Source organism: Cinclus cinclus, chromosome 10 (genome assembly GCF_963662255.1).
Source record: "Cinclus cinclus chromosome 10, bCinCin1.1, whole genome shotgun sequence".
Classification (NCBI taxonomy): Eukaryota; Metazoa; Chordata; class Aves; order Passeriformes; family Cinclidae; genus Cinclus; species Cinclus cinclus.
Genome location: NC_085055.1, coordinates 11,939,212 through 12,009,159, shown reverse-complemented (window position 1 = coordinate 12,009,159; position 69,948 = coordinate 11,939,212). Strand labels below are relative to the sequence as shown.

Below are 69,948 nucleotides of genomic sequence, written 5' to 3'. Positions count from 1 at the left end.
TGTGAAGAGATGGGGCTTTTGCCAGGACAGGTGTGTTGGCTGCATATCACATTTTTGTATCTCCAATATCTGTAGGATGAGTAGCACTCCCACACTGAACAAGTGCTCAGAGATGCCAGTGTACTTTTGTGCTTAAAAGTACTGGTGTCCATAATTTTGCAATAGTAACTTTTAAATCAAGATAAGGCATTCTCTCTAATGGCCTTGCAATGACAATTAACTTCATCATTATCTCAGGAGATACAGTTGTATGAATTAGATTGCAACACCTGGCAAAGCTCAGACACCCAACTAAATCAGAATTTCTGTATTCCTTCTTGCAACGGCAGTTTGTAATGATAGTCTTTGCAACTTGGTGGTTCTGTTGATATCCTACAACTGTTGAGCACAAATAAACCTTCTACTAAGGGACTGCAGATAGCAATGCTACAGTTAAAGGGGGCTGACTCTGGCATGAGCAGGAATTGCTCCTTGAAGGCCAAGGGAGCTATAGGGACATGAATTGGAATAAAACGGAAAATTGAATCCATGCTCCAACCACAGCTTGTTCTATGTTAACAAACTCATATCCTGACTTTTAATGAATGATATGAAACCTCCCTGAATAACTCTGAGTTCAGTTTCTGTGCTGTTAGCATGGCCACCGAATTGTAACCTGTTTCATGTTGACTACTGGTATCTCAATGCTTCAGTCACTTTCCCATCCACAGCAGCCTCCCAAGCTGCATCACCTTGCTGAGGAGCATAACAAAGTTCAGGTTATCATCTGTACCAAGAGAGAAGTGAGTCACCTGCAAGTCATTTTCCTCACCAGTCTGTATAATGAACTAACATGTTGACATGTATCTGGACTTGCACAGAAAAGGAGGAATGGGGCAGAGGGAGGTGAGGTGGGCAGGGCAGCAAGAAGTGTGGACACAGCCTGTATGATGCAGTAATGATGCATTTGTATCTGCAGCATCTGTCATTATACAGGTGAACCCAGTAATTTGTGTTAAGAGTAAAGAACAGCTTGGAAATTTAATTTCACAAACACACAATGAGATAACAATTCCGGCCTTCCAAGACCTGCTTCCTAGCCCTGCTATAGGCTGATTACACAATCTTGTCAAGCAGCTTGTGAGTGGTTTTAAGGAGTCTAGACATATGCCTCCCATTCAAGTATGTGGTTTCTTTCCCAGCCTAGTACCTCACCCATAAAATAGGGATTACAGCTATTTTGGCCTCCCAAAGGCATTAAGAAGAGCAGTAGGTTAGGGTGGTGGGAGAAGTAAAGACCTTGGGTAGGTTTTCCTGGTCAGGGTGCTTTATGGGCATTAGGCAAATTAAGCTGAAGATGCTCACTAGGAGAGAGGTTTAAAGGGCTGAGCTGTTGTTTTTCAGACAGTCTTATTTCTAAGAAGCAGTGGTTTAAAATAATATAGTGGAGAAGATTAATGATAATGTGTGTGTCTTGAGACTTAATTTAACCACCCAAAACTTGTGCACAAGTAAAGTTTGTTTTTGTATTGTTCTACAAGAATCTTGTTACTTAGTCCCTGGAGACACATTTCTTTTAGGTGGAAGAAGGTTCTGCCTCCCTTGTGATGCTGTCCTGATTGATGGAAACTGCATTGTGAATGAAGGAATGCAGCACTGGAGATAGAAATGCTAAGGTTCTCTGAAAGGGATGTGTCTCTGTCTGTTCTGACAGCAAATTATTTACAATTTAGTGAGGTTTGCAGCAGGAGGGAGAAAAACTGTGGCTTGAGTAATTCACAGTTGTCTTAAGGCTTTTGGACAGTGCCATTGTGTAACATGCATTTCTTATCCACATTAAAAACAAGTAGCATTAATGTTAGGACTAGAAAGTGAAAACACCCAAATACACTGAATATGTTTTTTTTTTTTATTTTTTGAATTCTGATGTTGCAGCAGTTCAGCTCAAGCACACAGAGCAGAGAGGCCAGTGTTAGTCCTAAACATCAAGACACTGCAAGTCATGAACTTGTTTTGGGGACAAAATGTGACGCAACCTCCTAATAAATAATGTTCAGAAAAACCTATCATACAATGGGTAGGAGGAGGCAAGAGAAGGAAAGGAGCTGCTCTTCTCTCTGCCATGTCCTGGCCTGGAGTGGTTCTGGATCTCTAGTTAACTACCTTGTCATTTTTCCTCCTTCCCTGTCAAACTTTTTCTTGAGAGAGATACCCAGGTGTGTTTGGGGAGGCAGACTGCAGTCCCTGTCTCCTGCTCAGCTCCATCCCTCTGAGAAAGACACCTGGGCATTGCTGTGGCAGCTGTAGCCACAAAGGAGGCTGCTAATTCAAGACAAACAGAACTCAGCAGCAGCCTGAGTGCTTTTAATTGCCCTGAGGGTGTTAGGAGAATATGCACAAGGCTGTTCAATTATGTCCTTCTCAGCACAGTTAATAAATATTCTTAATCTAGTCAATAAACCTTTCGTCTTGTAAATGTTAGGATAATGCTCCTTCTGTTGAAATTAAGCCTCGCTGAGTTTGGTGCTCTTCAAATATCACCTGCCTTCTGCAAAATCCATGAGACCACAGATCAGAGCTGCAAAGGTCACGTGCCTTTAGGGACTGCCCTAAATCCTGGCAGGCTACATCTCAATTCCAAGCCTAAAGACCATTGAAATCCTAAAGGAATAACCATATAAACGTGAAAATTTATTATATTCAAAATTGTACTAATTCATATTGCCAAATACAATAACAGACTTCAGCACTTCAGTGCATGTGATGCCGAACTCAAAATGCTAATCTTTTTCCAGTGGCCAGGACAAATCATACACCCCATATCAACTTCCAGATCATTAGTAGTTATTAGTACACCAGATACTTCAACACCACAGAGATAATTATGCCATAATGAATGAAAGAAAAAATTCATTGCAAGAGGAGAATAATCACATTCCAAATACTTCTTAAGAAAGGAGAGAGGAAATTACTATCTGATGCAAATTAATGAGATGAAATTAATAAGTGTCAACCAATAAAATACTTCCCCAGTGGGACCAGACTGCAGGCACATAGTATAATCTCTTCTTGGCTCTCCTCCAGTGCTCCAGGGAGGCCCCACTGAGGAGGTGCCTGTTGAACAGGCTCACAGCCCACCAAAAGGCAGGCAGCTCAAGCAGTGCCAGAGGGATTTTCACCAAGGCACGCTTGCAGGCAGTGTCTCACATAAGCAGCAGAGCAAAACGGGATCCATGCATCAGAATAAATTCATGTAATTAAAACCATCCTCTGTAGGGTATCACACTGTAAAGCTCTTTTTGCAGACTGATAGAGTGTGCATCTGGCTCAGAACCTGCTGGTGACCTCATGCCAAGAACATGAGGAGGAACTACTGCTGTGTGCATGGATCTCATTAGTGTATTTGCATAATTACTCTTTCCCAAATGTTCACCTTTTTAAATGTATTGTAAGACTAGCTGTCAGCTAAGCTCAAAACTGTGAGGCAATAAAGGAATTTAATTCTACTTACAAAATATCCTCTTTTATGTTTAATACGATATAAATGTTAGTTGGTATTACGTGATGTTTAGCAGCTTCATGGTGTCTCTGAAGTATTAATTAATTAATAAGCCAATTATGATCAGGCTGAGAACAAGGTATAATGTGCTGGAAACAGAAGAGGCTTTGATGGCGCAGAGGCACAACAGGTCCTGGATTCATTGTGCTTTTTAATAGAGCAGCTTGCTTCCACATTCATTTCACTGTGCCTGTGCTAGTAACAGGGGATGCCAGTGGTGATCAATGATACATATATCTATTTAAAGATCTCCTCAACAGGCCAGACTAAATGGTGATGGGCTGTGTTTTGGTCTGGCAGACACACCTTGTCAGCCATTAGCTTCTTTGGTGGGAATTAACTTGATGAAATTACATTTTCTTCACTCAGCCCAGCCTTGCATGTTTTCAGTCTGAACTGCTTGCCTAGGAGGGAATAAACCTCAAAGCTGGGCTGAACGAGAAAAGAAAGAAACAAAGAAGTTTCTTTCACAGAAAGAAACTAGGGCATGAATCTTTGAGTTATGGTGTCAAAAGGGTCTAACCAACTTACCCATTTTTAACACGGAGGTGGGAGGGAAAAAGTGCCTGTGGCTATGCAGATGTAAAATCTACAACTGGAAGTGAAGTTGGGGCTCCTTATGGCTTTCAAATTGCTCCCAGCATCACTGGAAGCAGGCTAACAGTGCTTATCCAACCCTGTGAATTCATAAGAATTAATCACTGAGTACTATTTGGCCCTCTTAAAAGCAGTTTCAAGAATATTGTTTCAATATTCAAGTTTCAGGAAATCCCCATGTTTCCATCCTCTGCCTGGGAAACTGTATGTGAAAGGCATGGAGACCTGCTATCCACTGGTTGTTTTGGATAAGGAGATTCAGGGAAATCCCCTGGATCTGAAATGGTTTTGAGTGACTCAGGGCCGCCTGCATTTGCTCTCTTAATTTTACTTGGAAACACTGGAGTCTAAGGAGGGGGAGGGAGAGCCGGGTTGCTGCTTGCTGAAAGTAAATGATCAGACCACACTATGAACTTTATCCTCGAAGGCCCCTGGAGAGCTCTGTGTTCTGACATTTGAAAATGTAGACCCAACCAGCCTCTTCCAGCAGAAAGGAGCGGGATTTCTTGTAACAATACCAGGAAGACAGTGCTATGGCAACAAGGAAATCAGTCTTGTTTCAAAGGTTGCGCAATTCCCAAGACAATGTCACTGCAACTCATCAAATTTCAGTTTCCGGTTTTCCAGGACTGTAGATTCAGGAATATTACATTAATATATGTTTATTAAGAGAAAGGCTGGGACAAGGACCGGAAAACATGTGAAATATAAAGAAAAACACCAAGATTCCTGGGAAGTATGCTGAGATGACAGTTGTTGAGACAATGGTTCATAAACATGAAATCAGTGGTCTGATTACACAGCCAGAAGACAGAGAAAGTGAAATTGTCAAAAGCAAAACAGTCACCTGCTATTAATAAACCACTTTATCAAGAAAGATGAAAGTTCAGGATGTAATTGATTTGGGTAATCAATGACACAGATAATATCTCACTTTCCCTGACCTCTTCTGGGCTCCTGTGGAAGGAATAGCAATCCTACCTCAATTCCCATCTTCTTCTGGGCTATGGAGAACAGTCATGGTTTCACAGATGATCAGGGGAGGAACAGTACAACATGTACATGAAAGTACCACCAGAAATATTGTCCAGCTTTAGCAGACAAGACACTCATGTGGAGTATCTATACTCATACAAAGAGAACAACTTTAGTTTCCTTTTTTTAGTACTTTTGATCTTAACCAAAACTTTAATCAGAGCTTACACTGGGGCTGAAATCCTAAGAGGATTTCCACTGGCTCCACTGAAAACTGGATGTAATGACTCCTCCCGCAAACAGGCCTTGGGCTCATTAAGTGTCATTAGTTAATGCTACAAACAAATTTTAATTGCTTTTTAGTTAAAGAGGGACAGAGCCCAACAACTAGAGAGATGCACAGCCTGAAGTTCAGCTGCTGTATCTCTCTTAGCTGACTTGCATCTCCTGAAGATTTAGTGCATAAGTAATGCTGATATGTCAAAATATCCAGAGCAGATGTAGGATCACAGTAATCGCATGTGTCACATCAAGTGTGTTGTGCTGGTCTTAAATTTCCTCCTGATTTATTGCCATGTAAATTCAGCATTGAGTTACTGACCCAGCTTGTAAAGGCTTTCAATCTTAGCAGTGCAAAGCTGACTGTGGACATGCAAATTACTGTTATTAAGGATATTAATTGATATTAATACTCATGCCAAGGCTTCTGTCCTTTTGCTGCAAATAAGCACAGGCTTTTCTTTTTTGGCTATCGAGAGTATTATAGGCTTGTACTCAAATTGGCCTGCAAATCTGAAACTCAGGTCACTCCTGTGATTCACTGAATACCTCAAAACAATCCCAAGCAAACAAGAACCAATGATCTATGGCTCTGTGGTTTGTTATTTTAAGTGTCACTGACCTGCAAAGATGTGAAGGGCTCCTCAGTGCAAGAAAGACAAGGAGCTACCTGAGAGGTCCAGCAAAGGCCACAAAGATGATTTGGGGTCTGGAACATCTCTCCTGCAAGGAGAAACTGGGAACAGGAACTGTAGTATGGGGAAAAGTGAGAGGAAATCTCATTATTTAGTATTAGAAATATCGCAAAGGTGGGTGTCAAGACAAAGGTACCACACTCTTTTCACTAGTGCCCAGTGACAGGAGGAGCAGTGGCCATAAACTAAAACACAGATAGCTCCACCTCAATATGAGGGAGAACTTCTTTCTAATGTGGGCAGCAGAGCACTGGAAGAGCTGCCCAGGGAGGTCATGGAGTTCTCCCACTCTGAAGATGTTCACAACCCACATGGATGGTTCTTGTGTCACCTGTACCAGGTAACCCTGCCTGGCAGTGGGGTTGGACTGGATGATCTCTAGAGTCCCTTCCAACTCTTACAGTTCTGTGATTCTGTGAGAACAGTTTTAACAGAAAATAGAAAGATTTAATTTAGAATCACATAAGATCCAATGACACAAGCCTCCAAACAAGCCAACAGCAACAAGAAATATGTCTTCAAAATAGTATTCTAACTTCCTGGGTTTCTCAATAGCTCTTCTTATCCTATCTAGATTGTTTCTCTATTGATTGCAGCTTCTTGAATCATTAAGTACTGCACTGTAAAGCTATGATTGCAGTGTATAGTAGAAAGTATATCCAGAAAAGGGCTGCAGAGTTAAACAGAACTCTTTGCTTTTAGAACCACAGGAATGATCAGAAAATTGAAAATTTAGTATTTAGAAGAATTCTTACATTAACACATAAGCATAAAAGCAACCTCTCCAGTCATGTGATTTACTACTAACAGGCAGCAAAGTCAGGCTCATTGAAGCAGACAAACTGGAGGGTACCAGTTCCAGCTTCCATTGCCTGGAAATTGGCAGAAAACTGCAAGGCAAACATAACTGCTCCCTACATAAGCACAGCCACGTATGGCTGCTTTTGAGTGCCAGGAAGAATTTAATGCTTTTAATGCCTAATAACTGTCTCTTTGCTGGGGATTCAGAGGTAGCTCTGAGGAAAAGAGGAAAATGGAGGCTAGTTCATATCTACCCCAGGGTGTATGGAAGTGTGATAAGGACTATGCATCCATTGGGGAGAAATCATTAATAGAGTGATTCTTTCCTCAGGACTGGTGACATTACTACACAAATAACTGGCAAGGCTTCGCAGACACAGTGACCATCTCAGTCATGCTTGAAGTGTGCAGAATTAATGCAGTTATGCATACTTGTCTGCGTGACAATTTGCTAGGCCAAATTTCAGTGTCTGAACTAGCAGCCTGTGGCTAACAGCAGGCTGGTATGTGTGAAAATCTGTAAAGAATCAAGTATTGCCAGGTGAAAGTTTTATATAATTTTAAATTAAGACACCTGCTGCCTCCCAGGGAAGAGAAGAAGAAAGACATCTGTTTTCAAAGATTAAGAGAGCTTTTTTCTAATTTGTTACAATCCTTAAAGTGTGCCACATAAGTTGATATGGTCCTCAATAATGCCTGTGGGAAGACTGTAGTGAAGGAAGGGATTTTTACACAGTAATTTTCATCCTCCTGGGTGGCTGATGCACTGTGATATCAAGGCCATAAGAAAACTGTTTTCTTATGGAGAAAAGGTCTCCATAGACTGAAGAGAAGTCTGCTCTCCCAAGTAAATTGGTGAAAGATTACTTTTAGAGATGGCAAACTGACTGATTTGTTTCTGTGTGTTGTCAGTGGGAAAGAGAAGTTGTGGAGAAGAAGTGTTTTAAAAGTTTTAATAAGAGTTTTGGGTTTTTTCATATGGTTTCTACTAATAAAGTTTTTCTTTGTACCCTTCTAAGTCTGAGCCTGTCCTTTATGAATTGGTCAAAAATCAGTCTATCATAAAAACACCTTGAATGGATAGCAGAAAGAAAGGTAATACCATGAGCAGCCAAAACACAGGTTAGAGATATGATAAACACTTATATTTACCCCCAGAAATGATAACTGAAAACAGGAAAAGATAAATCAACATAATTAAATCTACAAGAGGCATGTGCCCAATCAGCAGAAGGGGTAACACCCAGGTTTGTAGCCCTAGGAGGTGGCACTCAGTGAGAGGGCACACAGAGCAGAGGGACCCTCCAGGTCCAGGGGCTCTGGGGAGGTCAGAGGCAGTTCTGGGACTCAGCTGTCCCCATGCAGGCTGTGTCCCAGTCCCAGGGCTCACAGAGAGCAGCCAGGAGCTGCTCTGGGAGGCACCCAGGGGCTCCCCCTGTGTCACTCACCTGCTCAGAGACTGCCTCTCCATAGCGGAGTTTTTTCACAAAGTGCTCACATATGAATAATATTGCATCTCTTTGCCCATATAAGCTACAGCACGTGTGATGATCTCCTTCACTGGGAGTGGAGTTTGGTGGTGATCCGACTTGTTGACATGCCATTTGTTTTTTTGCAGCATCTACTTCAGGTGCTGCTTATTCAAAAGTCTGGTGAATACTGGCAGCTTATGGGCTCCCACCTATACATTCTGTTTAGCTGTATATGGAAGGGAGGAGATAAGGCAGGAAGGTGGGTGCTCCCTCGCCCCTCCAAGACCCCTGAGGTTTATCCTCTGCTCCTGGAAAGAGCTTTTACGAACAAAGGGGCCACCAGCAGCCCATGGAGAGAGACAGGGCTCCCGAAGCATCCCGAGAATTCCCCTGCACCCGGCCAGTGTGCAATACCCTGCTCACCTAGAGGCGTCAAGTTGATGACATATCCATCCCCCAGGTAGAGGGCCCAGTGCTGATGAAAAGGCCGGTCGATCTCGATCAAATCCCCAGGCTCGGGTTTGCAGTTGGCCTGTCCCATCTCCGGAGCTGCAGTCAGGACGTGCAGCGGTAGCTGGGCCGGCTCAGCGCAGGGCAGGGCGAGGGCTGTGCAGGGCCAGCTGCCGGGAGCGCTGGCACGGAGGCGTCAGGGCGAGGCAGAGAACGGCCCCGCTCCCACCCAGCGCATCCGGCCGAGGCCGAGGCCGGCCCGGGTGTGTGTCCAGCTGCTGCCGCCGCCCGCGCTCCGAGTTCAGAAAGTTTAAAGATCGTAAGATGTCGCATAACAAACTTAAGAGTTTACCCATGAATGAAGTTTTGATTCCATTTCCAGGAATCCAAAACCGAATTTTTGATTAACCTACTAAGGCAACTCTATGTCAAGGCACAAGCATTTCCACTCCAACTCCTCTGATTCCCTGCCTGATGAGGCTGGCAGGGGAGGGAGTGCCTGAGTGGCTGCCTGGTGCTTTGTTGCTGGCTGGGATTTAACCTGTTGAGAGCAGACAAAACCAGGCAGCCTCTCACAGACACCTGTTCTGCTCTCACCTCTCCCTGCAGGGCAGCAGTTGCATGTAAGAAAAGCAACATAGGACTGTGTGTCTCACTAGTGGGATGCAGGTTACCAGGTTCCAAACACTTAAGGCAGGTACTCCAGGTATCTCCAGGACAATAAAGCACACTCTCCCTGAACAGTTTTCTTCCAAGACAATCCACACATCAACTTTGTGACAAGGAAATGCTGTGGCTCAGTACATTGGGAAATGTTTTGTAGGAAGGGAAAAGTCAAGCAAAAGACCATCATGCCAAAATCAGATCACTCCTGTAAAACTCTGTAGGATACAGCTTATAAGACCAACCATTCCCACTGACCTCCCAACCTCCCAGGTGTTTCTCAGTTTAGGCAGGACAAGTACAGGCTCCAAGATACTGTATGTGCCCTGCCTGCTCCTTTGCAGACATTGCAGCCAAGGCTTTCCCATCTTCATAGAGCTTCAGCTTGAAAACCCTCAGCAGCATATTTTTTTTTTTACTTTTTCAGAAAGTTGAGGTTAAAATCATGGATATACAGAAAAAGTCTACAGGAACCATTTGATTAATTGAATGAAAAGCCTGTGCCAGTGCAAATGCATCCAGACTACCACAAAAATCATCAGAGGCAATGAAATAAGAGCAGATATAGCAACCAGGCTAGTGCTGCTGGAGGTCACCTTAAATGTGCCAACCCTGACTTCTTATTTCTCAATGAGATAGCAGGGAAAAGCAAGCCCAAACACTTGAACTTAGACGCAAAGTTATACTTACATAAAAGAGGATCTGGGAGCAAATAAAGTTTGGGTTTCTTAAATTTTATTAAGGCTTGTTTACTGTTTCCAGAAAGGCACAGTTGATGGGAAGCCTTGATGGCAGGTGTAGCAAAAGCTGACCAGTGACCGCTGTGGCCAGGGGTTCCCCCTGCATTGTTCTGAGCTCCTCCTGACTGCCCATCACTAGCAGAGCTTCTTTTTACTGAAGAAAAGCTTGCCACCAAGAACTGAAAATATAGCTGCCAGGGCTCCAACAGCACCAATAACTGCTTTTCGGACCTATAAAGTAAAAGTAAAACACAGGCTGGAAACATGATAACGACTTAGGTTTACTACCCTCCCCCTGCCCCTAGCGTGATAACATATAAAAGGCAGGGATAATCAGAGTAAATAAATGAGGGAGAGGCATGTGCCCCATCAGCAGAAAGGGTAACACCCTCCTGGGGTTTTGTAGCCCTAGGAGGTGGCACTCAGTGAGAGGGCACTGTCAGGGTGCACACAGAGCAGAGGGACCCTCCAGGTCCAGGGGCTCTGGGGAGGTCAGAGGCAGTTCTGGGACTCAGCTGTCCCCGTGCAGGCTGTGTCCCAGTCCCAGGGCTCACAGAGAGCAGCCAGGAGCTGCTCTGGGAGGCACCCAGGGGCTCCCCCTCTGTCACTCACCTGGCCAGAGATTGCCTCTCCATAGCGGAGCATTGTCACAAAGTGCTCACAATTCCTATAAATCACATCATATGGCACCTCCATGTCAACCCACTGCTCAGCCGACAGAATGATCTTCTCCACTGGGCGCGGAGTGTGGGAGCGGTCAAACTTATTGTTGACACGCCATGAATGATTTTCCACCGCATCCTTCAGGAGCTCTCTCACCACCTTGGCCTTTGTGGAGAATACTGTTGTGCCTTCCGCCCCAAAGGATTGGGGTCCTATATCGGGGGAAGGCAGGGAGGAGTTAAGGCAGGCAGGCGGAGCCTCTCTGGCCCCTCCAGGAACTCTGATGAGTTTCTGATTGTTCCTGGAAAGGTCATCTGCATACGCAGGGTCCACCAGCATCAGCCAATGCGAGGAGACAGGGCATCGGGAGCATCCCACTCGGGACACTGCCAGGTAGCATAAGCCTTACCTAGAGGCATCAGGTGGATGACATATCCATCCCCCAGGTAGAGAGCCCAGTGCTGGCAAAACGGCAGGTCGATCTCGATCAAATCCCCAGGCTCGGGTTTGCAGTTGGCCTGTCCCATCTCCGGAGCTGCAGTCAGGACGTGCAGCGGTAGCTGGGCCGGCTCAGCGCAGGGCAGGGCGAGGGCTGTGCAGGGCCAGCTGCCGGGAGCGCTGGCACGGAGGCGTCAGGGCGAGGCAGAGAACGGCCCCGCTCCCACCCAGCGCATCCGGCCGAGGCCGAGGCCGGCCCGGGTGTGTGTCCAGCTGCTGCCGCCGCCCGCGCTGCCCCCGCTCCCCTCCCGCCGCGCTCCCTTCGGGGCTCCGCCGGCGCCGGGGCCGGGCCCGCTCCGCATCCCAAACGCGGCTGCCCGGGGATGCCTCTGGGGCACCTCCGGCCGCCCGGCAGAGCCGCCCCCACCACCGGCAGCCTGCAGGGGCTACATCCTGCTGGAAAACGCCCGCTCCAGTCCCCCGAGATCCACTCACCCCCGCGCCCGTCCCGCTGCTCACCTATGTAGCGTCCCGGGCCGCCTCCGCTCGCCCTAAGTAGTTTGGCTAGCGGTGTTTGCGCAGTCGTTCTGTGGCCACCTCCAGTCCTGCCCCCGAGCCGGCCGTCTCGCAACGCCCATTTCCTGCAGAGGGCAGGCCCGGCTCCTAGGGTAATGCAAAATCCCCCGTCGAGTGAAAAACGCCGTGATCTTGTTGCCGGGGAAGTGGGGTCACCACGTTATTATGGGGAGACTATCCCCTTGTCATCCTCCCGTCCACTGATGGGAAACAGCCCTGACCCTGCACCTGTCACTGCGCTGGAGGTTTTCTTGTAGAGCAGGAGCAACTGGATCGTGCTTAAAAACCTGGATTGGCTACCAGTCAAACTGTTGGCACCAAAATTGGCAGAGAATGCTGCAGCGGGATCCCAAGTGGCCTCGAGTAAACGCAAAAGGCTTTGCTGGAAAAAGATGATGGATTAGATTTATGTTAACCCCACCCACAAACACAGTGAGGGGGCCACCAGATTGCACAATGCTGGGGCTTCCTTGGCTTGCACTGAATCAGCCCAGGTTTTCTTCTACTCATGTGCACCTCATTCAGATAGATGAAATGTCTGCAGAAGCCCTGCCATTTAGGAACAGGCTGTACCCATGCTCCTGACCATAATCAAGGATATTTGTCTTGTGTCTTGGATAAAGAGCAGCCTTGACTCTATTCCATGGCAACTGCAGGTCTTGGGCCTTGATGATATCCCCCACAAAGGCTCCAAATGCACCAAGTGATGGATTCTGCTGCTCTTCCTCACACTGTCACCACATGGTTTGGGCAGTGTTTCACCAAATCCTGTCAATGCACCCACCAGACACCATGGAAAGGCAGCCTCATATTGAACAACATCACCCTGACTGCAAAGAGAGAAGCACAGTACAGTTGGTACAGTTGCAAACTTCTGCATTCTGTGAAATGCTACAGCTTTCAAGAGCAACAAGACAATTCCCCAGGTAAAATAATGCCAGTTCTCTTGTATTCCAGGATGAAGCAGAGAAGTGAGAGGTGCATACTCTGCCCTCACGCAGTGCTCCCTTGTCAGCATGTGCAATCAGAACGCTCTGAGTACAGAAAGGTAAGTCTTCATGGGTTGCTGTATAACCACCAAAACAGTTTACCCATTAAATAAATTTGATTCCATTTCCAGGAATCCAAAACCGAATTTTTGATTAACCTACTAAGGCAACTCTATGTCAAGGCACAAGCATTTCCACTCCAACTCCTCTGATTCCCTGCCTGATGGGGCTGGCAGGGGAGGGAGTGCCTGAGTGGCTGCCTGGTGCTTCGTTGCTGGCTGGGATTTAACCTGTTGAGAGCAGACAAAACCAGGCAGCCTCTCACAGACACCTGTTCTGCTCTCACCTCTCCCTGCAGGGCAGCAGTTGCATGTAAGAAAAGCAACATAGGACTGTGTGTCTCACTAGTGGGATGCAGGTTACCTGGTTCCAAACACTTAAGGCAGGTACTCCAGGTATCTCCAGGACAATAAAGCACACTCTCCCTGAACAGTTTTCTTCCAAGACAATCCACACATCAACTTTGTGACAAGGAAATGCTGTGGCTCAGTACATTGGCAGATGAAGCATGGGTGCCTCACAGCTCATTGTTCACATCCCTCACCCCCAGCACTGCAGGGACCCCAGCTTTGCCCTCCTGCTGCCTGGGAGAAGATTGAGCTGGTGCTGGCACTATGAATGCTTTAGAATCAACATTTGGTCATTGAAGTGAGAATGGCCACAGCTCTGTGAGTCCAAGTCTCCTGGCTTCCTAAGTAATTTTTGAAGCCCCTCAGTGTTTTGGCAGCCTTAAGAGTAGAATTCTGGAATGGGTTGAGAATTTGAAGTCTTGATAAAAATCATCTAGCAGGCTTGTTCATGTTCAAGGCAAACAATAACTTCAAGTGTGAACTGCGAAATGTTGGTGGTGTCATAAATGATAAGCTAAATCTCAATATTCAGCAAAATTTAGATTGCTTTATTTGATATAGATGGAGCAAGCAGCACTGGGGAATGTGTGGGGTCACCGCCCACCCCATGCTCCATTAAACCTTGGTTTGCAGCCTCTTCTTGTAGTATGGGCTCTCGTAATTTTTAACTCTGCCGGGTAAGCAGTGGTGGTTGAATAACTCTTAGCAATAGTGAGTCTCATAGAAAATCATCTGGTTTTGGTAGATGAAAACAGGTAAAAGTCCAGAAGTCTGGTCTGTGTAGACAGGCAGCAATGATCAAACAAAGGCAGGAAGTATGATTTCGCAAACTGGTAGTAGATACAACTTATTTAGCATAATAGGGGGATTTAAACCAGAATGATTTAATCATATATTTTTCTCTATCTAATGTCCATGCTTCACTTCAGACCTTAGTATTCTGGTTTATACAAACCCCAATTCTTTTATGATTAACACAAATCTTTTATCAATTATCACAGTGGCACAGTGGAACAGAGAGCTGACAGAGAAAAAGGGCAGCTGGGGTTTTTCTGTCACTGACACTGGGGGTCTGCTGCTGCCAAAGAGTGAGCAGAGCCAGGGAAAGCAACACTGTCTTGGTTTGAAAGACGGGTGTCTGCTAGGCAAGGCAGGGCCCTCTTTTGAAATGGAGGATATAAACCCTGTCTCTCTGAATTAATCTAATTTTGAAATTTAGGGGATTTCAGGTAAAAATACGAAGAGAGGAATAACAGGTTTTTTACTAGTACGTAGAACAAGGCAAACGAAACAAAAATAGCGATGGCATCGATAACAAGGAGAGCTAAGGACTTAGCAACATTCTTCTCGGCCGCGGGCACTTTCCCTCGGGTGTGGTTAACGTTACAGCCGGCAGAAATGAGCAGAAATGCGACAGCCTGGACGTCTTTTTCTGATGTCAGAGAGCGAGAGCTAAAAACAGATCTGCTGCTGCTTTAGTGTCTGTTCGGTGTGACTGTCCCTCGAGAGAAACTCTTAAAAAGCCGAGAGAGTTTCCCCTCCCGGATGCCTCAAGCATTTAGCCATCGGTGCCCTTTTGCAATTCAGTGGGAAAAATTCCACGAGTAACAAGGAAAGAAAGAGAAAGGAAAAAAAATCTCAACCCCAACATTATCCACCTCCAATTATTTCTCATACCAATATGTTTTATCAAATTTAATCTCTTAAATTATATGCATACATGTACTACATTAATTATATTCTTATATACATGTAGATATGGATACAGGCATAGTGTCATGGATAGTACACCTTAAAATAAGTTTTTTTTGAGGTATGCATCGGGTCTCCCTATTTGCTGCATTACCCACCATTTTTGGATCACTCTATGGCACATGGTAAGGTTGTGTTTGTATTCTTGGGGCAGTCGGTTTTAGGACAGCTGCAGGCACCATGTGAAAGCAAACTGAGGCTTGCATTCTGCTGCCAGGGGAATGGAGAAAAACGTGTTAGCAATGTCAGGGGTGGCGTACCACTTTGCTGCCTTGGACTCCAGCTCGTACTGGAGTTCCAGCATGTCCGGCACGGCAGCGCTCAGTGCTGGAGTCACTTTATTTAGTCGATGATAGTCCACAGTCAATTTTTATTTTCTGTTCTTGCACACAGGCTAAATGGGGCTGTTGAAGGGTGAGTGGGTTTTGCCGACCACCCCTCAGCTCTCCAGCTCACGGATCATCGTGTGGATGGGGATCACGGCATCTCGATTTGTCCTGTACTGCCGGTGGTGCACTGTCGAGGTGGCAATTGGCACTTGTTGATCTTCCACTTTCAGGAGTCTTATTGTAGATGGGTTTTCTGATAGTCCAGGCAAGGTGTTCAATTTCTTAATGCCCTCTGCCTCTACAGCAGCTATTCCAAAAGCCCACCTGAGTCCCTTTGGGTCTTTGTAATAGCCATTCCTGAGGAAGTCTATGCCTAGAATACACGGTGCCTCTGGGCCAGTCACAATTGGATGTTTCTGCCACTCCTCCCCAGTCAGGCTCACCTCAGCCTCCAGCAAAGTCAATTCCTGTGATCCCCCTGTCACCCCAGCAATAGAAACAGGTTCTTCCCCCACATGTTCTGATGGTATTAGGGTGCACTGTGAACCAGTATCAACTAACTCTCTGTGTTTCTGTGGCTCTGGTGTGCCAGGCCATGGGATCCACACTGTCCAAAAGACCTCTCCCTGGCTGGAGGCAGTGCCCCTCTAGTCCTGGTTATTATTTTTTTTTTCTTAGGCATACATACTAGATTTTTTTTTAAGGGGGTCTGACAGATCATCTTCCCGTCTGTAATACCCAGTGCCTTGGTCATAGGAGGTTGAAACTACCTTCACTTTAGTGGAGTTCCCTCACTTAGTGTTTCCCTCCTTGAGTTGATGCACCTGTGCTGCCAGGACAGAAGTAGGTTTCCCATCCCACCTTCCATGAGAGGCCATGAGAACACTGTTTTCTTATGGAGAAAAAAAAATCTCCATAGACTGAAGAGAAGTCTGCTCTCCCAAGTAAATTGGTGAAAGACTATTTTAGAGATGGTAAACTGACTGTTTCTGTATGTTGTCAATATGAAATAGAAGAAGTTGTGGCAGAAGAAGTGTTTGGAAAGTTTTACTCTTGAGTTTTTTTCTTATAGTTTCTGAAAATAAAGTTTTTCTTTGTACACCCTTCTAAGTTTGAGCCTGTTTGCCTTCCTCCTAATCCTATCTCACAGCAGGAAATGAATAAATAATTCTAGTGGGTCCACTGGCAATTTGGTCAATGCTAAATCCACAACAACATATCAGAAAGAATTCCTCTGAGTCTCCCAGTCTTATCTTGCCAGACTTCCATTCTTAGAGAAGGGAGAGAAAAGTCTGTGATAATAATATCACTTTTAAAAACCTCTCTCTCCTTTTCCGTGTTTGAGTCCTACAGAGATGATTTAGCCTGCCTAGCCCTCAGTTGACTGAGAGCTCTCTAGAAATTGCAGTTTTTTGCTCATGGATGAGAAGGCAGGACTTTGCTTAATCTTGTCAGACTTGACCTTTTTAGGAGTTTTGTTAAAAGGGAAGTGCCAAGCCCACTGCAGAGCACTGATTCCCTACAGAAGACAGGTAAGATCAGAAAGGAGCTGCAAGCAGCCAGGCTGAGATATGACAGAGGATTTATCAGCTGTGAAATCTGCACGTGCTTCTGTGTGTTTTATCCCTGTTCGGCAACCACCCCTAGAAGAAAGCAAAGGGCAATTCCTTTGGTTTTACCACCCATTTAGCTCTGCCACCTCCCCTCCCTGGAAGTCAGGAAGTTGCCAGCATGCCCCTGTCAGCAAGGTTTAAGGATGCTCAGGTCCCTTCTTTCCACCTCATACCCTCACGACAGCTGCCCAATTTAAGCACCACAGGCAGGGACTCCAAGACACTGCACAGGCCTTGCCTGCCCTTCTGCACACCTGGCAACTTATCCACCTACCCAGGCCCTCAACAGTACTTTCATTCTACCTTTTCTTAAAGGTAAAGTTAAAATCAGTGGTTCACGGAAAGGGCCCATAGGATAGGATGTAGTTGATAAAACCAAGATGTGGGTAGGAAGCCTGCACCAAGTCTTCAGAAAAGCACTGAAGGGGAAGGGGAGGGCGGGTGGAGGAGTGGAGTATTTTATTGCAATTGCTTGTGGACTACCACAAAAATCATCACAGACAATAAAAGAACAGCTGACGTGGAAACCAGGCTAGTGCTGCTGAGGGTCACCTAGAATGGTGACATTCTTATCACTTCTAATGGGATAGCAGAGGGAAGCAAGGATGAACTGTTGAACCGGCACACAAAGCTATGCTCAAACAGATAAAAGATGATTTTAGGCAAGAGATAAGTTTGGATTTGTACATTTTAATAAGCCTTTAAATTATCAATTAATTATCACAGCAGTTGCTAGTAAGTCTTCATTATACTTGTGGCAAAAGCTAGACAGTGACCAAGGACTCCGTGCCTTCCTTGAGCTCTTCCTAACAGCACCTCTGTTCTAGTATATATGTCTTTGCCTTTAGGAATTTTTCAAAAATGAATGTATCAGATAAACTCCTTGAAAGCACAGTGGAAAAAAGGGTAAGACCATTAGCAGCCACAACAGGAAGAGCAGCTGGAAAAGTAAGACCGGCCAGAACAGAAAGACCTGCAGTTCCTACCCCAGCCATCACAGGAGCAACAATGGAACGGATCTTTACAAGTGCTGTCCTAGCCTGTAAGGGGAAAGTAAAACACAGGTTAGAGATATGATAAACACTTACATTTACCCCCAGAAATGATAACTGAAAAAAGGCAAAAAAATCAACATAATTAAATCTACAAGAGGCATGTGCCCCATCAGCAGAAGGGGTAACACCCAGGTTTGTAGCCCTAGGAGGTGGCACTCAGTGAGAGGGCACACAGAGCAGAGGGACCCTCCAGGTCCAGGGGCTCTGGGGAGGTCAGAGGCAGTTCTGGTTTGGAGCCACGCCAAGGACTCAGCTGTCCCCATGCAGGCTGCAGGCTGTGTCCCAGTCCCAGGGCTCACAGAGAGCAGCCAGGAGCTGCTCTGGGAGGCACCCAGGGGCTCCCCCTGTGTCACTCACCTGCTCAGAGACTGCCTCTCCATAGCGGAGCTCTGTCACAAAGTGCTCACAGTTCTTGTAGAACAAACGATACAGCACCACCCTGCCAATCTGGCACTCAGCACGCTGGATCATCTCCTCCACTGGGAAGGGCTTGCGGTAGCAGTCATACTTGTTGTTGACACGCCATTTATCACTTCCAACAGCATCCTTCAGGAGCTCTTTCTTCACCTTCGCCCTTTTCATAAGTAATGTCACACTGCCAGCTGTCATGGGAGGAGAATTTTCACCTGGGAAAGGCAGGGATGATGTAAGGCAGGCAGGCAGACACTCTTTGGCCCCTCCAAAACCTCACATGCTTTTGGACTGCTCCTAGAAACCTTACCCACACACCCAGGGCCCACATGGAGCAGCACCTGGAGGGACATAGGGCTACTGGAGCACCCCAACACCCCTTCTGCATCCTCCCAGTCAGCACCAGCCTTACCTATAGGTGTCACATGGATGACATATCCACCCCCCACGTAGAGGGCCCAGTGCTGGTAAAGTGGCCGGTCAATCTCGATCAGGTCTCCAGGGATGGGGTCGTTCTTGTCATCTCTCATATTCAGAATGTGCAATTCGCCACCTACAAAAACCTTCAGCTGGAAAGTACACAGTAAACACTCAACAGTAAATTTAGTTTACTTTTTGAGGTAGTTAAGGTTAAAATCATTTCTTCCATAGAAGTAGCCAATATGATGTAGCTGATAAAACCAGGATGAGGTAGAAAGCTTGCACCAGTCCTCAACAAAGCATTGGAGTGGAGGTGGCAGCGATAGGAAAGGAAAATTTGCTTTCAAGTGCTTGAAGACCACCACAAAAATCACCACATGCAAAAAGTAAAAGCAGGTATAACAAAGAGCTCGGTGATGCTGGGGATCACCTTGAATTGATGATATGCTTGACTCGATATTTCTTAATGGAATGGCAGGGAGAAGAAAGGTCAGAATGCAAAAATTGCACGCAAACCTATATTCATATACAAGAAAATTCTGGGCATGATGAGTTTGGGGTTTTCTCTTTTATTAAGGCTTCCATTTAATTCCTTCTGTAAGGGTGGCAAAAGCAGGCCAGAGACCTCGTGCAGCCAGGGCATCCCTGCCTTTCTCTGAGCTTTTCCTGATGGCAAATCAGTGCTCTCTTTCCTTCTGAATTTCATGCCCAGAAAGCCCACTCACACAGTGAAGGCAACAGCACACATCCTACTGCCAACATGCAAACAATTGTCATTTTAGCAGATAATGGGAAAGCAAAACTCACACTGGAAACACAAGGAGCACTTTCATTTAGCCCCAGGCATGGAAATGGAGAATAAGCAGTGGTAATCAGGAGAATTAAAACAAGAAGAGTCATGTACCCCATCAGCAGAAGGGGTAACACCCTCCTAGGGTTTTGTAGCCCTAGGAGGTGGCACTCAGTGAGAGGGCACTGTCAGGATGCACACAGAGCAGAGGGACCCTCCAGGTCACTCACCCGGCCACCATAGCGGAGTTTACTCACGAACTCGTCAGATTTGAAGTCAAACACATCATATGCCATCTCCTCACCAACGCAACCCTCAGCACGCCAGATGATCTCCCCCACTGGCAGAGGAGTGCAGTGACAGTCATATTTGTTGTTGACAGTCCAGGCATCATTTCCAACCACCTGGTTCAGGAGCTCCTTTGTAACCTTTATGATGAGGATTGTCTCACTGCCGGCCGACAGGGATGGGACTCCTTCATCTGGGAAAGGCAGAGAGATCGTAAGACAGGCAGGAAAACCTTCTCTGCTCCTGGAAACCTCATCTAAACACAGGGCTCACATGGAGCAGCATATGAGGGGACACAGGGCTCCTGGAACATCCCAACTCCCCCTCTGCATTCTGCCAGTCTGAACAAGCCTTACCTACAGGTGTCACATGGATGACATATCCATCCCCCACGTAGAGGGCCCAGTGATCATAATGTCCCCGTTTGATCTCAATCAGGTCCCCAGGCTTTGGGTATTCATCATCATCATCTCTCATATCAAGAATGTGTAATTCACCATCTACAAAATTCTTCAGCTGGAAAACACACCGTAAACCTTTAATAATAAAATTATTTTATGTTCTGAGAAAGTTAAAATAATTTCTCCCATAGACGTAGCCAATAGGATGTAGCTGATAAAACCAGGATGAGGTAGAAAGCTTGCACCAGTCCTCAACAAAGCATTGGAGTGGAGGTGGCAGTGATAGGAAAGGAAAATTTGCTTTCAAGTGCTTGAAGACCACCACAAAAATCATCACATGCAAAAAGTAAAAGCAGGTATAACAAAGAGCTCAGTGATGCTGGGAATCACCTTGAACTGATGATATGCTTGACTTGGTATTTCTTAATGAGATCGCAGGGACAACAACAAAGGTCAGAATGCTGAACTGGCTCAGAAATCTATATTCATATAAAAGAAGATTCTGGGCATGATGAGTTTGGGTTTTTATGCTTTATAAAAGCTATAATTTAATTCTTATAGGAATAAGGGTGGCAAAAGTGGGGCAGACACCCTGCACAGCCAGGGCATCCCTGCCTTTCTCTGAGCTTTTCCTGATGGCAAATCAGTGCTCTCTTTCTTTCTGAATTTTACCCCCAGAAAGCCCACTCACACAGTGAAGGCAACAGCACACATCCTACTGCCAACATGCAAACAATTGTCATTTTAGCAGATAATGGGAAAGCAAAACTCACACTGGAAACACAAGGAGCACTTTCATTTAGCCCCAGGCATGGAAATGGAGAATAAGCAGTGGTAATCAGGAGAATTAAAACAAGAGTCATGTACCCCATCAGCAGAAGGGGTAACACCCTCCTGGGGTTTTGTAGCCCTAGGAGGTGGCACTCAGTGAGAGGGCACTGTCAGGGTGCACACAGAGCAGAGGGACCCTCCAGGTCCAGGGGCTCTGGGGAGGTCAGAGGCAGTTCTGGTTTGGAGCCACGCCAAGGACTCAGCTGTCCCCATGCAGGCTGCAGGCTGTGTCCCAGTCCCAGGGCTCACAGAGAGCAGCCAGGAGCTGCTCTGGGAGGCACCCAGGGGCTCACCCTGTGTTACTCACCTGGCCACCATAGCGGAGCTTGGTCACAAAATCATCAGATTTAAAGTCAAACACATCATATACCAACTCCTTGTCAATGCAACCCTCAGCATGCTGGAGGATCACTTCCACGGACAGAGGACTGCGGTACTGGTCATATTTGTTGTTGACAGCCCAGGAATCATTTCCGGACACCTCCTTCAAGAGCTCCTTTGTAACCTTTACGATAAGGATCGTCTCACTTATGGCTGACTGGGATGGGACTCCTTCATCTGGGGAAGGCGGAGAGGAGATAAGGCAGGCAGGCAAACCTTCTCTGGACCCTCCAAAACCTCACATGGCCTTTTGACTGCTCCTGAAAACCTCATCTACATACACAGGATGCACACAAAGGGGCACAGGGCTTCTGGAACATCCCAACTGCATTCTGCCAGTCTGAACCAGCCTTACCTACAGGTGTCACATGGATGACATATCCATCCCCCACGTAGAGGGCCCAGTGATCATAATGTCCCCGTTTGATCTCAATCAGGTCCCCAGGCTTTGGGTATTCATCATCATCATCTCTCATATCAAGAATGCGTAATTCACCACCTACAAAATTCTTCAGCTGGAAAACACACCGTAAACCTTTAATAATAAATTTATTTTATGTTCTGAGAAAGTTAAGGTTAAAATAATTTCTCCCATAGAAGTAGCCAATATGATGTAGCTGATAAAACCAGGATGAGGTAGAAAGCTTGCACCAGTCCTCAACAAAGCATTGGAGTGGAGGTGGCAGCGATAGGAAAGGAAAATTTGCTTTCAAGTGCTTGAAGACCACCACAAAAATCACCACATGCAAAAAGTAAAAGCAGATATGACAAAGAGCTCAGTGTTGCTGGAGATCACCCTGAACTGACGATATGCTTGACTCGATATTTCTTAATGGAATGGCAGGGAGAAGCAAGGCCAGAGTGCAAAAATTGCATGCAAAGCAATATTCATATACAAGAAAGTTCAAGGCGTGATGAATTTGGGGTTTTCTCTTTTATTAAGACTTTAATTTAATTCTTTCTATGAGGGTGGCAAAAGTGACGCAGACACCCTGTGCAGCCAGGGCATCCCTGCCTTTCTCTGAGCTTTCCCGGATGGCCCATCAGTGCTCTCTTTCCTTCTGAATTTCATGCCCAGAAAGCCCACTCACACAGTGAAGGCAACAGCACACATCCTACTGCCAGCATCCAAACAGTTCCTATCATAGCAGATAAAGAGAAGGCAAAATCTACACTGGAAACATGAGGAGCACTTTCATTTAGCCCCAGGCATGGAAATGGAGAATAAGCAGTGGTAATCAGGAGAATTAAAACAAGAAGAGTCATGTATCCCATCAACAGAGGGAGTAACACCCAGGTTTGTAGCCCTAGGAGGTGGCACTCAGTGAGAGGGCACACAGAGCAGAGGGACCCTCCAGGTCCAGGGGCTCTGGGGAGGTCAGAGGCAGTTCTGGGACTCAGCTGTCCCCATGCAGGCTGTGTCCCAGTCCCAGGGCTCACAGAGAGCAGCCAGGAGCTGCTCTGGGAGGCACCCAGGGGCTCCCCCTGTGTCACTCACCTGCTCAGAGACTGCCTCTCCATAGCGGAGTTTTTTCACAAAGTGCTCACAGTTCCGACCATATGAATAATATGTCATTTCTTTGCCCATAAAAGTTACAGCACGCGTGATGATCTCCTTCACTGGGAGTGGAGTTTGGTGGTGATCTGACTCGTTATTGACACGCCATTTATTCGTTCGTACCACCTTCTTCAGGCGCTGCTTCTTCACCATTCTGGTGAATACTGGCACCTTTTGGGGTCCCCGTTTTACCTTCTGTTTACCTGTATATGGAAGTGAGGAGATAAGGCAGGAAGGCAGACCCTCTCTGACCCCTCCAAGACCTCTGAGGTTTATCCTCTGCTCCTGGAAAGAGCTTTTACAAACAAAGGGGCCACCAGCAGCCCATGGAGAGAGACAGGGCTCCCGAAGCATCCCGAGAATTCCCCTGCACCCGGCCAGTGTGCAATACCCTGCTCACCTAGAGGCGTCAAGTTGATGACATATCCATCCCCCAGGTAGAGGGCCCAGTGCTGATGAAAAGGCCGGTCGATCTCGATCAAATCCCCAGGCTCGGGTTTGCAGTTGGCCTGTCCCATCTCCGGAGCTGCAGTCAGGACGTGCAGCGGTAGCTGGGCCGGCTCAGCGCAGGGCAGGGCGAGGGCTGTGCAGGGCCAGCTGCCGGGAGCGCTGGCACGGAGGCGTCAGGGCGAGGCAGAGAACGGCCCCGCTCCCACCCAGCGCATCCGGCCGAGGCCGAGGCCGGCCCGGGTGTGTGTCCAGCTGCTCCCGCCGCCCGCGCTGCCCCCGCTCCCCTCCCGCCGCGCTCCCTTCGGGGCTCCGCCGGCGCCGGGGCCGGGCCCGCTCCGCATCCCAAACGCGGCTGCCCGGGGATGCCTCTGGGGCACCTCCGGCCGCCCGGCAGAGCCGCCCCCACCACCGGCAGCCTGCAGGGGCTACATCCTGCTGGAAAACGCCCGCTCCAGTCCCCCGAGATCCACTCACCCCCGCGCCCGTCCCGCTGCTGCCCGTTGCAAGTGGCGGAGCTATGTTGCCGCTATAAATAGTTTTAGAAAGTCTTTTGCGCAGTCGTTCTGTGGCCACCTCCAGTCCTGCCCCCGAGCCGGCCGTCTCGCAACGCCCATTTCCTGCAGAGGGCAGGCCCGGCTCCTAGGGTAATGCAAAATCCCCCGTCGAGTGAAAAACGCCGTGATCTTGTTGCCGGGGAAGTGGGGTCACCACGTTATTATGGGGAGACTATCCCCTTGTCATCCTCCCGTCCACTGATGGGAAACAGCCCTGACCCTGCACCTGTCACTGCGCTGGAGGTTTTCTTGTAGAGCAGGAGCAACTGGATCGTGCTTAAAAACCTGGATTGGCTACCAGTCAAACTGTTGGCACCAAAATTGGCAGAGAATGCTGCAGCGGGATCCCAAGTGGCCTCGAGTAAACGCAAAAGGCTTTGCTGGAAAAAGATGATGGATTAGATTTATGTTAACCCCACCCACAAACACAGTGAGGGGGCCACCAGATTGCACAATGCTGGGGCTTCCTTGGCTTGCACTGAATCAGCCCAGGTTTTCTTCTACTCATGTGCACCTCATTCAGATAGATGAAATGTCTGCAGAAGCCCTGCCATTTAGGAACAGGCTGTACCCATGCTCCTGACCATAATCAAGGATATTTGTCTTGTGTCTTGGATAAAGAGCAGCCTTGACTCTATTCCATGGCAACTGCAGGTCTTGGGCCTTGATGATATCCCCCACAAAGGCTCCAAATGCACCAAGTGATGGATTCTGCTGCTCTTCCTCACACTGTCACCACATGGTTTGGGCAGTGTTTCACCAAATCCTGTCAATGCACCCACCAGACACCATGGAAAGGCAGCCTCATATTGAACAACATCACCCTGACTGCAAAGAGAGAAGCACAGTACAGTTGGTACAGTTGCAAACTTCTGCATTCTGTGAAATGCTACAGCTTTCAAGAGCAACAAGACAATTCCCCAGGTAAAATAATGCCAGTTCTCTTGTATTCCAGGATGAAGCAGAGAAGTGAGAGGTGCATACTCTGCCCTCACGCAGTGCTCCCTTGTCAGCATGTGCAATCAGAACGCTCTGAGTACAGAAAGGTAAGTCTTCATGGGTTGCTGTATAACCACCAAAACAGTTTACCCATTAAATAAATTTGATTCCATTTCCAGGAATCCAAAACCGAATTTTTGATTAACCTACTAAGGCAACTCTATGTCAAGGCACAAGCATTTCCACTCCAACTCCTCTGATTCCCTGCCTGATGGGGCTGGCAGGGGAGGGAGTGCCTGAGTGGCTGCCTGGTGCTTCGTTGCTGGCTGGGATTTAACCTGTTGAGAGCAGACAAAACCAGGCAGCCTCTCACAGACACCTGTTCTGCTCTCACCTCTCCCTGCAGGGCAGCAGTTGCATGTAAGAAAAGCAACATAGGACTGTGTGTCTCACTAGTGGGATGCAGGTTACCTGGTTCCAAACACTTAAGGCAGGTACTCCAGGTATCTCCAGGACAATAAAGCACACTCTCCCTGAACAGTTTTCTTCCAAGACAATCCACACATCAACTTTGTGACAAGGAAATGCTGTGGCTCAGTACATTGGCAGATGAAGCATGGGTGCCTCACAGCTCATTGTTCACATCCCTCACCCCCAGCACTGCAGGGACCCCAGCTTTGCCCTCCTGCTGCCTGGGAGAAGATTGAGCTGGTGCTGGCACTATGAATGCTTTAGAATCAACATTTGGTCATTGAAGTGAGAATGGCCACAGCTCTGTGAGTCCAAGTCTCCTGGCTTCCTAAGTAATTTTTGAAGCCCCTCAGTGTTTTGGCAGCCTTAAGAGTAGAATTCTGGAATGGGTTGAGAATTTGAAGTCTTGATAAAAATCATCTAGCAGGCTTGTTCATGTTCAAGGCAAACAATAACTTCAAGTGTGAACTGCGAAATGTTGGTGGTGTCATAAATGATAAGCTAAATCTCAATATTCAGCAAAATTTAGATTGCTTTATTTGATATAGATGGAGCAAGCAGCACTGGGGAATGTGTGGGGTCACCGCCCACCCCATGCTCCATTAAACCTTGGTTTGCAGCCTCTTCTTGTAGTATGGGCTCTCGTAATTTTTAACTCTGCCGGGTAAGCAGTGGTGGTTGAATAACTCTTAGCAATAGTGAGTCTCATAGAAAATCATCTGGTTTTGGTAGATGAAAACAGGTAAAAGTCCAGAAGTCTGGTCTGTGTAGACAGGCAGCAATGATCAAACAAAGGCAGGAAGTATGATTTCGCAAACTGGTAGTAGATACAACTTATTTAGCATAATAGGGGGATTTAAACCAGAATGATTTAATCATATATTTTTCTCTATCTAATGTCCATGCTTCACTTCAGACCTTAGTATTCTGGTTTATACAAACCCCAATTCTTTTATGATTAACACAAATCTTTTATCAATTATCACAGTGGCACAGTGGAACAGAGAGCTGACAGAGAAAAAGGGCAGCTGGGGTTTTTCTGTCACTGACACTGGGGGTCTGCTGCTGCCAAAGAGTGAGCAGAGCCAGGGAAAGCAACACTGTCTTGGTTTGAAAGACGGGTGTCTGCTAGGCAAGGCAGGGCCCTCTTTTGAAATGGAGGATATAAACCCTGTCTCTCTGAATTAATCTAATTTTGAAATTTAGGGGATTTCAGGTAAAAATACGAAGAGAGGAATAACAGGTTTTTTACTAGTACGTAGAACAAGGCAAACGAAACAAAAATAGCGATGGCATCGATAACAAGGAGAGCTAAGGACTTAGCAACATTCTTCTCGGCCGCGGGCACTTTCCCTCGGGTGTGGTTAACGTTACAGCCGGCAGAAATGAGCAGAAATGCGACAGCCTGGACGTCTTTTTCTGATGTCAGAGAGCGAGAGCTAAAAACAGATCTGCTGCTGCTTTAGTGTCTGTTCGGTGTGACTGTCCCTCGAGAGAAACTCTTAAAAAGCCGAGAGAGTTTCCCCTCCCGGATGCCTCAAGCATTTAGCCATCGGTGCCCTTTTGCAATTCAGTGGGAAAAATTCCACGAGTAACAAGGAAAGAAAGAGAAAGGAAAAAAAATCTCAACCCCAACATTATCCACCTCCAATTATTTCTCATACCAATATGTTTTATCAAATTTAATCTCTTAAATTATATGCATACATGTACTACATTAATTATATTCTTATATACATGTAGATATGGATACAGGCATAGTGTCATGGATAGTACACCTTAAAATAAGTTTTTTTTGAGGTATGCATCGGGTCTCCCTATTTGCTGCATTACCCACCATTTTTGGATCACTCTATGGCACATGGTAAGGTTGTGTTTGTATTCTTGGGGCAGTCGGTTTTAGGACAGCTGCAGGCACCATGTGAAAGCAAACTGAGGCTTGCATTCTGCTGCCAGGGGAATGGAGAAAAACGTGTTAGCAATGTCAGGGGTGGCGTACCACTTTGCTGCCTTGGACTCCAGCTCGTACTGGAGTTCCAGCATGTCCGGCACGGCAGCGCTCAGTGCTGGAGTCACTTTATTTAGTCGATGATAGTCCACAGTCAATTTTTATTTTCTGTTCTTGCACACAGGCTAAATGGGGCTGTTGAAGGGTGAGTGGGTTTTGCCGACCACCCCTCAGCTCTCCAGCTCACGGATCATCGTGTGGATGGGGATCACGGCATCTCGATTTGTCCTGTACTGCCGGTGGTGCACTGTCGAGGTGGCAATTGGCACTTGTTGATCTTCCACTTTCAGGAGTCTTATTGTAGATGGGTTTTCTGATAGTCCAGGCAAGGTGTTCAATTTCTTAATGCCCTCTGCCTCTACAGCAGCTATTCCAAAAGCCCACCTGAGTCCCTTTGGGTCTTTGTAATAGCCATTCCTGAGGAAGTCTATGCCTAGAATACACGGTGCCTCTGGGCCAGTCACAATTGGATGTTTCTGCCACTCCTCCCCAGTCAGGCTCACCTCAGCCTCCAGCAAAGTCAATTCCTGTGATCCCCCTGTCACCCCAGCAATAGAAACAGGTTCTTCCCCCACATGTTCTGATGGTATTAGGGTGCACTGTGAACCAGTATCAACTAACTCTCTGTGTTTCTGTGGCTCTGGTGTGCCAGGCCATGGGATCCACACTGTCCAAAAGACCTCTCCCTGGCTGGAGGCAGTGCCCCTCTAGTCCTGGTTATTATTTTTTTTTTCTTAGGCATACATACTAGATTTTTTTTTAAGGGGGTCTGACAGATCATCTTCCCGTCTGTAATACCCAGTGCCTTGGTCATAGGAGGTTGAAACTACCTTCACTTTAGTGGAGTTCCCTCACTTAGTGTTTCCCTCCTTGAGTTGATGCACCTGTGCTGCCAGGACAGAAGTAGGTTTCCCATCCCACCTTCCATGAGAGGCCATGAGAACACTGTTTTCTTATGGAGAAAAAAAAATCTCCATAGACTGAAGAGAAGTCTGCTCTCCCAAGTAAATTGGTGAAAGACTATTTTAGAGATGGTAAACTGACTGTTTCTGTATGTTGTCAATATGAAATAGAAGAAGTTGTGGCAGAAGAAGTGTTTGGAAAGTTTTACTCTTGAGTTTTTTTCTTATAGTTTCTGAAAATAAAGTTTTTCTTTGTACACCCTTCTAAGTTTGAGCCTGTTTGCCTTCCTCCTAATCCTATCTCACAGCAGGAAATGAATAAATAATTCTAGTGGGTCCACTGGCAATTTGGTCAATGCTAAATCCACAACAACATATCAGAAAGAATTCCTCTGAGTCTCCCAGTCTTATCTTGCCAGACTTCCATTCTTAGAGAAGGGAGAGAAAAGTCTGTGATAATAATATCACTTTTAAAAACCTCTCTCTCCTTTTCCGTGTTTGAGTCCTACAGAGATGATTTAGCCTGCCTAGCCCTCAGTTGACTGAGAGCTCTCTAGAAATTGCAGTTTTTTGCTCATGGATGAGAAGGCAGGACTTTGCTTAATCTTGTCAGACTTGACCTTTTTAGGAGTTTTGTTAAAAGGGAAGTGCCAAGCCCACTGCAGAGCACTGATTCCCTACAGAAGACAGGTAAGATCAGAAAGGAGCTGCAAGCAGCCAGGCTGAGATATGACAGAGGATTTATCAGCTGTGAAATCTGCACGTGCTTCTGTGTGTTTTATCCCTGTTCGGCAACCACCCCTAGAAGAAAGCAAAGGGCAATTCCTTTGGTTTTACCACCCATTTAGCTCTGCCACCTCCCCTCCCTGGAAGTCAGGAAGTTGCCAGCATGCCCCTGTCAGCAAGGTTTAAGGATGCTCAGGTCCCTTCTTTCCACCTCATACCCTCACGACAGCTGCCCAATTTAAGCACCACAGGCAGGGACTCCAAGACACTGCACAGGCCTTGCCTGCCCTTCTGCACACCTGGCAACTTATCCACCTACCCAGGCCCTCAACAGTACTTTCATTCTACCTTTTCTTAAAGGTAAAGTTAAAATCAGTGGTTCACGGAAAGGGCCCATAGGATAGGATGTAGTTGATAAAACCAAGATGTGGGTAGGAAGCCTGCACCAAGTCTTCAGAAAAGCACTGAAGGGGAAGGGGAGGGCGGGTGGAGGAGTGGAGTATTTTATTGCAATTGCTTGTGGACTACCACAAAAATCATCACAGACAATAAAAGAACAGCTGACGTGGAAACCAGGCTAGTGCTGCTGAGGGTCACCTAGAATGGTGACATTCTTATCACTTCTAATGGGATAGCAGAGGGAAGCAAGGATGAACTGTTGAACCGGCACACAAAGCTATGCTCAAACAGATAAAAGATGATTTTAGGCAAGAGATAAGTTTGGATTTGTACATTTTAATAAGCCTTTAAATTATCAATTAATTATCACAGCAGTTGCTAGTAAGTCTTCATTATACTTGTGGCAAAAGCTAGACAGTGACCAAGGACTCCGTGCCTTCCTTGAGCTCTTCCTAACAGCACCTCTGTTCTAGTATATATGTCTTTGCCTTTAGGAATTTTTCAAAAATGAATGTATCAGATAAACTCCTTGAAAGCACAGTGGAAAAAAGGGTAAGACCATTAGCAGCCACAACAGGAAGAGCAGCTGGAAAAGTAAGACCGGCCAGAACAGAAAGACCTGCAGTTCCTACCCCAGCCATCACAGGAGCAACAATGGAACGGATCTTTACAAGTGCTGTCCTAGCCTGTAAGGGGAAAGTAAAACACAGGTTAGAGATATGATAAACACTTACATTTACCCCCAGAAATGATAACTGAAAAAAGGCAAAAAAATCAACATAATTAAATCTACAAGAGGCATGTGCCCCATCAGCAGAAGGGGTAACACCCAGGTTTGTAGCCCTAGGAGGTGGCACTCAGTGAGAGGGCACACAGAGCAGAGGGACCCTCCAGGTCCAGGGGCTCTGGGGAGGTCAGAGGCAGTTCTGGTTTGGAGCCACGCCAAGGACTCAGCTGTCCCCATGCAGGCTGCAGGCTGTGTCCCAGTCCCAGGGCTCACAGAGAGCAGCCAGGAGCTGCTCTGGGAGGCACCCAGGGGCTCCCCCTGTGTCACTCACCTGCTCAGAGACTGCCTCTCCATAGCGGAGCTCTGTCACAAAGTGCTCACAGTTCTTGTAGAACAAACGATACAGCACCACCCTGCCAATCTGGCACTCAGCACGCTGGATCATCTCCTCCACTGGGAAGGGCTTGCGGTAGCAGTCATACTTGTTGTTGACACGCCATTTATCACTTCCAACAGCATCCTTCAGGAGCTCTTTCTTCACCTTCGCCCTTTTCATAAGTAATGTCACACTGCCAGCTGTCATGGGAGGAGAATTTTCACCTGGGAAAGGCAGGGATGATGTAAGGCAGGCAGGCAGACACTCTTTGGCCCCTCCAAAACCTCACATGCTTTTGGACTGCTCCTAGAAACCTTACCCACACACCCAGGGCCCACATGGAGCAGCACCTGGAGGGACATAGGGCTACTGGAGCACCCCAACACCCCTTCTGCATCCTCCCAGTCAGCACCAGCCTTACCTATAGGTGTCACATGGATGACATATCCACCCCCCACGTAGAGGGCCCAGTGCTGGTAAAGTGGCCGGTCAATCTCGATCAGGTCTCCAGGGATGGGGTCGTTCTTGTCATCTCTCATATTCAGAATGTGCAATTCGCCACCTACAAAAACCTTCAGCTGGAAAGTACACAGTAAACACTCAACAGTAAATTTAGTTTACTTTTTGAGGTAGTTAAGGTTAAAATCATTTCTTCCATAGAAGTAGCCAATATGATGTAGCTGATAAAACCAGGATGAGGTAGAAAGCTTGCACCAGTCCTCAACAAAGCATTGGAGTGGAGGTGGCAGCGATAGGAAAGGAAAATTTGCTTTCAAGTGCTTGAAGACCACCACAAAAATCACCACATGCAAAAAGTAAAAGCAGGTATAACAAAGAGCTCGGTGATGCTGGGGATCACCTTGAATTGATGATATGCTTGACTCGATATTTCTTAATGGAATGGCAGGGAGAAGAAAGGTCAGAATGCAAAAATTGCACGCAAACCTATATTCATATACAAGAAAATTCTGGGCATGATGAGTTTGGGGTTTTCTCTTTTATTAAGGCTTCCATTTAATTCCTTCTGTAAGGGTGGCAAAAGCAGGCCAGAGACCTCGTGCAGCCAGGGCATCCCTGCCTTTCTCTGAGCTTTTCCTGATGGCAAATCAGTGCTCTCTTTCCTTCTGAATTTCATGCCCAGAAAGCCCACTCACACAGTGAAGGCAACAGCACACATCCTACTGCCAACATGCAAACAATTGTCATTTTAGCAGATAATGGGAAAGCAAAACTCACACTGGAAACACAAGGAGCACTTTCATTTAGCCCCAGGCATGGAAATGGAGAATAAGCAGTGGTAATCAGGAGAATTAAAACAAGAAGAGTCATGTACCCCATCAGCAGAAGGGGTAACACCCTCCTAGGGTTTTGTAGCCCTAGGAGGTGGCACTCAGTGAGAGGGCACTGTCAGGATGCACACAGAGCAGAGGGACCCTCCAGGTCACTCACCCGGCCACCATAGCGGAGTTTACTCACGAACTCGTCAGATTTGAAGTCAAACACATCATATGCCATCTCCTCACCAACGCAACCCTCAGCACGCCAGATGATCTCCCCCACTGGCAGAGGAGTGCAGTGACAGTCATATTTGTTGTTGACAGTCCAGGCATCATTTCCAACCACCTGGTTCAGGAGCTCCTTTGTAACCTTTATGATGAGGATTGTCTCACTGCCGGCCGACAGGGATGGGACTCCTTCATCTGGGAAAGGCAGAGAGATCGTAAGACAGGCAGGAAAACCTTCTCTGCTCCTGGAAACCTCATCTAAACACAGGGCTCACATGGAGCAGCATATGAGGGGACACAGGGCTCCTGGAACATCCCAACTCCCCCTCTGCATTCTGCCAGTCTGAACAAGCCTTACCTACAGGTGTCACATGGATGACATATCCATCCCCCACGTAGAGGGCCCAGTGATCATAATGTCCCCGTTTGATCTCAATCAGGTCCCCAGGCTTTGGGTATTCATCATCATCATCTCTCATATCAAGAATGTGTAATTCACCATCTACAAAATTCTTCAGCTGGAAAACACACCGTAAACCTTTAATAATAAAATTATTTTATGTTCTGAGAAAGTTAAAATAATTTCTCCCATAGACGTAGCCAATAGGATGTAGCTGATAAAACCAGGATGAGGTAGAAAGCTTGCACCAGTCCTCAACAAAGCATTGGAGTGGAGGTGGCAGTGATAGGAAAGGAAAATTTGCTTTCAAGTGCTTGAAGACCACCACAAAAATCATCACATGCAAAAAGTAAAAGCAGGTATAACAAAGAGCTCAGTGATGCTGGGAATCACCTTGAACTGATGATATGCTTGACTTGGTATTTCTTAATGAGATCGCAGGGACAACAACAAAGGTCAGAATGCTGAACTGGCTCAGAAATCTATATTCATATAAAAGAAGATTCTGGGCATGATGAGTTTGGGTTTTTATGCTTTATAAAAGCTATAATTTAATTCTTATAGGAATAAGGGTGGCAAAAGTGGGGCAGACACCCTGCACAGCCAGGGCATCCCTGCCTTTCTCTGAGCTTTTCCTGATGGCAAATCAGTGCTCTCTTTCTTTCTGAATTTTACCCCCAGAAAGCCCACTCACACAGTGAAGGCAACAGCACACATCCTACTGCCAACATGCAAACAATTGTCATTTTAGCAGATAATGGGAAAGCAAAACTCACACTGGAAACACAAGGAGCACTTTCATTTAGCCCCAGGCATGGAAATGGAGAATAAGCAGTGGTAATCAGGAGAATTAAAACAAGAGTCATGTACCCCATCAGCAGAAGGGGTAACACCCTCCTGGGGTTTTGTAGCCCTAGGAGGTGGCACTCAGTGAGAGGGCACTGTCAGGGTGCACACAGAGCAGAGGGACCCTCCAGGTCCAGGGGCTCTGGGGAGGTCAGAGGCAGTTCTGGTTTGGAGCCACGCCAAGGACTCAGCTGTCCCCATGCAGGCTGCAGGCTGTGTCCCAGTCCCAGGGCTCACAGAGAGCAGCCAGGAGCTGCTCTGGGAGGCACCCAGGGGCTCACCCTGTGTTACTCACCTGGCCACCATAGCGGAGCTTGGTCACAAAATCATCAGATTTAAAGTCAAACACATCATATACCAACTCCTTGTCAATGCAACCCTCAGCATGCTGGAGGATCACTTCCACGGACAGAGGACTGCGGTACTGGTCATATTTGTTGTTGACAGCCCAGGAATCATTTCCGGACACCTCCTTCAAGAGCTCCTTTGTAACCTTTACGATAAGGATCGTCTCACTTATGGCTGACTGGGATGGGACTCCTTCATCTGGGGAAGGCGGAGAGGAGATAAGGCAGGCAGGCAAACCTTCTCTGGACCCTCCAAAACCTCACATGGCCTTTTGACTGCTCCTGAAAACCTCATCTACATACACAGGATGCACACAAAGGGGCACAGGGCTTCTGGAACATCCCAACTGCATTCTGCCAGTCTGAACCAGCCTTACCTACAGGTGTCACATGGATGACATATCCATCCCCCACGTAGAGGGCCCAGTGATCATAATGTCCCCGTTTGATCTCAATCAGGTCCCCAGGCTTTGGGTATTCATCATCATCATCTCTCATATCAAGAATGCGTAATTCACCACCTACAAAATTCTTCAGCTGGAAAACACACCGTAAACCTTTAATAATAAATTTATTTTATGTTCTGAGAAAGTTAAGGTTAAAATAATTTCTCCCATAGAAGTAGCCAATATGATGTAGCTGATAAAACCAGGATGAGGTAGAAAGCTTGCACCAGTCCTCAACAAAGCATTGGAGTGGAGGTGGCAGCGATAGGAAAGGAAAATTTGCTTTCAAGTGCTTGAAGACCACCACAAAAATCACCACATGCAAAAAGTAAAAGCAGATATGACAAAGAGCTCAGTGTTGCTGGAGATCACCCTGAACTGACGATATGCTTGACTCGATATTTCTTAATGGAATGGCAGGGAGAAGCAAGGCCAGAGTGCAAAAATTGCATGCAAAGCAATATTCATATACAAGAAAGTTCAAGGCGTGATGAATTTGGGGTTTTCTCTTTTATTAAGACTTTAATTTAATTCTTTCTATGAGGGTGGCAAAAGTGACGCAGACACCCTGTGCAGCCAGGGCATCCCTGCCTTTCTCTGAGCTTTCCCGGATGGCCCATCAGTGCTCTCTTTCCTTCTGAATTTCATGCCCAGAAAGCCCACTCACACAGTGAAGGCAACAGCACACATCCTACTGCCAGCATCCAAACAGTTCCTATCATAGCAGATAAAGAGAAGGCAAAATCTACACTGGAAACATGAGGAGCACTTTCATTTAGCCCCAGGCATGGAAATGGAGAATAAGCAGTGGTAATCAGGAGAATTAAAACAAGAAGAGTCATGTATCCCATCAACAGAGGGAGTAACACCCAGGTTTGTAGCCCTAGGAGGTGGCACTCAGTGAGAGGGCACACAGAGCAGAGGGACCCTCCAGGTCCAGGGGCTCTGGGGAGGTCAGAGGCAGTTCTGGGACTCAGCTGTCCCCATGCAGGCTGTGTCCCAGTCCCAGGGCTCACAGAGAGCAGCCAGGAGCTGCTCTGGGAGGCACCCAGGGGCTCCCCCTGTGTCACTCACCTGCTCAGAGACTGCCTCTCCATAGCGGAGTTTTTTCACAAAGTGCTCACAGTTCCGACCATATGAATAATATGTCATTTCTTTGCCCATAAAAGTTACAGCACGCGTGATGATCTCCTTCACTGGGAGTGGAGTTTGGTGGTGATCTGACTCGTTATTGACACGCCATTTATTCGTTCGTACCACCTTCTTCAGGCGCTGCTTCTTCACCATTCTGGTGAATACTGGCACCTTTTGGGGTCCCCGTTTTACCTTCTGTTTACCTGTATATGGAAGTGAGGAGATAAGGCAGGAAGGCAGACCCTCTCTGACCCCTCCAAGACCTCTGAGGTTTATCCTCTGCTCCTGGAAAGAGCTTTTACAAACAAAGGGGCCACCAGCAGCCCATGGAGAGAGACAGGGCTCCCGAAGCATCCCGAGAATTCCCCTGCACCCGGCCAGTGTGCAATACCCTGCTCACCTAGAGGCGTCAAGTTGATGACATATCCATCCCCCAGGTAGAGGGCCCAGTGCTGATGAAAAGGCCGGTCGATCTCGATCAAATCCCCAGGCTCGGGTTTGCAGTTGGCCTGTCCCATCTCCGGAGCTGCAGTCAGGACGTGCAGCGGTAGCTGGGCCGGCTCAGCGCAGGGCAGGGCGAGGGCTGTGCAGGGCCAGCTGCCGGGAGCGCTGGCACGGAGGCGTCAGGGCGAGGCAGAGAACGGCCCCGCTCCCACCCAGCGCATCCGGCCGAGGCCGAGGCCGGCCCGGGTGTGTGTCCAGCTGCTCCCGCCGCCCGCGCTGCCCCCGCTCCCCTCCCGCCGCGCTCCCTTCGGGGCTCCGCCGGCGCCGGGGCCGGGCCCGCTCCGCATCCCAAACGCGGCTGCCCGGGGATGCCTCTGGGGCACCTCCGGCCGCCCGGCAGAGCCGCCCCCACCACCGGCAGCCTGCAGGGGCTACATCCTGCTGGAAAACGCCCGCTCCAGTCCCCCGAGATCCACTCACCCCCGCGCCCGTCCCGCTGCTGCCCGTTGCAAGTGGCGGAGCTATGTTGCCGCTATAAATAGTTTTAGAAAGTCTTTTGCGCAGTCGTTCTGTGGCCACCTCCAGTCCTGCCCCCGAGCCGGCCGTCTCGCAACGCCCATTTCCTGCAGAGGGCAGGCCCGGCTCCTAGGGTAATGCAAAATCCCCCGTCGAGTGAAAAACGCCGTGATCTTGTTGCCGGGGAAGTGGGGTCACCACGTTATTATGGGGAGACTATCCCCTTGTCATCCTCCCGTCCACTGATGGGAAACAGCCATGACCCTGCACCTGTCACTGCGCTGGAGGTTTTCTTGTAGAGCAGGAGCAACTGGATCGTGCTTAAAAACCTGGATTGGCTACCAGTCAAACTGTTGGCACCAAAATTGGCAGAGAATGCTGCAGCGGGATCCCAAGTGGCCTCGAGTAAACGCAAAAGGCTTTGCTGGAAAAAGATGATGGATTAGATTTATGTTAACCCCACCCACAAACACAGTGAGGGGGCCACCAGATTGCACAATGCTGGGGCTTCCCTGGCTTGCACTGAATCAGCCCAGGTTTTCTTCTACTCATGTGCACCTCATTCAGATGGTTGAAATGTCTGCAGAAGCCCTGCCATTTAGGAACAGGCTGTACCCATGCTCCTGACCATAATCAAGGATATTTGTCTTGTGTCTTGGGAAAAGAGCAGCCTTGACTCTATTCCATGGCAACTGCAGGTCTTGGGCCTTGATGATATCCCCCACAAAGGCTCCAAATGCACCAAGTGATGGATTCTGCTGCTCTTCCTCACACTGTCACCACATGGTTTGGGCAGTGTTTCACCAAATCCTGTCAATGCACCCACCAGACACCATGGAAAGGCAGCCTCATATTGAACAACATCACCCTGACTGCAAAGAGAGAAGCACAGTACAGTTGGTACAGTTGCAAACTTCTGCATTCTGTGAAATGCTACAGCTTTCAAGAGCAACAAGACAATTCCCCAGGTAAAATAATGCCAGTTCTCTTGTATTCCAGGATGAAGCAGAGAAGTGAGAGGTGCATACTCTGCCCTCACGCAGTGCTCCCTTGTCAGCATGTGCAATCAGAACGCTCTGAGTACAGAAAGGTAAGTCTTCATGGGTTGCTGTATAACCACCAAAACAGTTTACCCATTAAATAAATTTGATTCCATTTCCAGGAATCCAAAACCGAATTTTTGATTAACCTACTAAGGCAACTCTATGTCAAGGCACAAGCATTTCCACTCCAACTCCTCTGATTCCCTGCCTGATGGGGCTGGCAGGGGAGGGAGTGCCTGAGTGGCTGCCTGGTGCTTCGTTGCTGGCTGGGATTTAACCTGTTGAGAGCAGACAAAACCAGGCAGCCTCTCACAGACACCTGTTCTGCTCTCACCTCTCCCTGCAGGGCAGCAGTTGCATGTAAGAAAAGCAACATAGGACTGTGTGTCTCACTAGTGGGATGCAGGTTACCTGGTTCCAAACACTTAAGGCAGGTACTCCAGGTATCTCCAGGACAATAAAGCACACTCTCCCTGAACAGTTTTCTTCCAAGACAATCCACACATCAACTTTGTGACAAGGAAATGCTGTGGCTCAGTACATTGGCAGATGAAGCATGGGTGCCTCACAGCTCATTGTTCACATCCCTCACCCCCAGCACTGCAGGGACCCCAGCTTTGCCCTCCTGCTGCCTGGGAGAAGATTGAGCTGGTGCTGGCACTATGAATGCTTTAGAATCAACATTTGGTCATTGAAGTGAGAATGGCCACAGCTCTGTGAGTCCAAGTCTCCTGGCTTCCTAAGTAATTTTTGAATCTCCTCAGTGTTTTGGCAGCCTTAAGAGTAGAATTCTGGAATGGGTTGAGAATTTGAAGTCTTGATAAAAATCATCTAGCAGGCTTGTTCATGTTCAGGGCAAACAATCACTTTGAGGGGTGAAATAGGAAATTTTGGTGGCAGAGTAGAACAAAGAGCTGACAGAGGGAAAGGCAGCTCGGATTTTTCTGTCAGACCTCCCCACACGGGGGGTCTGCTGCTGCCAAAGAGTGAGCAGAGCCAGGGAAAGCAACACTGTCTTGGTTTGAAAGACGGGTGTCTGCTAGGCAAGGCAGGGCCCTCTCTTGAAATGGAGAATATAAACCCTGTCTCTCTGAATTAATCTAATTTTGAAATTTAGGGGATTTCAGGTAAAAATACGAAGAGAGGAATAACAGGTTTTTTACTAGTACGTAGAACAAGGCAAACGAAACAAAAATAACGATGGCATCGATAACAAGGAGAGCTAAGGACTTAGCAACATTCTTCTCGGCCGCGGGCACTTTCCCTCGGGTGTGGTTAACGTTACAGCCGGCAGAAATGAGCAGAAATGCCGGGCTGCTGGACGGCCGCAGCTGTAGAGCGTCCCGGGAAGGCAGGAGGGCGCTGGCTGTTGTGTGGAGAAGCCCGGAGCAATCCCGAAGAAACAGCGGTGGCGGGGCAGCCGCGGCCCGGCTCTGAGCAGGGCGGGGAGAGGTGAAGGTCGGGATTTACGGACACACGAGCAGAGGGTGATAGGTCCCTCAGGCGCCGGTGAATTCTCCCCGCAGTAAAGCGACAGCCTGGACGTCTTTTTCTGATGTCAGAGAGCGAGAGCTAAAAACAGATCTGCTGCTGCTTTAGTGTCTGTTCGGTGTGACTGTCCCTCGAGAGAAACTCTTAAAAAGCCGAGAGAGTTTCCCCTCCCGGATGCCTCAAGCATTTAGCCATCGGTGCCCTTTTGCAATTCAGTGGGAAAAATTCCACGAGTAACAAGGAAAGAAAAAAACAAACAAAAAAAAAACCAAACTAACCCCCCAACAAACACACAACAGGCCCTTAAAAAGAGAGTAAAACAGCCACACCAAAATGAGAATGTCCCTCTAAAACACTGAAGGATACACCCTGTAAGTTCTGCCCTTGCTTCCTATAACCCCTCCTCCCAGGAGGTGTTCACTTTAGGCAGCACAAGCACAGGTTTCAAGACATGGCACATGCCCTGCCTGTCTTTTTGCAGACCTGTCAGCCAGAGCTTTCCCACTCTTATGTGTTCAAGCGTCTTAGTGAATTTTTCTTATTGTCATCGTGAATACGCTGGGAGCAGGAGAGGTTGACTGCGCGGAGGTTGAATGCGGGTGAATGAGCCATACGAAGGAATTCTCTGATAGCCCTGGCACACAACAGCTCAATTTGGGGAGGAGAATGGGGTTTGGTCGTTTTGTAGATGGTTTGGAGCCCTCTTGCGTTCGGGGGATGCGGCGCCGTGGAGCGGTGCTGCGGTCAGCGCTTCGCTCTGTGCCAGGACTCGGCTGCGCTGAGGGCCGGCACCGCCGTGTGTTTGTGGCTGCTCTAGGGGCCGGCACCGCCGTGTGTTTGTGGCTGCTCTAGGGGCCGGCACCGCCGTGTGTTTGTGGCTGCTCTAGGGGCCGGCACCGCCGTGTGTTTGTGGCTGCTCTAGGGGCCGGCACCGCCGTGTGTTTGTGGCTGCTCTAGGGGCCGGCACCGCCGTGTGTTTGTGGCTGCTCTAGGGGCCGGCACCGCCGTGTGTTTGTGGCTGCGCTGCCCGCCCGTGCCCCCTGCTGCTAAGCGGGTTCGCCGCGGCTCCCCCCGCCTTCTCCGCCCGGGCGGGGCCGTGCCGTGCCGTGCCGTGCCGTGCCGAACCCGCCCGCGCCTCGCCCCTGCCCGTGTCGGCCGCGGGCAGAGCGGCACCGAGAGGGACGGCGCTGCTCCGCGGCTTGGCAGCTCCGCCTATTGATCTCTTGGCTGCGCTGTTCTGTACATTTTCTAGTAAAGAGCTCTTGTTCCTCTTTCCTCCTTTCTGCCTGAAAGCCCCGTAATTTCGAAGTCATAATCATTTGGACGGAGGGGTCTTCTTTCTCATCCAGGAAAGTTCCCGCTTTCCTTAGCAGAATTATGTCTTTTCAACCAGAACACCCGCAAACACCCATCCCCAGCTGGAAAACACAGGAAACCCCCAGCAGAACTTTTATTTCAGCGATACAAAGAAAGAGCCGCCAGGGATTAGCTGTTCAAAACACGAGGAAAAGCCTGCAGCAGTCCTCAGCAAAGCACTGGAGGGCAGGTGTTGGCAAAGGGAAGGGAATGCATCAATTGCTTGCAAGTGCTCCCAGACTACCACCAAAATCACCGTGGTCAATGAAATAAAACCAGATGTGGCAACCCAGCTAGAAGTACCAGAGATCATCTTGAACAATGAGGCTCTTGATTTATCATTTCTTACTGGGATGGCAAGGAGAAGCAAAGCTGAATTGTTAAACCTGCACATAAAGCTATATTGAGATAAAAGGATTTTAGGGCAATATGAATTTGGATTTCAGACATTTTATTAAGGCTTGTATAATGTTTACAGAAAGGGTGGCACGATGCATTGATGGAAGCTTTGATGGCAGGTGTAGCAAAAGCTGACCAGTGACTGCTGTGGTCAGGGGGCCCCCCCTGCATTGTTCTGAGCTCTACCTGGGAGCCAATCAGCAATATTACATCTTGGACAATACCATCGCAGCAACAGCGACCGCACCAGCAAAAACAGCTCCTATTACAGCTGCAGCAGTGTCACCATCTGCATCTTTGTCCTATAAAGCGAAAGTAAAACACAGGTTGGAAACATGAGGAGCACTTATGATTACCCCTTCCTGCATGATAATGTAGAAGAGGCAGGGATAATCAGAGTAAATAAATATGTGAGAGGCATGTGCCCCATCAGCAGAAGGGGTAACACCCTCCTGGGGTTTTGTAGCCCTAGGAGGTGGCACTCAGTGAGAGGGCACTGTCAGGGTGCACACAGAGCAGAGGGACCCTCCAGGTCCAGGGGCTCTGGGGAGGTCAGAGGCAGTTCTGGGACTCAGCTGTCCCCGTGCAGGCTGTGTCCCAGTCCCAGGGCTCACAGAGAGCAGCCAGGAGCTGCTCTGGGAGGCACCCAGGGGCTCCCCCTGTGTCACTCACCAGCACATAGACTGCCAGTCCATAGCGAAGCCTTATGAAAAAGTGCTCACAGTTGATGCTATTGACAGCATAGTGCACTTCCATGTCAATGCATTTCTCAGCCACCTGGATGATCTCCTTCACAGGGCGAGGAGACCAGTTGCGGTCATACTTGTTGTTGACACGCCATTTATCACATCCTGCCACCTTCATCAGGAGCTCCTTCTTCACTTTGGGCCATGGGGTCTGTACTGATGCCATGCTACCCAAAATGGATGCATCTCCTTTATCTGGGGAAGGCAGGGAGGAGTTAAGGCAGGCAGGCAGACCCTCTCTGGCCCCTCCAGGACCTCAGATGGGTTTCTGATTGCTCCTGGAAAAGTGAGCTACACACAGGGTCCACCACCAGGCCATGAAGGGAGACAGGGTTCCTGGGCCATCCCAACACCCACTCGGCACCCTGCCAGGTAGCACAAGCCTTACCAGTCACATGGATGACATATCCATTCCCCATGTAGAGAGCCCAGTGCTGGTAATATGGCCGGTCGATCTCGATTATGTCCCCAGGCTGGGGTTTGCAATTGTCCTGTCCCATCTCAGGAGCATGCAGTCAACACCGCACTCACTATGAATACTGTATCAGAGGAAATTGCTTAGTTCCTGCTGGGCTAACTGCAAGAACTGCCCCAGAGCCCTCCCATCTGTCCCCTGATGACCCCCTGCTCCTGGGAAGGTTGTACTTCCAAGGGTGGTGCCAAAACCACCCTTTGATTGGAAAATCTCATCTTGTACTGGACAAAGTCTGGCCTCTGCCCCATTGCATGGAGACTCTGTTCCAGAGAGGCTCTCCTGTCCAGTCATGGGCAACTGACCCTGTGCCTTTTCAATCCACAGAACATTATGAGAACAACCACTTCTGCGTGCTGATTAAATCCTGCCTTGAGGACCAGTCAGTCAGGACCACAAATGGCAGAAGATACTTATAAGGGACTTGAAATGGCCGTGTGTAAATGCAAAAGACTTTGCAGCAAAAAAGTGGATTAATGTTAAGACTAACTACAAATGCAGTGAAGAGGACCAGGTGAGATCCTGAAGCTGGGCTCCAGGCTTTACAGTGCTGGGGCTTCACTGGCTTGCACTGAATTAGCCCAGATTTTCATCCTCTGATGTGCTCCAAATTCAGATGATTGAAATCCCTAAAAAGCCCTTCCATGTAGGGACACACTGTGCCTATGCTGGTTTTACCCCACAGCACAGGCAAAGATTGTTCTCTTAGCTGTTGGGATAAAAAACAACCTTGACCATACTCCGTGGCCACTCGAGCGGGTCTCAGGCCATGCCAATATTTCCTAGGAAGGCTCAGGAGTGTTGAATACAGCAGGGGATGGATTCTGCTGCTCATCCTCACACTCTCAGTTTGTGCTTCAGGCAGTGTTCCACCAAATCCTTTCAATGCCCCCACCAGGCTCCATGGAAAGGCAGCCCCATAAGGAGCACTATCACCATGACTGCAAAGACAAGCACGGTACAAATGCAGACTGACACGTACCTTGAAATGTTACAGCTTAGATGAACAGCAAGATGTTCCACAGAGGAAGTAATTCCAGTCTTCACTTAGGGGATGAAGTAGAGATGTGGGAGGTCTGTATGCTGCTTTCACACAGTGCTCCTTTAGCAGTGGGTGGGGACAGAATGCTCTGAGTACAGAGAGGTAAAAGCTCAAGGGTTGCTCTTTAACTACTTAATAAGGCATGAAATAAGCTGTGATTCAATTTCCAGGTATCCAGAAAGTGGTTTCAGTTTCATTTTGATTATAACATGCTTTCCTGTATTGAAACTAAGAGTTTTATTCAGATGTAATAACAGTGGGCAGTACAAAATAACAGGAAGTCTTGGCTTGGTTATTTCAAGCACTGTAAAACTGCCATTAAAAAAAACAGTGAATTAATTTTCTGTTTTGCTTTGCTTGCTTGCACAGCTTTTGATACATCTACTAAACCACCAATTTCTCAAGACACAAGTTTTTCATGTAAATTCTTCTGATTACTTTCTGGATGGGGCTGACCAGGGAGTGAGTGAGAGACTGCCTGATTCTTTGTTGCTGGCGAGTGTTAAACCGGGATTTAACCTGTTGAGAGCAGACAAAACCAGGCAGCCTCTCACAGACACCTGTTCTGCTCTCACCTCTCCCTGCAGGGCAGCAGTTGCATGTAAGAAAAGCAACACAGGATTGTGTATCTCACAAGTGGGATGCAGGTTACCAGGTTCCAAACACTTAAGGCAGGTACTCCAGGTATCTCCAGGACAATAAAGCACACTCTCCCTGAACAGTTTTCTTCCAAGACAATCCACACATCAACTTTGTGACAAGGAAATGCTGTGGCTCAGTACATTGGGAAATGTTTTGTAGGAAGGGAAAAGTCAAGCAAAAGACCATCATGCCAAAATCAGATCACTCCTGTAAAACTCTGTAGGATACAGCTTATAAGACCAACCATTCCCACTGACCTCCCAACCTCCCAGGTGTTTCTCAGTTTAGGCAGGACAAGTACAGGCTCCAAGATACTGTATGTGCCCTGCCTGCTCCTTTGCAGACATTGCAGCCAAGGCTTTCCCATCTTCATAGAGCTTCAGCTTGAAAACCCTCAGCAGCATATTTTTTTTTTTACTTTTTCAGAAAGTTGAGGTTAAAATCATGGATATACAGAAAAAGTCTACAGGAACCATTTGATTAATTGAATGAAAAGCCTGTGCCAGTGCAAATGCATCCAGACTACCACAAAAATCATCAGAGGCAATGAAATAAGAGCAGATATAACAACCAGGCTAGTGCTGCTGGAGGTCACCTTAAATGTGCCAACCCTGACTTCTTATTTCTCAATGAGATAGCAGGGAAAAGCAAGGCCAAACACTTGAACTTAGACGCAAAGTTATACTTACATAAAAGAGGATCTGGGAGCAAATAAAGTTTGGGTTTCTTAAATTTTATTAAGGCTTGTTTATTGTTTCCAGAAAGGCACAGTTGATGGGAAGCCTTGATGGCAGGTGTAGCAAAAGCTGACCAGTGACCGCTGTGGCCAGGGGTTCCCCTTGCATTGTTCTGAGCTCCTCCTGACTGCCCATCACTAGCAGTTTCTCTCCTTACTGGATTTACCCGAGAAGCCCTTCAGAACAGCGGCAGCAAGACCAGCAAGAACGATCCCTGCTACAGTTGCCGCAGCACCGATAACAACTCTTGTGACCTATAAAGTAAAAGTAAAACACAGGTTGGAAACATGAGGAGCTCTTATATTTCCACCATCCCATTTCCCCTCCTCCGCCCCTGCATGATAATACAGAAACAGCAGGGATAATCAGGGTAAATAAATGAGGGAGAGGCATGTGCCACATAAGCAGAACGGGTAACACCCTCCTGGGGTTTTGTAGCCCTAGGAGGTGGCACTCAGTGAGAGGGCACTGTCAGGGTGCACACAGAGCAGAGGGACCCTCCAGGTCCAGGGGCTCTGGGGAGGTCAGAGGCAGTTCTGGTTTGGAGCCACGCCAAGGACTCGGCTGTCCCCATGCAGGCTGCAGGCTGTGTCCCAGTCCCAGGGCTCACAGAGAGCAGTCAGGAGCTGCTCTGGGAGGTACCCAGGGGCTCCCCCTGTGTCACTCACCTGCTCAGAGACTGCCTCTCCATAGCGGAGCTCTGTCACAAAATGCTCACAGTTGCTGCCAAGCACATCATATGGCACTTCCCTGTCAATCCATTGCTCAGCTCTCCGGATAATCTCCTTCACAGGGCGAGGACTGCGGGAGCAGTCATACTTGTTGTTGACACGCCATGTATGATTTCCCACCACCTCTTTCAGGAGCTGCTTCTTCACTTTGGCCTTTCTGGTGAATATTGATGTGGTGCTCACTGACAGGGATGGGGCTCCTTCATCTGGGTAAGCCAAGGAGGAATTAAGGTAGGCAGGCAGACCCTCTCTGGCTCCTCCAGGATCTCAGAGGGGTTTCTGATTGTTCCTGGAAAGGTCATCTGCATACGCAGGGTCCACCAGCATCAGCCCATGGAAGGAGACAGGGCACCTGGGGCATCCCACTCGGCGCCCTGCCAGGTAGCACAAGTCTTACCTACAGGTGTCACGTTGATGACATATCCATCCCCCAGGTAGAGAGCCCAGTGCTGGTAAACACGCCTGTCGATCTCGATCAAGTCCCCGGGCTGGGGGTGGCAGCCGCCATCTGCCATCTCCGGAGCTGCAGTCAGGACGTGCAGCGGTAGCTGGGCCGGCTCAGCGCAGGGCAGGGCGAGGGCTGTGCAGGGCCAGCTGCCGGGAGCGCAGGCACGGAGGCGTCAGGGCGAGGCAGAGAACGGCCCCGCTCCCACCCAGCGCATCCGGCCGAGGCCGAGGCCGGCCCGGGTGTGTGTCCAGCTGCTGCCGCCGCCCGCGCTGCCCCCGCTCCCCTCCCGCCGCGCTCCCTTCGGGGCTCCGCCGGCGCCGGGGCCGGGCCCGCTCCGCATCCCAAACGCGGCTGCCCGGGGATGCCTCTGGGGCACCTCCGGCCGCCCGGCAGAGCCGCCCCCACCACCGGCAGCCAGCAGGGGCTGCATCCTGCTGGAAAACGCCCGCTTGCCTTTCCTGAGATCCGCTCACCGCCGCGCCTTTGCCGCTGTTGTCGCAGCCGCGATCCCGGCTCGCTGCTCCCGCTATGAATAGGAGGGAGATGGCGCTTGCGCTGATCCTGCCGGGCACGCTGGCGACGCTGACGGACAGCGGACCCGTCCGTCTCCTACTCTTCCACCCCGTCCCGTCCCACTGTTCCCGCCTTCTCTGTCCCACCGCCCCTCCCACTCGCTCCCGGGATTGTTGCCAAAACACTCGCAGAGTGGAAAGCCGATGCTGTCTCCGTGGAGGACGTGCCGTTTCCACTTTCCCGGAGACTGCCGCAGCTTCTCGAGCCTCTCCAGCCGCAGAGGGACTCCGGTCCCGCTCGGCCGAGCGGTGAGTGAGCATCCCTCATCAGGATACTTTTCGAGAGAAAAATGGGGTGCTGCCGTTCTACTTTGGCACCGTGATGAGCAATAAAGGAGGTGGAGCTCTGAGCGAAATAATCTTAGGGCAAAGGGATTTCTAGGATGTGTTTTTATGACGTGGCCTGGCCATTTCCTTTGGGACATCAGAGGAAACTCATGATTGTGCCCAGCAAGGGTCCTGGAGATGAGCCCAGCTGAACCTGTACAGCCAACTCCTTTACTGGTGCTGGCACAGTGTGCTAAATCTAATAACTGTCCTCTGGGTAAGTTGAACTAAGCAGTGTATTTAAAGCCTTGCATTTCAAAAGTCGTGAGAGCAAGCTGGTTGATTTAAAAGATGAGAGCAGTGGAAGATTGTCAGCTGTCTTCCAGTGACATGAGGTTGTTAATTCAGCATAGCATTGAATGGCAGTTCTGCTTTCTGTATCATCCCCTTCTTTAAGTCTGAATTATTTGCAAAGCTTTACAGTGGAAATTGAATCACCAAGACAGTTTTTGTGGTATGGGAAAAAAAAACAAAACAAACCATAAAAATGGAAACCCAGATATCTGCTTTACCTGGGCACAGCAGGGTCCTGTTCCTTGGGGGAGCCTGAGCTGGGATCCTGCAGGGTAGGGGCTGGCCTGTGCTCCCACCCAGTGCAAAGGGAGGCGAGTGTGGGCAGCACTGCTCAGCAGTCACTGAATCACTGTAGCAGGTGCGAGAGTGCAATAGAAACTGCCCCTGAACAGGGAGCAAAGATGGTATTATAAACACTGTGAAATTCCAGCATAAAGTTCACTTGTGCACTAGTAGGGCTCTCTCGCTGATTCATTTTCATTGTGTAATGAGGTTGAAAGGCCCTTTCTATTCATACCCTTTCCAAAATAGATGTGGCCTGTGCGTATGGACAGCTGGTGTGTTCTTGAATGGACCAGAATCACCTAACTCAACATGAAGACTACTAATACTTCTGTGGCTAACAGTGCACGTGAGTTTATAAGGGAAAGGAGAAAGGGTAAGTAAATGATAACTAGCATTACAGCAGAAACAGAAGCAAGGTCCTGTCCAGCCATCTAGGACCTACTCTCACAGTCACACTTACTGCACTTGAGCTGGGACTGAACCCCTTTGAGGTTGCCCCTTTGAGGTTCCCCCCTTGACTCGCACTCAAAGTCTTCTTACCTGCTGGGCCCCAGGTTCCCCATAGCAGAGACTCAAACTTGGATCCTTAAATTAATCATGAGGCAACAGCAAAACAGTAACTTGAGCTAGAAGCCTCCAAAGAGAAGCCCCAAACAAAAGAAACCCTGTGGATTTTGTGCCCTCATGGTCTGGGGTCCTCAGCTCCTGCTGTATTTCTGAATGTCTGTTCATATGCCTGTGTCACAGGTCCCTGTGCTCTTTGTTGTGTAAAGGGTTGGTACCAGTTCAGTCAGGCTTTGCCACCCAGAGCTCAGTCTGCATCTCACACTGCATCTGCACACTGAGCTACCTGCGCTATATATCTTCCTCAACAATCAGAAAGTAACCTGCAATGAACTGGAAAAGCACCAGAAAAAAAATTAATGGTGCTTTAGATCTCAAAGTTCCACTTACAGCCCTGCTAATCCATTCTGGGCTTGGACAAGGCTCAGGCAATGCTTCAGACCCTGAGCTTTGTGAGTGATCTGTCATGGGGTGGGTCCCACACCCAGCATGTAACTAGGCATTGCTGCAAGTACCTCTGGTCTCCTGATGCAGGGGAGTCCTTAGTATGGTCTGGGCTGAGCTGATGCAGAGCTCCTCTCACGTTCATCAGTGTGGCAGCTTCTGAGTTTGCAAAGACCCCCAATGAGAGTTTATGACACAATCTCATTCTTCAGAATATTTTTCTTAAGTTATGCTCTTGCTTAACCCCCACAGACTGGGGACTGATGACAAGCCTGCTTCTTGTCCCTTCCACTCTATGCGAATAATGGAGGTCATACTTTTTATTACTTCTGTCCTCAGGTTAGCTCAATGTCTTGTTTCTTTCCCTCCCTAGTTGGACATACCTTGCTAGAAGAGGGATAAAGACATGTCTCCGTATCAGTCAACTAATCCCCTCCACATGGAAAGATTTGGGTAAGATCTCATGAAGACCTGCATCGGATGCTATAACTAGTTCATAGTATCATAGAATGGTTTGGGTTAGAAGGAACCTAAAGATCATCCAGTTCCAATCCCCTGCCATGGGCAGGGACACCTTTCATTAGACCAGATTGCACAAATCTCTATGCAACCTGGTCCTGAACACTTTCAGGGTCAGGGCATCCACAACTTTTCTGGATAAGCCATTCCAGTCCCTCAACATCCTCATAGTAAGGAATTTCTTTCCAAAATCTTACCTCAACCTACTTTCTGATATCTAACCTTAACCTACTCTATTTCAGTTTGAATTCTGACCACATCAATCTATGGTTTGTACATCTCTCAGAGGTGTATGTGATGTTGTCCAGCACCCTTGTGCCATCAAGGTCTGTCTGGAATTTGTGTTTTTCAAATATCCTTTGAAGACAACAGAATCTCTTCTGTCAATTAGACCATATTTCAGTTTGGGCCTACAGAGTGAGATCTGAGAGATATTTTAAATGAACAATTTCAGGTTTTCAACAAATCCAATAATAAATTTATTATTTCTTCTCAAATTATTAGAAATATGATTAAAATACAAGAGCAAAAATATAACAAATGAATAGGAATAGTATTGTTAATTATAGGCGTGTATTTGGGGATTCATTTTCATCAAATGCTCTGTTCATGATGCAGCCATAATCTTGCTCACGTACTCTGGCATCCAATTCATCCCTGGACCATTTCAAAGAAGAATCCCTTGATATTGTAACTGTATCCACCTTTTTCTTCCTTCTGTACAATGGGAAAAACAAACAAAAAAGCAACCTATTTCAATTTCTATTTTATAGTGAGAGATCAATCTTGTGAGCATGATTGGAACTGGGTTTTGGAAAAGCTAGAGTTTTATGATAAGTGATGCATATGCCCTGTGTAAATAATTTTTAAAAAAGCATATCTTCATTCCTGATTAAAAACAAAAAAGGTAAGTTTTTCCTCAGATTCCTCAGTTGAGATTCCCAGTGCTGTGGCTCCTTTCTGGTCTTGCAGTTATGTGTCTGATGGGGGTTTTGAGGTTTACAGGTGTTAAAGAGGTGTCTTTACTTTGCTGAATGTAGCAAAGCTGGGAAAAGCCTTACCTGAACAGGTACACAGTGGAGGAGATGAGAATGACAACAACAGCTACACCTGCCACAACTCCAATGACAATGGCAATTGTGTGGTTCGAATCCTCTGTGTCAGGCTCTTCCACTGAAGAACAAACAAGAACCTTGTCACTGAAAGCTAGCCATGCTGTGAATAGAAATGTTTTTTCTCCACCCTTGCCTGTCTGTTTGGTTTTACTGTGTTCTCTGTGTTTGTCTACAGTGGTGTCAGACCCAGGTTCTGTGTGCTGTACCAAGCCCTGCTGTCCTGCTTTCTGGTATCTCTCCACTGGGCTTCTGACCCTTCTCTCTGCTTGGCCGACCACAGATTCTCACCCACTGGGTTTCTAACTTAGGTCATGAAAATGAAGAGCAAGCCCAGTCTTCTCCATAATAACATCCATTTTGAAAAGGATGTGTTTAACGCAGACTGGGAAATCCAGAATAGTTTTATTACCTAATTTTTCAGCCTCACAGTTTGGTCCTGCGTAGAGTTCTGAACATTCACAGAAGTGGAGGGAAGTGCTGTTGGAAGTTTCAAAGCAAATGCCATCATTCTTACAAGGATTTGGCATACATGGGCCACCTGGGAAAAAAGAAGAAACACTTGACTCTCAGATAATCCAACCCTAAAGAGAGCCATTCTTGCTTAGATAACACTGAATCCTAATGCTGCACTTCCCCTGTATTTTAGCATGTTTCTTGTATTTGACAAGGGTAATAAGGGAAAGAAACACCATTTTTTCAGTAGGAAACACTGTTTCTCCAGTGAAACATCAGAGCAAGATCCCTTGCATGGCTTTCTAATGTACACTCTCTCTCGCAGCTATCCCTAACCCAGTGATGCCCTTTAAAGTTAGTCGACTTCACAGCATCAAAGACAATGTGATAGTGGTTGACTCACTCTTGTAGCATCCACGACTGTAGTTTGAAATGCCACAGATTTCACCAGACCCACACACTTCATCAAAGCAGGAAACAGTGGAGCTTTCTGTGCACTGGCATTTCTGAGAGCAGTCATCAGTGGTGAATATTTCTCCAATCTGGAAGATCAGGAGTTAGATGTTAAAAAAGAGCAAATAAAATCAGCAAAAAAACCCCATGAATGTAGCACTGGAACCCTCATTATACTCTCTTCAATGCTTTCCTGATGAATGGCAATAGGGCAGATTGGCTTTTTCTAAAGTAGTTTGTAAAAATAATAGAAAGCAAGCAGCTTACTAATGCAGCTCTTTGAAACTCGAGGATGGCCCAAGAAAGAAAGCAAAAGAAGATTTGGGGCATGAGATCCTAGCACCAGGAAGGGTAACCAAAAACGGGCGACTGTTGCTGGAGATGAGTGGCAGATGAATCACATCATACTTCCAAGGCAATGTGGAAATGCTATCTGCCATTTTTCTTAAAAGTGCTAACTGCTAATAGTAAATCTTTACTGGTTTTACTGGCTTAGGCCTTTTTTTGTACCAAATCTCTAGTGGTTGACCAGAAATCTGTGAGATAATGGAGCTGTTCAATCCTGCAGTGACAATGGAGGATTCTCCTCAGAACCCAGTTTTGCTCAGAGCTCTCTTCATGTCCCCTCCAACTCTACAGACTCTCAACCCTGCCTATACCACTCTTCACTTTGAGGAACAAGGTCACAGTGATGGACAGAATTTTTCTGTAACTTGCGTGTCGTAAACTTTAGAGCCTATGAGTGTAATAAAGTTACTGTTTCATACTGTTTCATGCTGTGGGAGCTGTCTGACCCACAGAGAGACCATACCTCATAGTATTTGTTCAGATATGTGCAGCCACACTGTTTGTAAGGCACACAGTCAAAGCCACTAAGAACATAACCAGGGAGACATTCACAGCCTTCAACACAGGGTGATTCACACTCAGAGGGGCTGGTCAGGTCGTTGCAGGATGCTGGGCATGCAGACATGCATGAGCTGTAGTTGCTGTTGGCAGGACATGGCATAACTGTGAAAAAAAGGAATCCAGTTATACCAGGCTGCTGTGTGTTACTTACAGAATTCCCTTTCTGATCCATTTTGTAGGAGGTAATATGATAAATACACACACACACAGATGTGCATACCTATATAATAGTATTGATGTTGCAAGTAAAGCACTCTAAAGTCAGGAAATGCATCATCAAAGCTATTTGTACATTGTGTTCTCATTCCTGGTATACACTGATCTCAAAATATCTTCTCACACATTCAGGGTTGCCATCCCTGAAGTACCAGAGTGGTTCCATAACTTTGGGAACTGTGTTTCACCAGAAATACAAAGTTATCCAACCATATCAGACATAGGGAAAATATGGTCTGTTGTGTCTCCAAAATAAAAAATAAAAAAGGGGGAAATATATTTGAGATTATTATAATTTTTATTTCAGCATTCTTTAGTCTGAAAAGTATTGAATTTTCAGTTGAATATTTCTTTTAATCTTAAAAATTCACAGGCAAAAAAGATAATTAGTATATTTTGTAGATTTTAAGAGAGTTTGAAATTAAATTTCATATTTGTAGCTTTTGATGGTCTCCAAAATTCAAACTTTTTGTCCCACTGGGAATGGGGACATCTTTTCACTCACAAAACTTCTGGTGATAGAGAGCTGACAGCTGATTTCCCAAGTATCTCTCTTAGCTGGAGTTTAAATGCAAAAGTCAGCATAGGACACAGAAGAGAGTCCAGCAAAACAAATGTGCTTAACTGTGAGGGGTGAGTGAAGTGTGAATCAACATGTTTTTACTCCCTGAGAAGATTTGATATAGGAATAGGCTTAAACTTCAAATTTTAATAGTCCTGTAGGTAGAATCCCTACTTTCTATTTTTTGCTGTGCTTACCACACTCTGACTGTTGCCTCCAGCCATCCATGCTGACTCCTTGCTGCTGACAAGCCAGCACATATTCCTCCAGACTGCGACACAAGGTAGTAACCTCATCTCCTTCCACACACATATCGAACAGGCAGCCCCTATGTGCAACATGAGAAAACATTAATTCCCAGTACATTTGTTATTGGTTGTTTTCATCTGCTTTTCTGCCTGACTCCGAGTTAGTTTTGTTTTGCAGTATCTCTCTGACAGGAAACAGAGGAATAAAAGACACCTGCATGTGATTGGGAAGATCAGGTTATTTTTGTGCAGTTGTTGCTGCTATATGGGGTGTCCATGTAGGATCATAACATCATTAAAGCTGGAAAAGGCCTCTGAGATAGTCAAGCCCAACCTTTAACCTAACTCTGTCACACTAAACTGTGACTCTAAATAGAACATTTTCCTCATAAGCAATCTAAGCCTCCCTTTGACCAAGCAATGAAGAATTACCTGACTAAACAAAGTAAGTTCTTTGCTCTCTGCTTCTGTTTTAGGATACATCTTGTTTATACTGCACTTTTTCATGCTGCTAAGTGTTACAAGTGAACTACACACTCCTTTCAATACATGGGTACCCTGCCCATGTTCATGTGCCTTGAATGTTGACACAGAATTTTGCTTTATCTAGTGTTTGCTTGCTAGTGCTACCTTCTCAGTTTTGCTCATCATTTGAATATTCAAATTTGCCTGATTTTCATAGGCATTGATATCCAAGATGAATGGAATCTGCAAATATGCAGCACCTCAGAAAAATCAGGGGAACCACTAAGCAGGTAGAACAGGCTGCCCAACCAAATTCTAGAGTGAGGAGAAAAGTAGGCTTATGTTAATAACCAGGAGATATAGAGATATCTACATCTACAGCTATCTATATAATCCATATATGACATATAGATAGATATAGGTCTACACATTGAAGCCAATGGTCCACTTTATTTGGCCTAAGATACTTCTAACATTCTTCTCACAGATAAGAGGGACTTTGGGGTGGGCATTATCTGTCTTTAAACATTAGGCATAACTGTGTAACTAAAGAAAACTGGCAGCTACTTGGCAAATTTGTGACTGATGATGGACAAAGATTGAAAGATGAATGTGGGGATGAATACAGCTCAGAATTAGGTATGTTGGAGTTGTATATGTAGGAGGCAGAGCAACCTTGAAACACAGCAGAGTAAACTTTCTGGAAGATACCAGGTTAGTTACTCTTCACTAATCTGGGTTTTGTTCTTCTCCATGAAAAATTAAAGAAGTGTCACTGACGGCTTCAGCCTTTGGCTATGGCATAATACAGATTGTATGAAGCTACAACTGCTACCCAACAGAACCAGGTTACTGAATGTGGAAGAGAACTGTAAGCACATTGGAAATTCCAGGCTACAGGGATAATGCTTGACACTGTTGCTTTACTTGTGTGGGAAAAGAGGAAAGCTGATTTGTAGAGCTAGCAGAGAAGTGAAAAGCTGAATAGATGAAAGAAAGATTATCACAACTATTTAAAAATAAGTAAGGGCATATAAATATATCAGTAATGGAATCACTGGGTCAAATTCTACAAAGACACTATCTTCCACTCCTATTAATACCCTGGAGACTCCAGATAACTGAAGATACTTCTTGTCAGAAACTATTGCCAAAATGATTTCACAAATGGGAAGAGCAACTGTGTGCAGTAAACACTTACGTGAAATAGAATTCTGGTTCTACTGCAGAATGACACTTGGCAAAAGGACCATTCAAGTGAGTCAGGATTTGACATTTTGTAGTTGTGTTTTGCTGCTCCAGCTGATTTTCGTTGCAACCTTGGAAAAGCCCTGGATCTGGTTCCTCCTCAGACTCATTTTCTGAGGTGACATCTCGTCTGTAAATGAAGTCATTATGAAATAATCAGTGTTCTGTGTACATCCAGCATTCATGGTACTACTCCCTGAGTAACATTGCAAGAATACTCCTGCCTTCTGATGAAAATGTAACCTTATTTATATTTCATATTTTATTCTGAATGGGAAGAGAATAGAACAAATCTAAGATGTACTGGAACACTTCCAACCATCTGAGATTTATGGATTTTTAAGGTAAACAGGATATCTCTAATTATCTCTTTGAAAATTCTGCATGGTACATGTTTTATCCATTGCCTCCTCCATCCAATCTGTTAATCAAAAGTTGAATGTTAGTCAGAAGGATGAAGCTGGAATAAAGCCCTGTTTCCTGGATATATGTTCACTTTCACTGAACAACTGGCTGCATGCCTGAAATGCCAGAATTTTTCTATGGGCACAGCCTCCAGAGCCCATTTATGCTCAACACTGCCCCATATACTGTTTTCTGCTATTCTGGCAGGCAAATTTTTGCAGCCAAAATGTATCTGGACAACTAATATAGTTCCACTTTCTTTCTGCAAAAGTAATGTGTTAGTGGCTAAGCAATTTCCAAGGGGCTTTCAAAGCAACAGGAAGAAAGGCAGGAAGGCAAAAAGGAAGGAAACCTCAAGGAAACAAGAAAAACCTTTTCCACTGTTGTGTATGGACTAATTTGCACAGAGTTTTCCTGACCACAGATATCATACTCATGTGCAGTCAAAAGAATGCCCTTACTTTTTGTGTACCAGCAGATAAAAAATAGATAGCCATTCAAGCAAGAAAATCAGACTCTTCAAGAGCTTTTTCTGGGAGAAACTGAATTTATGTTGATGGATTTCAAGCTACCTTCATGTTTCAGAGGAAAGACTGACATCGAATCAGTATTTGCATTCACTCAGGCCCGTCCAGAATATGTATTTATCTTTGCCATGAGCTTGGCAAAGATGTTATTCATCCCTGTGCCCTAACAGTTGCAACGTCTGTGACTCCAAACAGGGACACAGAACTGGGCTCATTCTCTGAGAGTTCAGGCCTCTTTTGGCCAGACAGTAAACTCCCTACACACAAACAAAGGGAAGAAGAAAGATAAGACAGAAATGAGACAGTGTAGCCATTCCTCGAGGTTAACTATGACTTAATTCACTCCTAGTGTCAGGGCTTGCTGTGGATATTAAATAGCAAATCACGTACCTGAGACGAGAGCTTCTTTTCAGAGGAACTTTCCAGCTTTCACCGAATACATTCACGTTCCTCACCCAAACACCATCTGGATTTCTGAAGTCATTTCTGTATCTCCCATCAAAGTCACCACACAAGCCTTCCACTCTGCTTCTGTAGGTGGTAGCCAGCTTTATGTCTAGACAAAGTCAGGAGGAAAAAAAGCTGTTATATAGAAATTGTTGCCAATGAGTGTATGGAGGAGGTGGAAATCAAATAGAATGCATCATCCACTTTTTGCCCTTCACTTACAATCCACTTGATCACTGAGAAATGGAATTTCTACAGACAGGCATTTGCTTTCTGCAGTTGGATTTTCAGAGTTTGGAATGATGGCCGTGTAAATAAATAGCCTGGCACTTTCACCATGCACTCAGAAATACTCTAGCTATATGCTGTTGTAAATCAGGAGTAACTCTGCTTTGAACAGAGGAGGTATCATGTGTCCAGTTTACATGAGTGACTTGTGTATATGCCATGTGAACGTCCTGACAAACACTAAAGAATGGGTTTATCTGGAGTAGGCTTGAGAGGAAGCATGCAAAATGATACACTCACAGTGTATAGCTTGAGGATCTCAGTCCTATGACTCCTGTGAGTGGGTTCAGCTGGCAAAAGGGCAGATCCAGATTTTGCCCCATTATCCCAATTAACGATTTGAAGTGATTTGCTTTTCAGACCTTACTTAACATGAAAAAAACGCATGACAGTCTGACTCTGTGTCTCATTTGTCCTAAGTTCAGTGGGATCCAGACAGAGAAATGCCAGTATTATGTTTTTTTCTGGTTCGTGGGCAACACTTCTTTCTGGTATTTTCTGGTTATTTTCTGGTATTTTATATCACAAAGGACTATAAGCACAAAGGGTGAAGACTTCAAATTTTGCCTTGGGTTTAGACCCCTTCTGGAATAGAACATTTTTGGGGGCAGTGCATAAATATTTCTTCACAGTTTTTTAATGTAACTTACCTGCATTTTGATTGCCATCAAAGCTCAGGTATAAGCCAAAATCTGTCTCCAGGTAAATTCTTGTTGTCCTCTGATATATGTGAATACCTTCATGAGGTCTAACAGGGGGCCTCACCCTCACACCATCCAACTAAGGAATGAAAAAGTAAAATTTGTTATATATAGGCCAAATTAAAATCTGGTTTCAGCTACAATCCAATTCTTCTCTGGTTTTATGATAAATATATCAGATAATTTAAAAGCGTTTTTTTTTAAAGTTAACAAAATAATGTATTGAGGAAAGTGATCTGAGCTCAGTATTTTCATAGCATCCAAAGAAATTTCTATTATTGAGCTAAATATGTAGCTATGTATGCTCTCAAACACCAGTAAAGAGGAAGGAAATCAAACTTTCCTAGCATAAAGCAAATCTTTCCTTACCACGGATAAAAACTTGTATGGCTTTATTGTAAGCCTTAGGATATTTGGGGGTTCATTGGGAAAACTGTATTTATTAATTTATTTGTTTGATGTAGAATTGTATCTTTCATAGCTATGGAGAAAAAAGACTTGACAAAACTGAAAATCTCATTTGCAGTTGCCTCACGGCACTGCCGTAGTAACACAATTCACTTTAATGCCTCAATTCTTAAAAAAAAAGTCCACTACTCAAAGGTGTTTTACTTCCTTTGTGCTCTGCACTCAGGGAGGGACTTACCAGAACCTGCTTGCTCTGCCTGAATCGCACTGTGTGGTTGTAAACGTTGATGAGCATCTCTTTCAGGTAAGTGATGCGTCGACTTCCACGTAAAGGATAATTCATGCCTTCAATGCTGAACTGTGTCAGAGTGTCAGGTAGGTCAGGGATGGTCTGAGCCAGAATATATGTGTATTTCCCTTGGAAGTGGTGTACCAGCCCATCAAAGGTGATGTAGTGTGGGTCACCCATCACCTGGCATCTCCCAAAACCTGCAAGGGAAGAGCTTCATTACCTTCCAGTCCAAATGTTCATGTGCCAGATGCCATGCCTGGATTGGTCCAAACTGTTAGATAAAAATGATTGCTGCTACCATGCAGGTCTGAAAGTGAACGGACACTCAAATGGTGAGATGGACAGAGAAGCTAATTTCTCTGCTGTGGGCCACTGTGAGCCAACTGAGCTGAAGCAGAACATCAGGGTTTATAGAATTTATTGAGACTATTGAGATACAGTTGAACATTTTGGCCCTCTGCAGAGGAATGATTCTGACACAGGTATGGCTTGAAGTGGCCTCCTAAGAGATACTGTTTTCATAACTTCTTCCATGTGTTGTTACACAATTGAAAAGTAATGTGTAATTTTGACTGACTCAGTGCTGTCACTGATTTTTGCTGAGGTTACTAAACTGATCATTTAGTTTACCAGACCTAACAATCAGATACAGTGACTGTCATCTATGTATTCTCGTTGATCACAGAGCACAGAGTAAACCATTATGCCAGCACAAGGCATGGGAAGACTATCCTTAAAACTGCTGAGGAGCCTCTGCTCAGATGTTTTGCCAAAATGTAGCAGGGGGACACTGGATTTGCCTCATGCTTTTGTATTGATTGTCAATGCAGTAGGATGATGCCATGCTATTCTTCAAAACTGAAGTGTAGGGACACTATGAAACAAGCTCTCTCCTAATCAACACAATCTGCCTAGAGGATATGGGATAAACTTTGGCTAGCCAACACAAATGTTGAATGAAAAGCACCAAAGTCCACTGACTGGCTTGTCATATATATCTGTGCAGATGTGCTCTGTCCTGTTTTTGGTAATTAATTCTGGGAGTTATTCTTCTGTTCTTGAATCAACATGCAATGGGAAAAACAAGGTCATTGTGATAAGATTCACAAACTACGTTTTGGGTTCAGCAGTGGGAATTTTTAAAAATAAATTTTATTCCAACTTGTCAGACTGAACTGTCAAATTTCTAGATATATGTAAATTATACCTAGGTATCCATTTTCCTATACAAATTCTCTGCATGTAATAGGAACCTTCTGTTATGAGAACTGAGGCCTTTTTGTGTTCAATAACATGCTGTCAACAAAACATAGTTGTCTTCTTTCCCCATGAAAGAATGGAATTGCCATGAAAGAAGGTATGTACATCCACATCCTCCCTTCTTCTGCAGCCTTCAAGTGAGCCCCAGGTGAAGACCTGCTGTACATACCAGTTGGATTGCACTTGTGTTTTCCATCTTTGATCACGCAGGTTTCTCTAGAATCACAGCTATAGCTCTTGCAGCTGATGACACCATTCTTCTGGCACTGGCATCTTTTGGTGCAGTGTGGAGTTATCCATGTCTCTCCAGCCTGGACACAAGTTGTGTTAATAATATATTATCAAGGTGCTCGGCTTTGCAGTACATTGGAAGTTCAGTAGCCACAGGTGTGGACACTAGCTAGGTAGGTGCAGCCTTGTCCAGTTGGCAATTCCACATCTGCTTGATTAAGTGTAGTCTCACCAAAAGCCTGTGAGAGGGAATCTCAGTCCATTCATCTTAGTGTCTTCAACATGAGAATTTGAACACAAAACTGGACTAGGACAGACTGCCTGAATAATTCTGATCAACTGACTGTTTTAAAATAGGCCTCAGTTTTGGCCTCAGATGCAACGTACCAAGCAAGCTTATGTATCTCCTAATACCCAAGGCAGCAGATTTACTAATCAGATGAAAGGTATTTAAGAGGTAGATCTTGAAGTATTTGATCGATCTCTCTCTCTCTTTCATATTAAGATGGACAGGAGACCAATTTTCTACAAGTTTTGAAGTCAGAGATTTACTCCACAAACTACTTACGCTGTAGTAGTTGTTGTCATCATCCCTGCAGCCACAGCTGCTGAGAGGCACACAGTTGCCATTGCTGAGCACATAATTATCATCACATTCACAGCCCTCTGTGCACTCTTCTGTCTTCTCACAAAGGGAAGAGGCAAAAATGTCACTGCATGTTGATGGGCAGGGAGAGACACAGTCTTTGTAGTGGCTCCGGGATGGGCAGGGCAACGCTGTGTGGGAGAACAGAGCCAGTGTTATTAAATATATTTACAAACTGCACTGCAAACACTGAAAGCCACACCTTGGCCTATGGAATAGTAGGACAGAACTGCCTTTTAATAGCTGATTTTGATCATCAGCTGGTTTTTATTTTTATATTTTACTTTAAAAAATCAAACTAACAAAAAACAGAACAAAAAATGCTTTCTGGAACTGCTTATTCAGTTTTATTACAGGTATGACTGAACCACCTGGCACCAGATTGTGCAGATTCAGTATTCCAGTTCAGCTGCAAAAGCTTCTTTGGGCACTGCTAGAAATGATACTCTCAAAGGAAAGTTCCTTGAAATATTCAACCCTCCATTGATGCAAACCAGGTGTAAATTTAGCTTAACTACAGACATGCAAGAGCAGCAGATATGCGTTCTCAGACTGCAGGTTCATCTAGCTCTTAACCCTATTTATGCCAATGACTAGATGGGACAGTTCAAGAAACAGTGTAACATGGCAAAAACTTTGTTAGTCCAGTATCTTCCTCCACTCATGGCAAGGAGGCAGCTAGGGATTTCTGATGGATCTATTAAACATTCATATGACTTGGTTTTTAACCAGTTAACTGTCTTGTCCTTCACAACATTGTGTGATAATCCCACAGTATAATACTAAATTGTAAAAAACCCCACACAAATAAAACCTCATTATATGATCTTTACTAATTTTTATATAACTTGTTTGTAGCTTTGTTGAAAGGGTGAAGTGAGGCACATAGCCTGGAGATTAATCTGAGAACAGGGTCCATAATAAACCACTGGGAAAATTGACAGTTTCTGTTCAAATCGCAGTGAGTGGTATCAAGTCCTGTGTCCTGACACAGCATCTTTCTTTCTTTTAGTCTTCTGGTTGTATTATTTCTACATTTTAGGCTCAATACGGTATCTAATTTGCTACCAATGCCATTCTAGTTCTACAACAGCATCCATAATTTGTCTAGTTCTGGTTATCTCTGGGTTTTTCTGAATGTGAATACAGTTCAGTGCAGCAATGGAATCATGATAGTAGAATTGCATTTTGTAAGAATTTAGATTTAATTTTCTTTTACATAATTTGTTCAATTAATTGTGGTAATTTTTGCATGCTGTCAGTCATTCAAGTCTCAGTTTTTTCACTTGCTTGTGTACTTACGACAGAATGTGCTATTCCTCCATTTAATGGTGATTCCATGGTTCTTGCAGGTGTCCACATAGACTTGAACTATGTCACAGAGAGCAGACTTCATACCATCATACTGGCACATATCATAGATGCAGATCTCTATGAAGTCATCAGGGTTGACTGTACTATGGCATTCTTTGAATTTGTCTGATTTTAGAACATTGCACTGTCTTTCAATGACTTGTTTATTCTCAGCAGTGCAAGGAGGATTATCATCATCTCTTGAGTCTGGCAAACAACTGCAAGAAAGCATAGACACAGGCTGATACAAGAAACTGAAAAGTTTCTTTCCACTGAAAAGTAGAAAAGGCTGGAGATTTCCTTCTGTCAATGGATGAAAGACTGGGCAGAAGTGGACCTCCCTGACAACCACCACGCTGTGTCTGACACCTGTTACTCTCATTAAACTTGACCCTGGCTAGAGGATTGACTTCACAGCTTGACCTTGGGTCTGTCTCATCACTGCAAATTTCTGTGTGGTGACCTGAACTGAGTCAGGCTGACCTTGGCTTCCATCTGTGGGGCTTCCCCGCTTGTCTCACTCTGGTAGAGTGAGATGGAGCCTGGCTGCTGAAGCCACAGTTTTCTCAACTGTGTGGTCACATATGGCTCCCTGTCTGCCAGGGAGCAGCTGGCCCTCACCATTCCCCTGCACCATCATCTTGCTCTGGGTGTTACCAGTGTAAAAAAGAGTCCACACTGTGGACTGCCCCAAAGACTCATTCTCCAAGAGTGTATGTAGATTGATAGAGCAGCTGTGGTTTTCCTCTGGCCCGAGCAGTGGTTTCCTGTGGGGATGGCTGTTTTTTGAGCTACAAATTCAAGAAAAGGAAACGCTGGTATACAGGGCTTATATGTTACAAAGTAGCAGACAGTCAAAACAATTGAAAACAATTCACTGTTTCCTGAAGGAAGATGAGAGGTATGAAAATTATTTAACATTTACCCCTTATCACTGTCTGCCTCCACTTCCCAACTATTTCCAAACTCTGGGGCAGTAACAAGTGTACCATTGGTCAAGGAGAGATCATCTTCACGATTACCATTGAAATTGCCACACATGCCATGCACCTGCAGAGGAAAAAGAACCATATTCTAAGCATGACCTCTTTGCATCAACTTCTCCAATGACTACTTATTAATTGCCTATGAAATAATGTGACCATATCACCAACAACAACCAGTCCTCTACCAGACATTTCAGGTATTCTGACTGCACCCATGGAGACACAAAACAGAAATCACAGTAAATCTGTGATTTCCTAAGACTTCAAACTGTTTATTTCTCTAAGTTAGAAGTATTCCCCTAGACATGTAATTTTCTTTAGCTACCCCTTTGGAACACAAATAAACTGTTGTGAAGAGAAAAAAATAGAGAGCAAAAAAGTTACGTGTGGTACAATACAGCTTCAAAGAAAGATCAACAGCAAAACACAAGAATAAAAGGAACTACAGGTAAATGCACCAAGCAGCAGTTTTGAAACAACTCCAGGTGTTTGTGTACTAAATCTTACCTGTGAGAAATAAGAGCGTGGGAGGGTGATTTCCAGATGGTGATTGCCATCATATTTCACTATCACACCAAAGTCAGTTTCCACTACTATAAATCTGCCAACATTTCCAATGGACACGCCTTGCAGTCGGTTCTGCACTGGAGTGTAGACTCTCTCATTGTTCAGCTGGAGAAATGTGTCATTTGTCAGTATGGACATTCTTCCATGAAAGCTCACAATCTATATTCCTGTCAGTGCTGAAGATTTCTCTGTGACAGTTTTAGCTCTTTACATTTCCACCTTGCATATTCCAACTATGGGTTGCAGGAATCAGCCTTTTAGGTGAGGAGGGCTGGGCAGGATTTGTATCCTGTGCTTTTAACAGGGAGCTAGAAAGATCCCTGGTAGTGAGCAAACTCTTTCTCACCTGTATGGCAGATTTCCTGCCTCCAGTGCTGCCATGGCCTCCTACGTTATTCTAGGCTTAAACATTATGCCTTGCTTGCTATAGGTGACTGGGTTTATAAAAGTTGTTGAAGTGGAGAGTCCTATATTTTAATTCATGCAATAGTTTCCCCATCTGACGCCCTGCATTTAATCTCTAAGATGTGGACAATAGAACAGTAAACCCAAACCAGAAGCCTTGGGAACTAGTGAGAAATTCTATTTCCTTATGACACCCACTTAATGGGGGTGCCCACAAGTGTTAAGCATATGCATATATGTTCCTTAGGAAATGTGACAATCCTTTTTGCTACAGCTATTCTAAGTGAACTAGTTTTAAGATACGTCTTGCCAGAAAGAAGAGCACCTCCACCTACCAGGATTCCTTGTTTTTTCTGAAGGGTGATTCGTACACCATGCACATCTATGTAGACTTCTTTCAGGTATGTGGCCCCTCTTAGTCCCCTGTCTTCATTCTTGCCAAGTATGGTTATAGGAATGACATTGGTGGCAGTGTTGACAACCTCAACCAAAGTGTAGGTGCAGGTTCCCACAAAAGTGTACTTCATCCCATCAAAAGTGAAATAATGGGGGTCTCCTACTACTTGACATGTTGCTTGACCTGAAGGCAAAAAAAAATTATCTAAGAATTTTGTACTGGATTGCACCATGGACTCAGCTGACCAAAGCAGTTTGCATTAGTGGAGCAACCTCATCCTGATCATTAATATGTGGGCAAACTTTCAAAGAGGCATCTCAGGTTTATGCCAATGACATTTACTTTTAAATAAGAAGTTTCCAGAAAGCATCTCCTACATTTAATTTGCAAATCATATACAAAATAAAATATTGTGCACGTTTCTATTTGCTGTTGTAGCTACGTTTTATAGTATAGTTGAGAGTAATATGTAGCTTTTCTACTTATATATATAAAAATACATAATAAACTGTATGAATTAGATGTAAATATAAAAGTAAATAAAACTGCATCTATATACATCAATGCATAATGCACTTATCATTATGCAGGCCCACATAAACTCAATTCTCACGGAAATGCAACCAAATTTAAAGCTTGCAGCACTGATGATGTGGGACTTGAATTTTCATTATCAGGACAAATAGAATCCAAGCAACTTTGCAAACTTTGGGCAGCATCAGTTTTTACTGATATCCACTTCAACAGGAGGGCATCTGTGCTTGCAAGACAGAACATGCATTTTCATCTCTTAGCACTGCCACAGTCAGTTGGGACTTTTTTACTGTCCCTTATGAAAAGATATTTATAATAAAGCTAGAAGAAGAAGAGGATCTAATTATGGAATTGACATTGGTGTGATTTTCAGGCAGGACTCACCATTGGAATGACAGCCCAGCACACCATCCTGAACACTGCACTCCTCTTGGACTCCACACTCCCAGTATTTGCACTCAATGGTGTTATTTGCCTTGCAGGTGCAGTGCTCAGTGCAGGGATAACGGGTGAACCAGCTTTCATTCAGCTACATGGGGAAAAAGAGTGTAGAAATATATAAGATAAATAGGAAAGTAAAATCATAAGGAAAAAGTAATATCATTAGCATTTCAATGTGCATGATATATTATCATTTGGACAATTGTAGCCACACAACTCATGGACCAAGAAAGCTGGCAAAGCAAGTCTATTTTGAAATTATTAATGGTATAAATATGAATTGTGTAGTGTTATTAACATGGTTTTCCCCTCACAATGATAAAGAATGAGATGCCCTGTTTTTGTTTTTGTTTTTGTTTTTGTTTTTTTCTCTTTTTTTCTTTAATATCTGATGTAACTTACCTGGTGATACTGGTTTTTTTCATCAACACAGCCACAGTTGTTTTCTGGCACACATTTATCTCCACTCAAAACATAGCCTTCCTTACAGAAGCACCCTTCCACTGGCAAAGAACTGCAGGAATCAACTGCTGAGCTGTTCAAACAGGTAGAGGGACACCTAGTACCACAGCTCTTGTAGATGCTGCCTCCAGGACAGTACATTGCTAAATAAAGAAGAAAAAAATAAGATCACTCAAATGGGCAAAATCATAATAAAGGTTTTCCTGATGCTTTCACTGTTTGCTCCTGAAAATATACAAAGTGGCTGTTAGAATGTCTGACAGGAGTATGCTGAGTACAAACCTTTTTCTGCTGATTTAAAGGCATAAAGTGACCCAGTTATGGGAATAGAAGATTTTTTGCCATACCTGTTGATATGTCCCCATTAATGTATTTATTATTTGAGCATCTGCTATATATTCCAAAATAGAACTAAAAATCCAACTCTGTCTTTCACTGAGACTCCTTGAGAGCAATATACTTTCACACCCCTCCTGCTTATGGTAGAATTGGACTTCTATCACACAAAACATGGTCCCCAGAGATAACATTACATTTTACAGAAATACGGAAACATTTGTCTATTTCTGTCATCTAAAGAAACACAGAAAAACATGGGTTTGGTTGGATTCTGCTATAAATCACTACATATGATTCTCAGTTATTTCTGTCCCTACAACAGTATCTCTTAGTCCTGTCAGAAAATTACAGCCGACATCTCCAGTCATCTAGACAGACTTCCTTCCCTTGGTCAGGACCTTAAATGAGTTTTTATTTGAATCATTGATGAAAAGAGCACTTAAGAGTGAGTCTTTCTAATGTTACTGACTTTCCTCTATTACTGTAATGAAGCCATAGACTATTAGTTCCTGGCCTATAGCCTCAGACAATGGAGTCTGGATGTCCATGGCTTTAATTTGATTTGGAGGGTTAGACACTCATTTCTTCTTCTGTCTTCTTTTTATGTAAGAATTCTCTGTGCTCTGTCCTCTCAGTGCTGACTTACTGGGTGCTTTATCACATAAATTCTTCTTCCAAACTGATCAGCTCCTCAAACCTATTCATTTTTTTATGTTTTAGTTTAAATGCAGAGCTAATTATTCACATAGGATAAAAAAAACACAAAAAACCAAAAGCAAAACAAAAAAAGGTGCAGATCTGCAAAAGGTAATCCAGTGGTAAGTGGTATAATAAAAATTAGTGTAAGACAAAAAAAGCATAGAGAACAGTTATGGTTTATTTAAGTACAGTTGACTTTAGAGGAGTTTCTTTTCTCTCCAGGTGTGCAGTTTGTGCACTTAAACGTCCTTCAGAAAATGCTGGCCAGAGAAGTTGTGGATGCCCCTTTCCTGGAATTATTCAAGACCCAATTGGATGGGGTTTTGAGAAAGCTTTTTTAATGGAGAGCATCCCTGCCCATGGCAGGAGGGCTGGAACTAGATGATATTTAAGGTACTTTCCAAGCCAAACCATTCTATGATTCTATGATTCTATGTGTGACAAGCAGAAAGCTGTCCAGTGTTGCTTAAAATCAGCACCAGTGGGACCCCTAGAAAGCTTTATTCTAAGAAATATGAGTTCATTATAATGAATTTGCCATAACATCATTTTAAAGAGAATTAATCAAGATGTAAGTGACAGTATTAAATTTCTTTGCTTTAGAGAGAAATAGAGCACTTCCTAGAAACAACTGCTTTTCAAGGTCTCTTGGTTTTTTAACCAAAGGCCATTGATAAGCATGTTTTATGGAGGACTACTAGCACACTTACATTGAGGATGCTCACATAGGACACAGCTGAATGTAATCAGACTTTTCCAATAAACTAATAGTAAATTATAAATATTATGAAACTTTAAGGATTTAACCTGTGTGTATCCTAATGTTCTTGAAATTAGCGGTTTATACAAATCCTGGAATGATTCTGAATCTGAAGCAGGGTCAAGACATTATAAAAGACAGACTATACTCAGAACATTACATAAAATGAAATAACAGGCATGGAAAAGGTAAAGGACAATGAAGTTAAAATTCAGAATAGATATTTATATCAACTCACGGCAAAGAGTAGCATTCCTCCATTCTATGCATATCCCAGCATTGGCACACGACTCAGCATAAGCCTGCAGTCCATAGCATAAGGATGTTGCTTGTCCCCCGGTGAAACACATGTCATAAACACAGTTTTCAAAGAAATTCTGTGGAGACACCTTGGTGTGACAGTCCTTGAAGATTCCTGTGTAAATCAAGGAAGATGTATAGAAGGATAGAAAAAAATGTCCATTGGAATGTTAAGACTGACCACCATATATTTGCTGTCACATCAAACACATTGTGGGTGTTACAGGCAGTGTTAAGTAAATTAATCCAGTACTTGAAATGGATACACAATGCACAGTATGAGAATGGGCTCCCTGGATCATGTTTTCTTCTTTTTGCATGATTGATACAACATAACTTACATAAACTGCTGCCTAGGAAAACCACTAATTCTAGACAACTACAGGGACCACGTACAGAATTTCAGATAAAGTATCTGTAACATACACATCGACGGTCCATCTGCACTATTTCTTTTTAGCAAGCAGATTACAAGTCACCATAACACAAAGAGCAGCTATGGTTCCCTGCACATGTTCTCAGATAAAATTTGTGGGCACATTGGCATTGTCTGAACAGATGACAGACAATGTCTGATGTCTGAACAGATGTTCTGGCCAGGCACCTATGGGTTTTACATTGGCCACTCACACTGGAGGCTTTATATGCTTCCAATATAAACTCAGAAAAAGAGGCTATATAGAAGGGACAAAAGCTAGACCTTGCTCCATCACCTGACTCACAGAGATCTACCAACACACTACCTGTTGGGTCTGTCATCATGCCACATGCTGTGTTTTTCTTTGCTTCACTCTCCAACACAGGATCACATTGCTCTCCTGTCCCACCACTGGAACATCTGGGGAAAGCAAGCAAATAAAACACGTTTTATATCTCCTACTATCAGATTTTCAGTGGAAAATTAATACATGACAACCCTGCACAAAAGAGTACATTTTATTTCTGTCACAAGACTTTATGCAGCTTCTTTGAAAAGCTGACATCAGCCCTCTCACTGAATGGACTCCTTTTTTGACCCCTTCTGGGTGATTCAAAGGCTTATTCTTAGTTGAAAAGAAAAAAAAGCTGTGGGATCCAAACAGTTATGGTTTCCAATCAGGGAACTGGTCTGATGTATCATCCCCCTCACACTCAACAGAGAGTTCCTGCTTTGGAAAATGAGACTTAAAGAACAAAAGCCCTTTTATCATTCACTGGTTTCTGTGAAAGTCCAGCTCCCTGTTTCTAATGGGAAGCTGGAAGTTGTAGAATGGCACTGGATGAAAAAGCCAGCGAGTAGATGGATATTTGATTATGAGAATTTGTTCAGCAAATACTATATGGTGAAATGATTTTACATACATGGTGTTATTCTCAGGCACCTTCCAGCTTTCTCCAAGGTCAGTGGAATTACTTGCAATGTCACCACTGGACTTGATGTTGTCATCATTTGGATCACCATTATAATTACCTGTGAGGGTAAAAAGAGATTTATGGGACATGTGCTCAAACCTGTAGAAAAAAACCTAGGTTTCAGGCTGCAAAATAAATTGAGATAGGGAGAATATGCATGAAACATTAATCTGTACAGGGCAAAATAAGAGCAGAATTGTGTTTTGTTTACTGACAAGAGCTGCTGCTCAGACATATGAATCTGGATGTGTGTAAGTTCCTATGAACTAGATTACATGGCATCCAAGAAAAAACTTATCTAAAAAACCCCTACTCATTTTCTTGCATCCTGCATGTAGAATGTTGGACTGAAAATTAAACAGTGCTATTTGCACCATTATATTCTTTTGGTAGATTTCCTACACTGAGAGTGTCAAAAACTCATTAAGAAATAATTGAACTAGAAAACTCTGTGTCATCCAAACCAAAGAATAATCAGAAACTTGCAAGACAAACTATGCTTGTAATTTCTACATGCTAAGAAAAAAATTTTAAGTAATCACCAGCTACCACTTACCACAGAGGCCACAGAGCAGACCACTGTAATTAGAGGGCACAGAGACTTCGGCATAATGATTTCCATCATATCTCACCCACAGTCCAAAGTCAGTTTCCAAGAGAACATATCCACCACTGCTTTGAATAATGATCTTCTTTTCAATAAATACAGGCAAGTTCGTTCTGTGACCATTCACCTGTACAGCAAGTTGTGAAAGTAAGTGTATGGCAGTGGGGACAACTACCTACAACTACCACCAGCTAGTACAGATTGCTGAAAGATAGGATCTTATGCACAGGGCTACTGGAACTGATTAAAAGAGGTAGATAACATTAATAAAAAGACAAAGATTTGTTATAAACTCTACAGAGGTAATAATTATCATCATGTCAGTTAATAATAATGTAGGTCTTTTAAGTAGGTATTTTCTTACATTCACTTTCTTGTTTTTCAGTAGAGAAATCTGACTGTCATAGACTTCCACGTGCACTGACTTCACATAAGAGACTTTGGTGTTGGCTCCTCTGTGCTCATTTGTTGTGGACACATCAAAGTAGGGAAGACTCTCAGAGACAGTGCAAACTTTGGAGAGGGTGTAAGTGCAATTTCCCATGAAATTATGGACTTTGTGGTCAAAAGTGTTGTAATGTGGGTCCCCAGAGGCACTGCAGGAAGCACGATCTGTGAAGAAAGAAAAAGTCTCTCTGAGTCTTCACCAGACTTCTGCAGCTGCTTGGTTCCTAGTTTGTTTGTTTGTTTTATGTTGTATTTGTTGCTGAGATGTAACAGTGATGACATCAGTCAATAGGATTCCAAAGGCCAACCCAGCCTTCTAACTTTAGACCCACAAAGACCCATAAATCTACTACTGTGTATGAGAAATCTGTGCTAGAGGTTGACGAAGAAAGTTGGGTAAAAGGAATTATTGAGACATTGTTATATAAAGTGGAGCAGTGAGTTTTTAATGTCCAGATCTGAAAGGCTCTTTCTCAATAAATAGGAAGAATTTACTCAAAAACTTCAAAGTTAGCCAAATAGACCACTGCACAATCAGCTGTCTGGGGTTTGGCTCTCATATCATTTATGGAACTTAAATTGAGTATTCTTTCACAAGATATCCCTTACACAGTTGAAAAAATGTTAAAATTAAATAGCCAGTGATAATATGTACAAATGGAGGTACATGGTGTATGCATTTACGTGTGAGACCTGCATAAGATTTTGAATGCCGATAAAAACTTTTGATTTTAAGGGAAAGAACTTCCCATCACCTCTTATCACAGTTGAGCCTGAAGGTGCTTCATGCTGTTTAGCAAAAACAAAAAAAAATAAGGAAGAGAGACATCTTTGCTTTTCCATGTCTTGGTAAAATATAGCTACACTTGGGGTTGTGTCTACATGTCAATGTTAACTACTTACAAAGAAAGACATACTTTAACAGTTACCAGGAAAAGCAGAAGAAATCTAAATTGAGTAGGTGAGCC

The 69,948-nt window shown here is 45.4% G+C and overlaps 5 protein-coding genes across 5 annotated transcripts; all 5 read right to left on the bottom strand.

The window, feature by feature from the left end:
* Positions 1-10,254: 10,254 nt before the first annotated feature.
* Positions 10,255-11,400, bottom strand: LOC134047870 (phospholipase A and acyltransferase 1-like). Its single transcript, XM_062499333.1, has 3 exons — positions 11,283-11,400; positions 10,823-11,085; positions 10,255-10,441 (listed from the first exon to the last, which is right to left on the bottom strand). Exons 1-3 carry the CDS (start codon positions 11,398-11,400, stop codon positions 10,346-10,348), a joined length of 477 nt encoding a protein of 158 aa, XP_062355317.1. The 3' UTR covers positions 10,255-10,345.
* A 6,326-nt stretch (positions 11,401-17,726) lies between these two features.
* On the bottom strand, positions 17,727-24,132 carry LOC134047667 (uncharacterized). The gene is made up of 10 exons (XM_062498980.1): positions 24,040-24,132; positions 23,516-23,712; positions 23,056-23,318; positions 21,913-22,072; positions 21,484-21,734; positions 20,301-20,460; positions 19,887-20,137; positions 18,859-19,015; positions 18,393-18,661; positions 17,727-18,020 (listed from the first exon to the last, which is right to left on the bottom strand). Exons 2-10 carry the CDS (start codon positions 23,631-23,633, stop codon positions 17,787-17,789), a joined length of 1,863 nt encoding a protein of 620 aa, XP_062354964.1. The 5' UTR covers positions 23,634-23,712; positions 24,040-24,132; the 3' UTR covers positions 17,727-17,786.
* A 5,824-nt stretch (positions 24,133-29,956) lies between these two features.
* LOC134047645 (uncharacterized) lies at positions 29,957-36,362 on the bottom strand. The gene is made up of 10 exons (XM_062498938.1): positions 36,270-36,362; positions 35,746-35,942; positions 35,286-35,548; positions 34,143-34,302; positions 33,714-33,964; positions 32,531-32,690; positions 32,117-32,367; positions 31,089-31,245; positions 30,623-30,891; positions 29,957-30,250 (listed from the first exon to the last, which is right to left on the bottom strand). Exons 2-10 carry the CDS (start codon positions 35,861-35,863, stop codon positions 30,017-30,019), a joined length of 1,863 nt encoding a protein of 620 aa, XP_062354922.1. The 5' UTR covers positions 35,864-35,942; positions 36,270-36,362; the 3' UTR covers positions 29,957-30,016.
* A 4,438-nt stretch (positions 36,363-40,800) lies between these two features.
* LOC134047526 (phospholipase A and acyltransferase 3-like) lies at positions 40,801-41,840 on the bottom strand. The gene is made up of 3 exons (XM_062498772.1): positions 41,729-41,840; positions 41,267-41,535; positions 40,801-40,896 (listed from the first exon to the last, which is right to left on the bottom strand). Exons 1-3 carry the CDS (start codon positions 41,838-41,840, stop codon positions 40,801-40,803), a joined length of 477 nt encoding a protein of 158 aa, XP_062354756.1.
* Positions 41,841-44,370: 2,530 nt separating this feature from the next.
* Positions 44,371-45,479, bottom strand: LOC134047525 (phospholipase A and acyltransferase 1-like). Its single transcript, XM_062498771.1, has 3 exons — positions 45,362-45,479; positions 44,902-45,170; positions 44,371-44,487 (listed from the first exon to the last, which is right to left on the bottom strand). Exons 1-3 carry the CDS (start codon positions 45,477-45,479, stop codon positions 44,371-44,373), a joined length of 504 nt encoding a protein of 167 aa, XP_062354755.1.
* Positions 45,480-69,948: the final 24,469 nt, after the last annotated feature.

Bases quoted from the DNA above. Each gene is read 5' to 3' on its own strand.
- LOC134047525 (XM_062498771.1), bottom strand. From the start codon at position 45,479: ATGGCAGATGGCGGCTGCCACCCCCAGCCCGGGGACTTGATCGAGATC. The intron at 45,171-45,361 runs GTAAGACTTGTG...TGGCTTACCCAG, and splicing joins CATCAACGTGACACCTGTAG to ATGAAGGAGCCCCATCCCTG. The intron at 44,488-44,901 runs GTGAGTGACACA...TTTACTTTATAG, and splicing joins GAGAGGCAGTCTCTGAGCAG to GTCACAAGAGTTGTTATCGG.
- LOC134047526 (XM_062498772.1), bottom strand. From the start codon at position 41,840: ATGGGACAGGACAATTGCAAACCCCAGCCTGGGGACATAATCGAGATC. The intron at 41,536-41,728 runs GTAAGGCTTGTG...TGCCTTCCCCAG, and splicing joins ATATGTCATCCATGTGACTG to ATAAAGGAGATGCATCCATT. The intron at 40,897-41,266 runs GTGAGTGACACA...TTCGCTTTATAG, and splicing joins GACTGGCAGTCTATGTGCTG to GACAAAGATGCAGATGGTGA.
- LOC134047667 (XM_062498980.1), bottom strand. From the start codon at position 23,633: ATGGGACAGGCCAACTGCAAACCCGAGCCTGGGGATTTGATCGAGATC. The intron at 22,073-23,055 runs GTGAGTGACACA...TGTGTTTTCCAG, and splicing joins GAGAGGCAGTCTCTGAGCAG to CTGAAGAATTTTGTAGGTGG. The intron at 20,461-21,483 runs GTGAGTAACACA...TGTGTTTTCCAG, and splicing joins AGCTCCGCTATGGTGGCCAG to CTGAAGAATTTTGTAGATGG.
- LOC134047870 (XM_062499333.1), bottom strand. From the start codon at position 11,400: ATGGGACAGGCCAACTGCAAACCCGAGCCTGGGGATTTGATCGAGATC. The intron at 11,086-11,282 runs GTAAGGCTTATG...CCCCCGATATAG, and splicing joins CATCCACCTGATGCCTCTAG to GACCCCAATCCTTTGGGGCG. The intron at 10,442-10,822 runs GTGAGTGACAGA...TTTACTTTATAG, and splicing joins GAGAGGCAATCTCTGGCCAG to GTCCGAAAAGCAGTTATTGG.
- LOC134047645 (XM_062498938.1), bottom strand. From the start codon at position 35,863: ATGGGACAGGCCAACTGCAAACCCGAGCCTGGGGATTTGATCGAGATC. The intron at 33,965-34,142 runs GTAAGGCTGGTT...CGCCTTCCCCAG, and splicing joins CATCCATGTGACACCTGTAG to ATGAAGGAGTCCCATCCCAG. The intron at 30,892-31,088 runs GTAAGGCTGGTG...TGCCTTTCCCAG, and splicing joins CATCCATGTGACACCTATAG to GTGAAAATTCTCCTCCCATG.